Raw genomic sequence first — 72,089 nt, forward strand, 5'->3', positions numbered from 1 at the left:
CCTCCGCACCTTGCTTATGCATGAAGCCCATAAGTCTCGTTATTCTGTTCATCCTGGCTCAGATAAGATGTATAAGGATCTTCGTATTCAGTATTGGTGGCCTGGTATGAAGAAAGACATTGCCTTATATGTATCAAAATGCCTTACTTGTCTTAAGGTTAAGGCTGAACATCAGCGTCCTTCTGGTTTATTGGAGCAACCAGAGATCCCAGTTTGGAAATGGGAAAACATTACTATGGATCTCATTACCAAACTTCCGCGCACAAAGAAAGGTCATGATGCCATCTGGGTAGTCGTTAATCGTCTTACTAAGTCGGCGCATTTCTTGCCAATCCGTGAGGATTTTTCTGCTGACAAACTTGCTAAAATCTATGTGGATGAAATTGTAGCTCGACATGGTGTTCCTTTGAACATCATTTCTGACAGAGATGCTCGTTTCACTTCTCATTTTTGGAGAACCATGCAATCTGCTATGGGGACCCAACTTAAACTGAGCACAGCTTATCATCCGCAAACGGATGGTCAGTCTGAAAGAACAATCCAGACTCTGGAGGATATGCTTAGAGCTTGTGTGGTCAATTTTGGTGGTAGTTGGGATTCACATCTTCTGTTGATTGAATTCTCCTACAACAACAGTTATCACTCCAGCATCAACATGGCTCCTTTCGAGGCTCTCTATGGTCGAAAATGTCGTTCACCAGTCTGCTGGAATGAGATCGGCGAGGCTCAGCTTACTGGACCTGCCCTCATCTTAGAGACAACAGATAAAGTTAAGAAAGTTCGTGATAACCTTCAGACAACTAGAAGCCGTCAAAAGAGTTACGCGGACCTAAAACGCAAGCCCTTGGATTTTCAAGTCGGTGATCGTGTATTACTTAAGGTCTCACCTTGGAAAGGTGTGATCAGATTTGGGAAGAAAGGAAAACTTGCACCTAGATACGTTGGACCATTCAAGATCGTCGAAAGAATCGGTAAGGTAGCCTACAGACTTGAGTTACCTCCTGAACTTGGAAATGTTCATCCAACCTTTCACGTGTCCAATCTCAAGAGGTGTTTAGCTGATGAGAACCTCCACATACCGCTTGACGAAATTCGTGTTGATAAAACACTGAAATTTGTTGAGAAACCGGTGGAAATCATGAAACGTGAAGTCAAGTGGCTTAAACGCAAGCGCATTCCATTGGTCAAGGTTCGCTGGGAATCTAAACATGGACCCGAGTTTACTTGGGAACGCGAAGATCAAATGAAGGCAAAATATCCGCATCTTTTTCCACGAGTTTCCTGTAAATAAAATTTCGGGACGAAATTTCCACAAGTAGGGGAGACTGTAACATTTGTGCTTGAAATCATTGTGAACAGTTCAGTTATCAATAAAACAAAGTTATTTGATCCCAATGTTCGTTTGGTTATGTTTTACATTTTTCATGTTTTGACTTTCGTTCAATTTCAAACTCTACATCGCTTTCTGGAGAATTATACGCAAACTGGTGCGTAAACATACTCAGTTTAATGCGACAAATACTCCGGAACATCAACATATACCTAACATACCTTAAATAACCTTTACATAACTTAGAAATAAGTTTTGAAGGCTTTGGTATGGCAAAAACAAGTTAATTCGCCTACAGGGACTAAATTTGACAAACTGTGAAAGTATGCCAATTTGAACTGTAACAGACATTCCAGAACATGACCATAAGTTAAACATACCATAAATATCCTTTGCATAGCTTAGAAATAGGCTTTGAGGGGTTCGGTATGCTAAAATAAGCTTTTGGATCATTCAGGGACTAAAAGTGTCAAAAAGTGCATAAGTTTGCACTTTCACGCATAACTTACGTTCTGAATACATCCGGACATCCAAAAATTTATGTAAGCATCATAATATTATGCCTTAGTGTTCGGCATGAGAAAAATCCATTCATCTCGCATTTTGGATCGTTTTTCGCGCTTATGCGCATTCCATCGTAATTAACCGAACATTGCGATCGTACGACCAAACGAACCGACATCCGGCAAATTTTTGAGCATGTTTCATGTCCACAGTAGGGACCTAAACTGTCATTTTTGAAAGTTGTTTTCTGATCAGGACACTCAGGCGGCCCGCGTAAGCCCAGGGTGATCCTTTACGCGGCCCGCGACAGCCCTTCGGATCAGCAAAGGTCGTTTTTACTGCTGTAAACAGCCTTTCCACCCTCCAAAGGGCAATGCCTCTTGCAAATCTCTGGGGTTGGGGTCACATTATGATACCACAACATTGCGACACTTGTACGGATGAGATTCGAGCACGTAAATCGATAAACGATACTAACGGTTTTGCATATCCTATAAATACCCCCCCCCCCCCATTCTTGTTTAAAACCCACAAATCTGATCTAAAAGCTCTAAGTTGAGGCCATTGCTACATACCTGAGCTCCTGGATCAAGATTAGCTTTCGGGGACCCTTCGTAAGTGTTCTTTCATTCTTTTATGGCTTTTCGAGTCCGAAAGTCGAACTTTGTTCGACTTCCTGCTTTGACCAGTTTATGGTCAATGCGAAGTTCGTTTGAACTTCATAACGTGAGCGTAATCACGATGGTTATAATCCCTAGTGACTATACCTACTGATTACCACGTTATCTAGGCTCAGTGACGAGTCGTAGTTTCGGCCAAAATGCACATTCTTGCGTATTTTGTAACCAAACTACTCATAGGTATCAAAACCGTTTGTTTTGATACCAAACCTGTTTTCTAAACTTAGTTAAGCATGTTTTAAGATGCTTAGCTCGTCACTTTTAGTATTAGTGCTTATATAGGGTCGTAAGGTAAGCGATCTAAACAATCGCTTATACTTTCGAACCCGACCCATTTGGTCGATCATTAGGATCCGACCAAACACATTAGGTGACCATAGTTGTATAGGGAATAACCTTCTGAGGTTATACCTTATGGTCACATCGTTTGAATAGTTGTATGATAGGTAGTATATATGCCTTAGGTAAATTACCAAAATGCCCTTTTACGCCAAATTTCATATTAAGCATATGTAACATAACTTTTGACATCTAAAATGATTTGGCAACAATATTCGATATATTAAGGCATATTTTACTTATCATAGGACTAGTTAGCAGTTCCGAACGCGTTTTACGCAAACGACGCGTTAAAGTAGGCTTTGTTAAACCATATTACACAAGTCTCCACACTCGTATGGTTTACGAACCCTCATTCTATCCAATCCTCCGATTTAGGTCCGGTATATTAACATAGTTACCTATATTAGGTGTCGTTTGATATCCGTGATCTCTAGCATTGTTTGGTTGTTACACAAGGACTTCTAAGCAATCTCAAGTGAGTACATAGTCCCCTCTTTTACTGTTTTCCAAACTGTTTTTGGGTGAAACACATGTGCCTACTTGTTACTTTCGTGCTTTCCTGTTTTCACATCATATACTTGCTATGCTCATTAGTACACTATTAGTACATGATTTACATTACATTGTTTCGCTATGTATGTTTACTTAGCATACTTAGTACATTGTTTTACTTTACATTTCTGCTATGTATGTTGACTGATAGCATGCTAGCACATTGATTTACATAACTTTTCTGCTTTGTATGTTAACTTAGCATACTTAGTACATTGTTTTCATATAACATGGTTTACATTTGCTATGACATTTGGTTTGCACAAACGAGACTTATATATGTTCATTAACATTGGCTACGCCGCTCGGTAGTAAGTACTGGTACCATAGGACTTGACAAATCCCATTCCTGACATCCCAGGTTTGTTTGGATGTAAGGAATGACTGAATCCGAAAACATTTCTTTTGATAACCTTGACTTAGGGTTATCCGACTGTCTCAAGGCTTGAATATATGCGTTAACTTACCATATAAGTGTATGTATCAATGTAACATGCTTTTACTTTGCAAAACATAACTTTTTGATATACTCAAAATACTCTGTTTTGTACATTTTTCTACATTTGGTTATGTGACAATACTTTACTTACAATACATAACATTTGTTACACATAACATGACTACATTTGGACTTTTTAACATTTGCCAAGGTTTATACAAGGACTTTTGACAATTGGTTTAAACATAGACATTATACATTGTTGGTTGGTTTGAGTGACTTAAGTAACGAGATGTGAGTAGTATAATACAAACATGGTAAATACGCCGCTGGTACTTTTTATATATAAGTGTTTGTATTATATTACATATCATAGCGTTACTTAAATTATTCCTTTTTTACTATACATTTTACACAAGTAGCCCGTTTTCACAAGGCTTTGGTTTGCATTACAGTTTATTTTACACAACTCATTTTACTTGGTTATTCATTTAACCATGTACTATTCTTTTACACATATATAGCATTTGGTTTATTTATCACTTTTAAATGATTTACAAAACAAAACAATTTACAAGGTTCATGACTGAATGTTATTAAATAGTTCTTAAATTTTAAGTCATGAATCCTATTTTCACAAAACCTATGTATCTCACAGGCATTTTTATGCTGACGTACCTATTTTCACATGTGTTTTCAGGAGCTTTTGCGTAGGACGATGATCATGACACTAGGGCAGACCTGTGCCTTAGAGACATAAAATGAAGATAGACTTAGTTTAACTATGTTTTGTACTCTTGGTTTTTATGTTTAAGACAATGTTACTCTATTGTTGATAAATAAAACGTAACTTTGTATGCCATGGTTGTGAAACAATTAATTCTGTTACAACACTCCCCGACGTTTCCGCCACGTTTGATTGTTCCACGTGGTCGGGGTGTGACAGGTTTCCTGGACCACATCAGGACCAACCGATTGTCTATCACCTGCATCAGACCAACAAAGCGGTGATCTGTACTTGCGGCCATATAGAGCTTCAAATGGCGCGGCTCCAATACTGGTGTGGTAGCTGTTGTTGTAAAAAAATTCGACCAACGGTAAATGTTTATCCCAACTACCACCCAGATCCATAACACATGCTCTCAACATATCTTCCAATGTTTGAATAGTTCTCTCGCTCTGGCCATCAGTTTGCGGGTGAAAAGTTGTGCTCAGATTCAACTGAGATCCGAATGCTTCTTGGAAAGACTGCCAAATCCTTGACACAAACCTTTCGTCTCTATCAGAGATGATCGAGAGAGGCACTCCATGACGTGCAACGATCTCTCTCATGTATATTTCAGCCAATTTGCTCGTGTTGTCTTTCTCTCTGATGGGTAAGAAGTGCACAGATTTTGTTAACCGGTCTACTATTACCCAAATAGTGTCATGGCCTTTTGGCGTTCTTGGCAACTTCGTTATAAAATCCATTAAAATTTGTTCCCATTTCCACTTGGGAATCTCATGTTGTTGCAGAAGTCCTGAAGGCTTCTGGTATTCAGCTTTTACCTTGGCGCACGTTAAACACTTGCTAACATAAACAGCAACGTCGCCTTTCATCCTAGGCCACCAATAATAATCCTTAAGATCTTGGTACATCTTATCCGCTCCTGGGTGGATAGAGTACCGTGATTTGTGAGCTTCATCAAAAATAACCTATCTCAAACCACCAAGCAGAGGAACCCAAATCCATTTCATAAAACATAAAGTTCCTTCCTCGTTTGGCACTAACTGTTTCTCCATTCCACGGAGATATTCCTCCTCAATGTTTCTTTCTTTAAGAGCATCTTTCTGCGCAGCACGAATGTGCAGGGAAAGATCTGTCTGAATAATCATCTCTAAAGCCCAAACCCTTATGGGCTTGATCCTTTCTTTTCGACTTAGGGCATCAGCGACCACATTCGCCTTCCCTGGATGATACTTGATCTCGCAGTCGTAATCATTCGACCCAGCGTCTTTGTCTCATGTTCAACTCCTTCTGGTCGAATATGTGTTGCAGGCTCTTATGATCCGTGAAGATTGTACACTTCGTACCATATAAATAATGTCTCCAAATTTTCAACGCAAATACCACTGCGCCTAGCTCCAAATCATGCGTGGTATAATTCTTTTCATGAACTTTCAATTGGCGTGACGCGTAAGCTATGACTTTCTGGCGTTGCATCAACACGCAACCCAAACCTTGACGCGAAGCGTCACAATATACCATGAAATCATCAGTTCCTTCCGGTAGCGATAAGATCGGCGCATTGCAAAGCTTGTCTTTCAATAACTGGAATGCTTCTTCCTGTTTGATTCCCCAATCAAACTTCTTATCCTTCTGCGTGAGGAAGGTCAATGGTTGAGCGATCTTTGAAAAATCCTCAATAAACCTTCGATAGTACCCAGCCAAACCTAAGAATTGTCGAATCTCGGTTGGCGTCTTTGGAGTCTCCCAATTCTTTATCGCTTCGATCTTGGTGGGGTCCACATGAATCCCATCTCCATTTACCATATGTCCAAGAAATTGGACTTCGCGTAGCCAAAATTCGCACTTCGAGAATTTGGCATACAACTTTTCCTTCTTCAGCAACTCCAAAATAGCTCTTAAATGCTGTTCGTGTTCATTCTTTGTCTTCGAATACATCAAAATGTCGTCGATAAACACAATCACGAACTTGTCTAGGTACGGCTTACACATTCTGTTCATCAAATCCATAAAAACAGCTGGCGCATTTGTCAACCCAAACGGCATTACCAGAAACTCGTAATGTCCATAACGAGTTCTAAAAGCGGTCTTAGGAATACTTTCCTCATGTATTCTCAGTTGGTGATAACCTGATCGCAAATCAATCTTCGAGTAGTAGCTTGAACCTTGCAGCTGATCGAATAAGTCATCAATCCTTGGCAGAGGATATCTATTCTTGATCGTCAACTTGTTCAACTCCCGGTAGTCAATACACATACGAAAACTACCGTCTTTCTTCTTGACAAACAGAACTGGAGCTCCCCAAGGTGAGAAGCTTGGTCTGATGAATCCTTTGTCTAACAACTCTTGAAGTTGTGTCGACAACTCTTGCATCTCTGAAGGTGCAAGTCTATAGGGTGCCTTAGCCACAGGCGCGGCGCCTGGAACTAAGTCAATATGGAACTCTACTTGCCTTTGGGGTGGCAATCCTGGCAAGTCCTCTGGAAAGACTTCAGGATATTCCTTCACGACAGGGATGTCTTCGATCTTCGGCTCAGCAGCTTTCTTATCCACGATGTGTGCCATGAAGGCAGCACATCCCTTCTGTAAACACTTTCGAGCTTTCAGGCAGCTGATGATTCTTAGAGGTGTATCGCGCTTTTCTCCATGAACTACGATAGTTTCCCCATCTTCTGTTGGGATGCGAATGATCTTTTCGTGGCAAATAATCTCAGCCTTGTTGCTCGATAACCAATCCATCCCTACTACCACGTCGAAGCTTCCCAACTTGACTGGTAGTAGATCCAAAGTAAACTCATGCTCTCCAAACTCGATTACACAACCTCTGAAAACTTCATTAGCTTCAACCAGCTTTCCATTAGCCAGTTCAATTGAGTACGGGATATCTAATTTACTAGCGGCTAACCCAAGCATATTCTTAAATTCTAACGATACGAAGCTATAGTCGGCACCAGTATCAAACAAAACGGATGCAAAGCGTTGGTTTATAGGGAACGTACCAGTAACAACATTGGGATCCTGACGCGCTTCCCTCGCCTCGATGTTAAAGACTCTTCCCCGTGCTTGGTTCAATCCTGGGCATTCCTTCTTAAAATGCCCAACGTCACCATAGTTAAAACAGCCCAGTTTTTGCCCATTACCACCTCCGTTCCCAGCTTGAGTGTTGTTTTGATTTCGATTCGCGTTCCCAGCTTGATTTGCATTGTTCCCTCAGTTTCCATTGCCTCCATTATTCCCTTGTGAACGATTTCCATGACCACCACGGTTATTGTTCCTATTACCAAAACCTCCTTGGCCTCCCTGGCCAGCACTAGCCCAGCAATTATCCTTCAAGTGGCCAACTTTTCCACAAGCTTCACATATTTTTGGCCCACACCGACCAGAATGATGACGCTGGCAGGTGTTACACTTGGGCTGTGTACCCATATAACCCTTCCCTTTCTTCTCAGCACCGGTTGCAGCTTGGACCGGTGTGCTTGGTTCTCCTTTCTTGCCAACATAGCTTGTACCCTGCTTGAAGTTCGAGAACTTCCTTTTGTTCTCGCCAGACGACTCTACGTGAATCTCCTTCTTCTTCTGCTCAACATTCGAAAACTTGTTCAAGCGGATAGCTTCCTCAGTAAGAGCCACGCTCAGATCGATGGCCTTTGTGATTGTCGCAGGCTTGGAAGTAGTGACCATACTCATGATCTGAGGTGCTAAACCCCAAATAAAGCGCTCGATTCGCTTGAATTCCGGTGTAACCATATAAGGTACCACATGAGACAAGTCGTGGAATCTCTGAACATACTCCGCAATTTTGGGACCTTCCATTTTCAAGTGCCAGAATTCCGTTTCCAGCTTCTGAATCTCAGCACGTGAGCAGTACTTTCTTCGCATGAGCTCTTTCAGCTCGTTCCATGTCATTGCATAAGCAGCGGCTTCACCAAGAGTCTGCACTTGTAAGTTCCACCAAGATAGGGCTCCATCCAAGAATAGCCCAGAAATGTTGGTCAATTGTTGGTCTGGAGCGCACTTGCTCATTCGAAGAACAGACTCAGTCTTTTCAGCCCATCTTACAAAAGCAACAGCACCTCCGGTGTCGTTGAAGTTCACGGGCTTACAGTCGAGGAACTGCTTATAAGTGCACCCTGCACATTCGTTAGAATATACAAATGGTATTATCGAACGTGCTATAAATATCCAAATGTATCGTAGTATGTCTCAAGGACTTAACATTACCATGAGGTGGATTGTTATTGTCGTTGTTGTTCGAATTGCTTCGCTGGTTCCTCCTTGCGAGGCTGCATACTGTGCAATGGCGGCAACAATGATTTGTTGGAGTTCTGCCTTGTTGGTAGGCATGCGTGGACCACGTCTCGGCGGCATCTTCTAGAAGATGTTTCACGTCGGTCAGGTCGTAATAAGTAAATGAATCATACGTATTCTATTCATCAACACATAACATCACATGTTATAAAATATACACAATTAATCCAACATCACGTTTAATGAGAATACTGCGATTGCGCTGTCATAAATCAAGACCACAATGTAAGGTTTACAAGTTCATAACTGTATCGTCCATCATCAATGACTATGGGCCACATCGCCCTAGTCTAAACTATCAAATCAGTGACATCAACAACCAATATACAAAACATCAAAAATCATAATCATCCAAAATGCGGTCTCCAAAAAGGTTGTATAGTATGCACAATCGCGGTCCTCAATGAGCTATTTAGAAAAAAAAAATCCAATCTCATCTGCTAGCGCTTCTTCGTTGCTTGGCTAATATGACACAATTAAGAATTCGATTCATTTTCAATTAGGCCTTGCTCTAGCCTCTTTAGGGTGTTTCTTCCATCAATCATCCATCGAAACTTGTACACTTCTAACCGAAATATTGGGGTGGGCGGGTGCACCCCCGAGCACCCACTATCCTCCGCCTCTGCATAGAGGAGTGTAATAAAATGGACGAGGCATTGGACGATTGGGTGGTGGGCTAGGATTTTCTTGGAATGCCCACGGGTTAGTTCGGGTCATAACCACGATTATGAGGATGCATTTTTCGTTTTGTAGAATGAGGATTGAGTCTGGTGTTCTTTGTCTTTTGTTAGTGGGGATCTACTCCGATGCTTACTCTCACCTTTGGCTTTCGTCTCGGTAGGTGTATTATTCTACATTTTCCCAAAAGCTGCGTCGTACAAAAAGGCCTAAGCTGATGGCGGTGGAGGAGAGGGAAAACGAGAAAAGAGTAAACGTCGCATATGCAACTAGTCTTCCTCCATAGCACGATGAGAGCGCATCAAGTATGCTATCTGCTGCTCAGGAGTCAAAAAACGAGCGGCAGAATCGGGTGAAAGTGGACGCGGAGGGTGTGATACGGCAGGTGGAGTCTGGCACTGGCACGGGAGTCGCTGAGCTCTCTCCAGCTCCTGTACGCGACGGGTCAGCGCCTCCTGCTGTATCATGAAAGATGTGAGAATATCCACCGTAGAATACCCCACGTGATATGGGTGATATGGATCAGATGGTGGCATAATGGGGGGCATAGTCCAGAGGAACGGCTCACTAGATGGAGCGAAGGATGGTACAGCAAACGGTGCAACAGTGGGAACAACAGTAGGATGGGAAATCTGGGGCACAAACTGATCTCCTCCTGACATGAAAGGCGTATGACCAAAAGGCTGACGAGATGAACCCTCTCCAGGACGTGGTGGAGGTATGTCTTGAAGAAACGTGATAGGTAAGTCTATGCGGCGAGCATCTGGAGTATGTGTGGGAAACAAAGGAACATCGATGGGAGCTGAAACAGGGGCTGAAATGGGTGCTACAGGTGGTGTAACAGGTACCACGAAAGGTGGGTAATCATCGTCATCATCTATCCACCCATTGTGGGTGTGAGCGTATCGTGGATCAATATGGGTCGCAAAAGGTGCGCGGTCGAACATCACCGGCACTGGATCAGGAAGAGGTGCAACAACAGGATCCTCTAACAGAAGTGGAGCATCAACATGAGCATCGACAGCATGATCATCCGCCAACGGTGGAGCAACAACAGGATGATCGTCAACAGGTATATCATCAACAAAAGGAGCAACAGCAGGTGCATCGGCATGAGCAGGGTCATGCTCTAATGAAGGGTCAGGAGCAAAAACTGGCTTAGGGGCCACAGCAAGCTCCGGATCAACAAACTCCATGTCAAAATCAGCTGGGTCAGCAAACAAAGGATCAACAGGGGCTACAGGATCCTCTAGGGGCTGGTCTAAGTGAATGAACTCAATATCATGGTCAGGATCAAAACCAGGTGGAAAAACAGGATCTGAATCATCATCAACATCATGATCAAACTCAAAGCTATGGGCGGGAGCAGGTGCAGCTGATGACGCCATGTCCGGATCGGCGTCGTGTGAGTGGTGCTGCACTCCCTGAGTGTGCGAAGGTGCGGACGCCACAGACTCAAAGGAGTCTGGAACAGGTGAATGAATGGGAGCCTCCTCTCTGCAGGAGCATCAGCAAGAAGTAGGATATCACCAGCAGCAATAGGGATCTCACCCTCAAGGTCATCCTCAAGTGGGTCCTCCTCAAACAAATCGACGTCGTCGTCGGAAACAATATCGATGGGCATATCGACAACAGGATAAGCAGCAAGGGGCACAGGAGCAGGGATCACCGCGAGTGGTAAATCCCCAGCGAGATGGCCATCAGCAAGCTCGGCTACGACATCAGGCAGCGCAAAGGGCTGGAAGTCGTCATCGTCTGTGCTGGTAGTATCGGAAGTGTGAACCTCGTGCTCCGATGAAACCATGTCATCTGATACTTGGGATCTGTAGTGTCTGAAACTCCAGTATCTGATGAAGGCATGATGTCTGTAACACAAACACACATATGCACAAGCAATCAATCATATAATCAAATAAACATGTTAGTTACCAATAAGCAATCAAATAGTTCTCCTAGTCCCACTAGCCTAACCTCCCAGCCTCTCAGACTGAACCTCCTAGTCTCTCAGACTACCCTCCCAGCCTCTCAGATTGAACCTCCTAGTCTCTCAGACTAATTCCCTGGTCTCCCCGACCAAAACCTCCCCAATCTTAAAGATTGGCCCCTCAGTCTCCCTGACTGATCCCTGGTCTCCCCGACCAACCTCCCAGTTGATAAGACTGAATCCCTAGTCTCCCCGACCAACCTCCCAGCCTTTAGGGCTGAACTCCCTCAGTCTCCCTGACTGAACCATAAATTTTAAGAAAAAGTGCTCAACTTTTGTTTATAAAAATGTTTTGTATCCGGGATCTGGACGTAATGTATGCAATGTAAAAATGTTTTCGTGAGAGCCCTAGTGATCATAGTCTAGACTCGAGAAGGAATCCTAGTTCGCTATGATCAAAGCTCTGATACCCAGCTGTCACACCATGGCTTTGCGGAAGTGTGGGTTTATTTGGTGTGACTTCTTAATACCATAGCTTAACCACAACAAAGCTATATGAAAATAATACCATGATGTTCATCCATTGGTTCAAGTTTTAAAAGTAAAATACGACAACATTGTTTAAAGTTGACACATGCAACGAGTTACAACCCAACAAAATAAAAACATAGTTCATAAGACACAACCACAAACATAAAATAAACACCGTTTAAGACTTGTGACTCGTCTAGGCAAAATTCACAATCCTTAAACGTGGATGACATCACTTCTCTACGCAGCATGAAGATATAGCATACCTCGCCAGATCCCTAATTCCCTGAAATACATGTAAGTTGAAAACTCAACAAAAATGTTGAGCGAGTTCATGTAAAAGTGAGTATGTTAAACCTTTGTAATACATTTGTAATTATAAAAATCCCTGGTATGTAGCAAATAAGGAAAAATGACATCACCATTGGTTTGCAAGGCCAATGATATGTGTGAAGTGCAGTAGGAAGACTCAAACCTAGCAGATTTTTGCGTCGGGCTCAAAGTCACCCCGAGGTCCGTTCTGTTGGGCCTGGAGTTGGGCTCGCTACAACCAGATAGATCTACCGCTAATGACCCTCGGTCCTCAATGAGGATTAACGGCCTCTAGGTTCCGCCTACCCACTCACATGATCTAAGTAGTAACCCTCCTTACGCTAACCATACCATGTAAAAAGTATTCATAATCATAGTAACATGTATTTCACCCCCGAAGTATAAAAACTAAAAATAGTTAAGAGAAAAGGGGGACATGAACTCACAGAAGTGCATCTCGAAATAGTCAATCCCGAAATAACCTGCTGCGTGACGACCTACATGTTCTAACTTCTATTAGACGGACGGCCGTGCCTTGGCTTAAGGTTTAATGTTTTTGGGAAATAGTTAGACAACTATTTCGTATTTACACTTCTTAATTATTTAATAATTATATTCCTTCCCAAGGATGGGGGTATTAATACATGTGCGTTTTTATAATTTCCAAAAATATATTTTTAAGTCTCACTTAAAGAATATATTTTATTTCATTTGTCTAAAATATTCTATCTCCAAAATATACATATTTTTCCCAAAAATATTATATTTTATTCCATACAATTTCCTAAAATAATACTTTTATCAAAATACGCATTTAAGAGTATTTTTCCGAAAATACTTAAGTTACATTCTAAAGTTCGTGTGGTAGTAACAATACAGATGTGACTTAAATATTTATTTGCGAAGGCGGTGGTATTATTTTGGAGTCGTATTTTCAGTGTATTCAAGTTATATTATTTTTATCCTAAAAATAATATATCTCTAGTTCACAAAATAATCATAAAGTCACACAAGCGTCTTACTATGAAATATATATTTAACAAGTTTTATTTACGAAAAATCCACCTCCGAAACTTGGTTATTTTGTAATAAAAATCATGGCGAATTTTATTTGGAAAAACAAGTTAAAAATATATTTTTAACCACTTGTCACAAAAATATTTGTAAGTGTTATATTTTTGGAAAAATTTCGCCAGAGTTTCCTCTGTAACTGAGGTGGCCACGCTTACTAGGGTATCATTTTCTTTTTAAAAATTCAATCAAACAATTTATCACCCATAAACATACAACATATATGCATCAAACTTGTCAAAATATGTCCAAATCGCAAACTCATGAACTTGTAAGTGTTGTAAAAATATGTAGCAACCTTTTAACATATTTAGTGGATCTCGTCATCTTTTAAAAATAAAATTAGTTTCTTGCGCACTTTATTTTTTAAAGAATATGTGATTTTACAACTTCTAGTCAAAATTTACGAAAATGTTTCTTTGTTAAATCTTTTGTCACACAAGTGTTTACACACTTGCTTGTTCACAAAAATGTTTGTAGTGTATGTAAGATCCGGGTTTTTAACAAGACTTGTATATCTCACTTGGTTTTTCCGAAAAACCACTTGTAGATCTTTGGATCTACTAGTTTAGAACTCTATTTTACAAGAAAAATCAATTTTACACAAGTTCATGTTCATGTGTGGAAGGGTTCATCATCTTACAACTTTTACACTTAGCTTATCACTAGTTCATGTTCCATGAACATGATCTAGCGTGGTTAGATGACGATCCGTTCCACTACTAGCAACTAACAACATAAAATAATCACAACTAGCCAAGTTTCATAAGATTTACACCACTAGTTTTTCTTTAACCAACTAGTTCATCATTCTTTCAAGACTTTTAGTTTTGATCTTTTGTGTTCTTAAATTTTAACCGTTAAATCTCTTATTAACCACTTTAAACAAGAACAAGAGGGTGTCTAGAAGCACTTACTACTAGCTCGTGGCTAGGGAAGAATCAAAGCGTAAACAAGGTGGATAAAAGCAATGTAGAGAGGTTCTTGAGTTTCCAAAAGCACTGGGCCTCCTTGTATGATCTCTAGCACCTTAGGGTATGTATGGATGGCTTGAAAGTGAACAAGTGATGATGATGGTGGGTGTTGTTGGGTTCGGCCAATCACAAAGAAGGAAGGAGGAGAGAGCAAATTTTTGATGTGGTGTTTAGTGAATGAGAGTGCTTACCCCTCATGCTTTCTTATAACCCATCACATACTAAAATCCATTGTGCAAAGTGTAATCTAGATATTGGACAAGATTAATATAATAATCAACAAATGGGTGATGTGTCACCACATGGGGGACCAATCGGATTAGGGGGGTATATGGTTAGATTTCAAATGTATAGTTAGGAACTAGTTAGTTTAGTTAGGGATTTAAATAGGTTATTAGTGTGTAGTGTAGTATAACGGGTTTTAGGGTGTTCGGGGACCCTAACTAGCTCAAAAAGGTGTAAACAATGTCATTGACAATATTTTTATGTTCCGGGTAAAGTCCGGTTGTTCGGTTGGATATTGATCCGTTAAAGTGTCAAGTAAAGCTTTAAATGTCTTTTATAGTGTTTTTAGTGACACAATAAATTCCCGACACCTTGGAAAGTGTCTAGTATTATTTTCCCATGTTTTTGCACTTTACTAGTTATGTTAAATGCTGAATTTTTGCACAAAGTGCAGAATTTTGTAATTAACACATGTTTTAGGCACATCCGGCCACTATAACTATCACCTAGTGACGCGGTTCTACAATCCTCGCCTTCCTACACTCCCTACTAGTGTAGTAATCTATTCCCGGCTCATACTGGCCTCAGAGACAGTGTCTGTCTAGTGCTGGCTATGTCAGCATGTTTAATGGGTTATCCGTTCACTGTGCTAACTGTGCTTTTGTGCATCAACTTTGTCACTATAGTTTTGTATGTAATAAATGGAGTGACAGTAATAAAGTATGATGCATGAATATGTATGTATCAGAAATCACGAAGCAGTTTAACCACAATTGTAAGCAAGCACAGTAATTAAGCATTAATTAAATATTAATTAATTTGTACGGATACCTGTTTTGGTGAGGGTTGTCACATCAACAAACAACAAATCCTATCTTTGATCTCATACATCCCCTTTTCAAGTCCCAAAACCAAACAACAAATCACCATAAAAAAACAAAACCACAATGCATCCTCCATCATCTTCATCTTCAACAACAAACGATTCATCTGATCACAACAATAATAAGATCGTCATAATAGGTCTACCACTTTCCACTCTCCACACCTCCTCCGCTCTCTCCTTCTTCAAACCCACCACCAATCATCTCCAAAAACTCGTCACTGAATCTTCCACCACTTTGATTTGCAACTTTCAAACCTCCATTCACAAATGCATCAGTTCTCTGCATCTTTTTTGCTTCCCAAAACCCCCTTTTCACCAAGTTGCAGTTTCTTTGTTCTGAATACCACAACTTCTGTCAGGTAATGTTATCTTTGTGACCCTTTTCACCAGTGGAACTTGAAGACGAAAACCCCTTTGTTGAAAAGCTTTAGAAGAGCCTTGAGGTTCAGACAATTGAGCCATCTAACTCACAATTGCCCAATTTCATACACACAATTGAGCCATCTGATCCAGGGTTACAATAACCGATGAAGAAATGACAAATCCAAAGAAAACCCTATTCATTAAACCACAGATTCTGTCCTTCAATCGCGACCATCGATTCTGTCGATTGATTCAACCTCAGTCCTGTGGATTGATGTTTGAAGATTCAAAGTAAGTAACCTTATTTTCCAACAGGATTTGAGATTTTGTTAATAAACCATGATTTCATCGATTATATGAACAGAATTTGAGATTTCATCAACAACAACAACAGGTGTTTGAAGATGATGATGATATTTGAAGAAGGGGGTGGGTGGTTGCGGTGGGGGAGGAGCGGCGGCAGGGGATTATTTGAAAAAGATGATGATAATTTGAAGATGAGGATGATGTATCTGTGAGTTAGTTGAAGAAGAAGATGATAATTTGATTTTATAAATAATAATAATAATAATAATAATAATAATAATAATAAATATAGGGTAAGATTACCAAAATACCCCTGTCTATAACAGTCAAATAACTGTTGACTGACGGCAGGGGGTAAGGTTGCGACATAACAGTGAACAGTGGAGGGTAAAATTGCAATTATTTCCTTAGGGGGGTAGACATGCCAATGACCCCTAACCTCAGGGAATAAAATTGCAGTTTACTCTATTTACTTTTACTTTTTTTAATACTACCTCCGTCCCACTAAAAGTGTCATATTTTGAATTTTCAAAGTCTTTATTTATAAACTTTGACTTTAATTATATATTTTTGTGTTATATAAAACTTGATGAAAATTAACCCAATAAAAACACTTGTAAAACACACTTAAATCATATAACTTTCATCAAGTATTATCTAACACAAACAAAATTATTTAAGGTCAAAATAGGACACTTTTAGTGGGACGGAGTAATTGTTTTCTTAACATATGTTAATTTATCAATTAATTTGATACTTATTTAATAAGTTACGTTTATAACTTTTCTCTAAAAACTTAACTACGTAGTTGTGATTAATTTCTTTCCCTGACATTCTGTTATAAGTTTTGTTAAAACGAGGTTATACTCAAAATAAAGTATTTATTTGGTATCATAAAACGGTACGATGATAAACTATATCGTTCTAATGTTTGACTTTCTAAACAACATGTTTTATTTTATAAATCACGATTGTTTTACATCATCATTTGCTCGGTTTCGTTCGCAACGCGCAATATAAAAAAACCTAGTGTAATGTAATACACATGGGTTGAATTTAAAAAGAATTTGTATAATTTATTTATATTTTAAATAAAAAGTTGTCTGGTAAGTAATGAGAAATTTTTTTTTGAAAGGTAAGTAATGAGAAATTAGTTTGGCGGTTGAATATGTTTGATCGTCAATAAATGAGGCCACGTAGTAATCCCTAGGAACGCAAAATCTTGAAAACCAACCAACAATTCCTTAATTTTGCGGTCAATTGATCTGAACGGGGCGGGGGATGGCCGGGCAATCTCGGAAATGGATGATTCTGATGAGCAGCATATGGATCCAGGCATTCACCGGCACCAATTTCGATTTCTCTGCCTATTCATCGGAGCTCAAGAAGGTCTTGGCGGTGTCGCAGATGCAGTTGAACTATCTTGCCACCGCCTCCGATTTAGGCAAGGCGTTCGGGTGGTCATCCGGGCTGGCCCTCATGTACCTGCCCTTATGGATGGTTGTGTTCATCGCGGCTTCAATGGGTTTCATTGGTTACGGAGTTCAATGGCTCCTCATTCGTAGAATGGTCACCTTGCCATATTTCCTGGTCAGTACGTGATATTCCCCTATCCATCATGAATGCATGTTGGTTCTCATTTTCAACTCAAAAATAAATCAAATGTCTTAATAAGGGTTTTTTAGATTTTGTTAATTATTTCAGTAATTGGAACTTTTAAATCTAATCCTATAACAAATCATTTTGAATTTTTTTTTTTTAAATTCGGCCAGTTATTGGTTTCAAATGGTGAGCATTCAGTTTTTTAATGATCAAAAGTTAAACAGCTATGGACTTTTAATGCTGAAACAATGGGTTGAACGAATCCGAATACAATATAATGTGATTTTATAGATATGAACCGGCTGACCAGTTCAAACTGAGATAAATCGGCTAGTTCGGGCTGGTTCGCCGCGTTATGAATGAATTGGTTCGGTTGACGGTATGAAAACATGGTTTTACAGGCCGGTTTTTACGTTTTTGGACCAGCCAGGTAAACCAAAAAAATTATAATAGTGATAAGAATTTTAATTATTATAGTATAAATTACTAAATTTAACTGATTTCGTGCAAACCCTTTAATACTTCAAAAGTAATACATTTTTTTAAGCCTACCATGGCTGCTGACCTTCTGTAGATGTAATGTTGTGTTAGAAGGGTCGGCTCAAACCTCTATAACGGATTAACTGGACCGTTTAGTTTCTTGAAAAACTGTAATTATGTTGGTTTAGAAATTCTGCCAAAACAGTCGGAACCGACTGCAAAATATAATATTTTTATTATTCATAAACTAGTATTAAGCCCCTGCGTTGCAGCAGTTGTTGTAAAACTGTGTCAAGTAGTACCAATGTTATACCACTTCCAGCGACCACCAACACCGGAAAAGCTCGTAAAAGCAAATTAAATAAAAACGAAAAAAAATAACACCGAGCCGAAAAGCAGATGTAAAATCTTTGACTCATGAACGCTCGTTGCAGAGAAATTAAACCGAAACATAAAACATAGAAAAAATAACTAAGTCAATCCAGGACCCGCGCGTTGGTCGAACTTGTTAAACGGAGAAAAATAGATGTGTTGCGACGGGCCAGTCAAACGGGAAAAAATATACGAAAAAAATGTTGAACTCCACACGAACGTTGCGGTGCATTAACTCACAAAGTTTAGAGCGAAAAGAAAAATTTGGGAAAGATGATAAGTATGGTAGGCCAAAATTGAAAATAAAAAAGAGTTGGGATTAAATTGCAAAAGATGAAAACTTTGGGTTAAAAGTAAAAAAAAACAATGGGTTTAAATTGCAAAATTAAGGTTATTTATTAATTTTATATAATGATAAGGATACAAATAAACAATATCTATATATTAGTTATTAATAATATTAATATTAAAAGAAACTTATTAAATAATTATAAATAAAATTTATGAGGTTGAAAGAGAAAATGACATGTGCCATGTATGAAAAATGTTGGAAGGTAGTGTTTTTTCAATTATTTTTTTTTTTTTTTCATTGTTGGTGGAAAACTAGATAAATGCAGATTTCGTTGATGATATTTCTTAAAAACAACAGAATACTACTAAATGCATATTTTGTTAATATATCTTAACAACAATGTAATATATTAATACTGGGTAAGGTTATTGTAAAAAAGACCAAAGAGTTAATTACTGTTTTCGTCCTTGAGTTTTGTCAAAAATAACGGTTTCAGTCCATTAGTTTAAAATTTGCGATTTCAGTCTATTAGTTTCATTTTCGTAACCATTTCAGTCCACCAACTTAACTCCCATCCATTTATTCTGTTAACTTTGGGTGAAATTACAAAATTGCCCCTATGATTTAATTAAAAAAACGCTGGTCACTGGTTTTGAACCTGTGACCTTTGCTTTGAAACGCGATTGTTAAACCAATAGGCCATGTATCAAACTTGTGAATGAATTCAAATTGTTTAACTTATAACATTGCATATTCATCATCATCTTCCCCAAACCTTTCATCTTTATCAATGGCAGAATCCACCATTAACCCTAAACCACTTCTGCCACACCACAACTACCTCCGCCACACCACAACCACCTCCGCCACACACAGCCACCACACCACAACCACCTCCGCCATACACCACCACCACACCACACCACATCACAACCACCTCTGCCTAAACACCACCACCATCCTCGTCACACACTACTACACCTCCGCCACACACCACCACACCTTATCTCCGGCGGCCCCAATCATCTTCTTCGGCGATTCAATTGAAGCTGTTATGCTGCAACAGTCATCTTTTCCAGCGATTCAAATGAAGATGTTGGTTGTTAATGGTGGCTTCTGCCATTGATAAAGATGAAAGGTTTGGGGAAGATGATGATGAATATGCAATGTTATAAGGTAAACAATTTGAATTCATTCACAAGTTTGATACATGGCCTATTGGTTTAACAATCGCATTTCAAAGCAAAGGTCACAGGTTCGAAACCTGTGACCAGCGTTTTTTTAAATTAAACCATAGGGGCAATTTTGTAATTTCACCCAAAGTTAACAGAATAAATGGATGGGAGTTAAGTTGGTGGACTGAAATGGTTACGAAAATGAAACTAATGGACTGAAATCGCAATTTTTAAACTAATGGACTGAAACCGTTATTTTTGATAAACCTCAGGGACGAACACAGTAATTAACTCAAGACCAAAAGTGTGAGAAAGGTAAGAAAGAATCTCAGCCATTAGATCTAATTACAAGTAATTTTATCATTAATTCAATTAATTAAAAACTTCTCATAACCGCCACCTTAATTATAGGAAGTATATAACACTATTCAGCAAGTATATAACACCATTCAGCAAGTATATAACACCATTCAGCATTCAGCAAGTATATAACACCATTCAGTAAGTATATAACACCATTCAGCAAGTATATAACACCATTCAGCAAATATATAACACCATTCAGTAAGTATATAAATCATTCAGCAAGTATATAACACCATTCAGCAAGTATATTGACTAAACATCTGATCGAAACATTTTTTTTCTCTATATAAGTATAGCAATATGGTACTCATATTAAATATAAAAAACGCTCGTTATTATGGTGTAATTTTTTTTTTAAAAGTTACGTATAAAAAGTTATTGATGTTTAAAAAAGACGGGGGACGTTACATGTGCATTACCTAATTTGTAGTGGGTTTAAAAGACTATATTGCCCTAGATATTTCAAATCAGTCCAAATTAATAAAAATATTTTACAATTTGGTCTCTATTGATCTCAATCATTAGATCAAAAGATCTAATGGCTGAGATTCTTTCTTACTCTTCTCACACTTTAGGCCTTTTTTACAGGATCCTCTACCTACTACTACTTACGTTATTGTCTATCGTGGGACTTAAAGCCGAACAAAAAGTAAACGTAAAAATGATGAATAATGCAAGCAAGTTACAGCGTGTTAACTCGCAAAAATTAGACTAAAAAGTAAAACACAGAAAAGAACAGCCACGTCGGTCTAGAACCTGTGAGTTCTGGGGGAGCTATTAAACCATAAGAAAATACACGTAAAAATGTTGAACCAATATTGTTTTATAAGAAAGTTAAGACTGCAAATGAACCAAACTTTCAGTGAGTTCGTTAACTGTTTGGTAAACGAACACGAACAAGTTAATTTTCTTAACAAATAACATGAACATAAAATCTCGTTCAGTAAATGTTCATAAGAAGTTCGTGAACACATATATTTCTTAACAAACGAACACACAAAGATCTTGTTCTGTTTGTTCGGTTTATTTGCATCCCTAGATGGCTAGATGCAAAGATAAAAGATTTTTATGTCTAATCTTCAACATTGTTTTATGCTTGTTGTAGAAGAAACATTCTAATAAATTCGGTTAATTTAAGGCATTTGAATCACAATCCTTCCTACTCGACTAGGTGCCCATCAAAATAATATTACTCATTTTGATGTGTCAGTATCTAATATATCAACTCAAAATCAAATAATAGGGGTTTTAAACGAGTCGTGTTTGTGGGTTCAGTCTGATTTAAACCAAAAAATTTTAGATGAACCTAAGCACGACCCAAACCTGAAAATCATGTCAGACATATGAACCAGAACATGACCCGAATATTCATGGGTTAACCCGAACACGACCCGTTCAACCCATTTTTTTCACCAATTAATACATTAAAAACTAAAATTTACTAAAAAAAAAAAACTAAAAGTATATGACTTATAACGGTGTAAAATGTATCTTTTGAAGGTAAAAGGAGATTTGGGGAGTTTATCCAAGTGTGTAAATGTCCTTTTACTTTCAAAATTTAAAAATAGAGGAAAATGTAATTTTAGTCCATAAGGTTTGGGTCATTTTGTCACATTAGTCCAAAGTTTTTATTTATCACCTATGGGTCCAAAAAGTTTTAACATTGTCATTTTAGGCCAACTGACTTAACCTCATTTGACCTAACCCTATTGGTTGACCTCATTTAGTCAGGGGGATTTTGTCATTTCAATTATTATTTTAATTAATCATTTTATTAAACGCACATTTTTCATTCCCCCTTTTCCCTTATATGTAAAAAACCCTAATTTGTATGAGATGTAGCAGATAACTATATACACATCATCTCTTTTCAAAATATAATTTGTATCCAAAATCTTTGAAACCAGAATTTGGCACAAATTGAGGTCACCTACAAAATGAGTTCCCATATTCCCGAATTTTGAGCTTTGGCTAGCACGAACTAAAAGATTGGGATCCAATTCTCTCTTCCTATCTCCATTGTTGTGAAGCAAAATACCATTTACAGGGGACATGGGGAATCAATGGTGGACCTGGGGTATTTTCCAGAGGGTTACTTCCATTCTTCACCGGAATATCAAGACCATCAACATTTTGATGCATATCCTTGCAAGACCCAACAACAAGATCTTAGACCCTCAAATCAGCCAACATAGGGCTATATTTCATTGTCTTTTTTGCCTCCAAACCACACCACAACCTGCAATTTGGACTCCACTCTGCTTGGAGCGACTCCTGGTTGATCTAGGGATGTCATTAGCCTTATATGCCTCCTTTTGCAGTTTTGCATCTTATGCAACATGGAGAGCACGAATAGCATCCAATTCTAGATCTCCTGAAGTCAACTTCGAACATCTGCCTCTTTGAGATTTGGCGCCACTCTTTAGAGAACAACCAAGGGGCTTGATTGCGACACACTTTACAGCTGTCACAACCTCATGTGTCTGATTGCTCACCAGATTACAGGATAGTCAAGTCGATTTCCCTAAATTTGGTGTTGGAATCTGTTACGAGTCAAATAAGTAAAGGGACTTCAATGTAATTGTTCTATAGTGTAGGGGGTTAGTGGTTAGTTAGTAGCTATATAAGGTGTGTGTTGTAACAGATTGAGGTATCGATAAATTGAATTGGGTTTTACCCTCCTTCTTCTCTTAGTGTTCTTCTTGTTCTCTTTATCGATCTTGCATACCAATTGTGTTCGTATCAATGGTATCAGAGCTATCTTTCCTTTGACCTGGGGTTAGGGTTAGTGCTAAAACGGATTTTTTTCTACAACAAAAGCAGCGTAACAATCAGTCTCACTAGGATTTCAATCACAATTAGGGAAACAACAGCATTGCATCAGATTTCAGTCGTGTTTTGTTAAATTTCAATCAAATCTCAATTTGATCAAGCGTAACAATGGTGTTCTTATCTTCTTGTGGGGGGTTTGATTTGGGAGAACAGGGTTCATGTTTGTGGAACTAGTAGGTGTTCTTGCGGGGGAATAAAATTTGATGGTAGGGCTCATTTTTGTGGCTACAAACTAGATTATTCGACACCACCAACCGATTATGAACTTTGGATGGGTTTAAGAACTTCGGATGAATGAATGGGATCACCAAATTGGGGAAAACAGAGCCCTAGTTTGTTCAACACTAAGAATCAAGAAAGAACAACTCTAAATACTCCATCAGCTATGGAAAAACTCCAGAACTTACAACAAACAGGTTCATTTCAAGATTATTGTAATTCATTTGATTTTCTTCTTACTAAAGTGGTTTTAAGTGAGGATTATGCTACAAGATTATTCATTTGGGGTCTCAAACCTGAAATTGGGGGCTGAGTGAAGTTGTTTGGACCAAAGAAGTTGAAGGAGGCTTATGAATTGGCAAAGAACCAAGTTAATCTTCTTGCCATTTTTGATAGCTATAAAGGATTCAAGAAGGTAAGGTAGTTGGTCAGTCTATTAATATACATTTTGGGGAAGGAATTAGTGAGACAAAAGAAGTTTTGGGTGAACAAATACCAACTAGGTTTGAAAATGAGATTCAAGAGACCATCGATAAAGGAGAATTCGAATTAGAAATCGAAGATATAAAGAACTATGATCATAGTGAATCAGGAAAGGAAATTAAAGAAAATGTAAATGGAATGTTTGGGAATGTTATAGGTGAAGATTCGGTTGATGATTTAATGAACAAGTTGGAAAATGAGATGCAAGAACTGTTTGAGGGTGATAATGCAAAGGAAAATGATAAAGATAGTGAAAGTAATCAAATTCATGCTGATCTTTGTAATGATATACATGAAAAAGATATAAATGTGGAATGCATTAGTGTTTGTAATGATTTTTTAAATGATACACTTGGAAATGATCGACATGAGAGTAACACTTTGAATCGAAAAAAGAGTGTCGAAACTGAAATGGCTGATCTGGAAATAAGGAAGAAAAAGCCAGTTTCCTTAGTTTTTCCTGATGTATCAGTCATGGATCAAGAAGAAATAGAATTAATATCAAACACACCTTGTGGGTTGATGCATTTCAGTCTTTGGTTAGACCACGAGATCAGATTTGGTGAGTTTGTTGGAGTTCATGCGTTTGGGGAACTTGACAAATTCTTGTTCAAGTACAAGAAAGAAGATGCAAAAAAACTGGTTAATCAAGTGGAAATGGAAGAATGATATCAACCATTTTAAAGAGTTGCAAGAACTGCATCCACATGAACATCAAACAAGGCTACAGTTTAATGCAATAATAGAAAATATGGTTGTGGATATTATAGAGCTTTTATTATTTGTTCAGACAGATGTAGTGCTCAGAACTGAAGCAAAGGATAGGCTTATGCAACAAATTATAAAGCTGAACCTGGTGTTAGGTTGGATGATGGAACTGCACTCACAAGAAGCTTACACAAGGCTGCAAATTATTCCAACCATGCAGAAAATGGATGTGGAAATTACAAAACTTTTATTCTCGGTTCAATCAGCATATGTGAAGATCAAAATCAAAGTGGTGGGCAGAATTTACTACTATGTTTTAGAGTTCCTTTTAAAATTGGGTTCCATTATGCACAGGGGATGTTTGAAAAGGAAAGTATACATGTGGCTCAAATGAAAATATAAAGTGTTGGCTGGGGAATACTTGTGGAACACATGGAAAGCAAATGAAGATAAAAAATATGACATCAGGACTTACAAGGTTGTATTGTACTTGGGGTTAGATATTGTCCTGGTTTCAGCATGTGTAATTGTCTAAAAGTGAAATGAGCAATTAGGCAAAGTATTAGTAGTTCATCAGTGCAAAATGAATTATAGGAACTTTTTTCATATGTGGATTTTTGTGGGCAAAAGTCTTTGGAGGGGAAAGGCTATGTACAGGAGGTGGTGGTGAAGCGGGTTGTATAGTTGGTATAGTAGACTTGAGTGGGGTAGTCAACTTTTATCACATCAGTTCACTTTGATGATATGGGGTATTCCTTTTGATTGGATGCATAGTTTATACAATCCTTGTTGCATCTCATACTACATTACCTTCGGAGGATACTGTTGTGGTCTTCACTGTTGGAATAAAGCACATGCTTTTGTTTTTGATACTTGTGAGTGGGTCTTTTATTATTATTTTGACTTTTGAGGTCAAAAGTCTTCTAAGGGGGGAGTATTGTTACAAGTCAAATAAGTAAAAGGACTTCAATGTAATTGTTCTATAGTGTAGGGGGTTAGTGGTTAGTTAGTAGCTATATAGTGTGTGTGTGTGTTGTAATAGATTGAGGTATCGCTGAATTGAATAGGGTTTTACCCTCCTTCTTCTCTTAGTGTTCTTCTTGTTCTATTTATTGATCTTGCATACCAATTGTGTTCGTATCTGAATCTGGTTCTCAGCGTTATAGGGGGCAGAAACAAAGGGACATGGTTTTTACATATTTTCACCTCTTTTCTTTCCCATCCCCCTGTTAAATGAGACTCGAGAACAGAGTGTAAGATTTCACCACAGAGGCATCTGAATTTGTGCTAGGGCACAAAGACGGAGTCTGGCTTACCCTAATTTCAACCGATAAAGGGGCCGAATTTCCCACCAAATTGGCCGAAATCACTAGAACATCTTTTGAATGGGCTGAAGATGAATCAAAATTGCGAGGGTCAGGTAGAACGGGCAAATCGATGATGTGAAATGGGTGGATTTGTCACCGATTCAAGGTTTCATGAGAAGAGAAAATATAGCGGCTAAGAGAGAATTTTAGAACGAGAAAAAAAGGTCTCTCTTAGAAATTAGGGTTTCTACAAGTGAAAGGGGGGAATTAAAAAGGTGGATTTAATAATAAAAGGTTTAATTTAAATAATAGAGAAAATGACAAAATTGCCCCTGATTAACTGAGGTCAATAGATGAGTTTAAGTCAGTTGAACTAAAATGACAATATTAAAAACTTTTTAGGCTTACAAAAATAAATGAAATCTTTGAAATATAGTGACAAAATTATTCAAACCTGAGAGACTAAAATGACATTTTACTCTTAAAATATTTACTAAAGTGGTATACTTTAATTCTTTTTATGTCTTTAACCAATACACTATACTCGTTCATTCTCTTTTTATTCTATCAACTAATAATATTTTAATTTAATTTTTTTATCAAGTCACTGGGTTTGCCTTTTTCGTTTTTAGTGTATGGCATTGTTACACCATTTAAGTAGTTATATAGATCGTATGAGGGCAAAATCATACGACACGTATTATATGACCACCAACAAATCTACATGACAAGTGCGACCTTTTTTCATCTAATCATATGTCACGTAAAGCCATACGACTCGTATAAGATGAGAAGGTGAGCTGATGTATCTTTACCAATTTGAAGTTTTCAGAAACACTTTTTGTACTGATTTTAGAGTTTTACTTTTTATGGCGAGAGAGGTTGATTTTTCCCCTATGGTGGGCCCGAGAGCTCGTTATAGGGATTTTCCACATTCATGAACCTTCCATGTAATCTTGATCATTTGAAATGGACAAAAAAGAAACGTGAGTTTAGTTGATCCACGTTTTGGATGGTCTGACCAACGTGAATACTAGTAGACGAGCGTTCGTGATGGATTGCGACATAAGACATCGCCAACGAAATGTCTTCCTCTTTAGTCCACGAGTTGGTTGACATTTTGAGATGAGAGTTTTGTAGATGTGAATATAAAATTTAGAGGGATTTTGGTAGATGTAATTATAAAATTCAGAGAGGCTTTGGTACATGGAAATATAAAATTGAGAGAGTTTTGTGAATGGGGTTGATTAAATAATGGAATGGGTTGATTAAATAGAGAAATGTAATAAATTATTTGAATTTGAATATTTTTTTAAAAAAAATAGTAAATGGTCAATTTGGGGGTCCAACGGTAAAAAAAGCTTCGAAGAAAACAAAACTCACGAGGGTACTCATGCTAGCTAGCCGAACCTGCCTGCCATACCCGCGGGGGTGGAACGGTGTTCGGGCACTGGTTCAAACCCGCAATCAACTATCTGTGGAGTGCCCCGGGTGGCCTTACCTGATTTGACTGATTCCTATTTCTAGATGTGGGTAGGGATCTAACGGGTCGTGTTCACGAGTCTACACTGAACATGACACGAAAAGGAAAATCATGTGAGGCATATGAACTTGAACATTACATGAATATTCGGATGTGTTGACACGAAATAACCAGTTTAACCTGATCTTTTAAAAAAATACTTTTTTAATACCAATACCTTAAATCTACAATTAATGTATGAAGGTATATAAAACAATTGCATTTTAATTATAGAATCTTTATTTCTCTCTTAAATTTTTATACTTTGGAATAAAATATCCAACCAAATTAATTTGTGACATAAAACAAATGTAAACTATAAATAAATGGGCTAAACGGGTCAAACCGCGACATCGCTAGGTTGACACTAACACAAACACGGCTTGTTTAGCTAAACGGTTCACAAGTTTGTCCCAAAACTGACCCAAACCCATTTGTATGAAACCCAAACCTTGTAAATTTCATGTTAGCTTTGTGTCGCGTAATATATTCACACAAACATATAGCAGTTGAAAGTCATTCAATTGTCAAATATTAGATTATTGTTCTAGTTATATATTTTGTCTAGACATAACTTATGTGAAGCTAAGATTATTGCTTGTAAATTTCAGATGAATTTTAGTGTGATCATAGTATTTGCTGCTAAATTGCAGGTATTTCTACTCTGTTTGTTAGCAGGATGCAGCATCTGTTGGTTCAATACTGTTTGCTTTGTCCTCTGCAACCAAAACTTCACAGCAAATAGATCTCTAGCCATATCACTGACCGTAAGCTTCAATGGAGTGAGCGCAGCCCTATACAACCTTGTGGCCGAAGCAATAAACCCGTCTTCTTACGGGCTTTACCTTATACTCAATGCCTTGGTTCCGCTTTTCATTTCCTTTGCAGCCCTCATTCCGATCCTCAGGCAACCTGTTTTAAACCAGCCTTCGGGCCATGATCGTTTCATATTTATAACCTTAAACTTCTTTGCTGTCATTACTGGCCTCTACCTCCTTCTCATCCCTTCACCTTCAAATCATGCAAAACTCTTCTTCTCTGGTGCCATTGTCCTTCTCATTCTCCCATTGGCAATCCCGGGAATCATGTATGCTAGAAACTGGTTTAAAAGAAACATATACCCGAAAATTCTTCTGAGTGGATCAAGCTTTTTACTTGTTGATGACGAGGATCACTATGAAGAGCTCGATGGTGATGCGACTTTAGTTGTACCTGATGACAATAACAGAGATGAAAATGGTTTGAAAGGATGTTTGGAGATGGTGATAAAAGGTGATAGATTAGGAATGCTTGAACAAGAGCATGATGCTAAAAGACTCCTTTGCAGGATTGATTTTTGGTTATATTATCTTGCATACTTTTGTGGCGGAACGATCGGGCTAGTTTATAGTAATAATATAGGACAAATAGCGCAATCACTTGGCTTAGAGTCGAGTACTTCTACCCTGATCACACTCTATTCGGCTTTCTCATTCTTTGGGCGGTTACTTTCAGCAGCACCGGAGTTATTGAGAACGTAAGCATATAAACTAGGGCTATTTTACTTATGAACGGGTTGATTCAGGTTACTTTTTCCTTAACGGGTCAATGATTGAAGTCAAGAAAATTAAGCTAAAACGGACACATGTTAAACAGATTGAAAGTGAGTGACACTCAGCTTTTAATTCAGAAAAAAAAAAAAAAAAATCAGAAACATAGTTATTGTATTTTACACACTAATTATTTATAAATAAGTGTTTCAGGCGACTCATTTTGACCCTAACCAGCCTGACCCATCAACTTTTACACTTGTAATTCTTGCAAAGCAATTTGACTGTTACATGTGTTATAGGAAACTGTACTTGGCAAGGACGGGATGGCTAGCCGTTGCGATCGTACCAACAACAGTAGCGTTTCTCGTGCTTTCACTGACAGAAACCGAGGTAGCACTTGAGATTGGGACTTCACTTATCGGTTTAAGCTCAGGCTTCATTTTCTCTGCAGCTGTGTCAATAACATCGGATCTTTTCGGGCCTAAGAATGTGGGTGTGAACCACAACATTCTGATCACCAATATCCCATTTGGGTCAATCATTTATGGTCTTGTTTCAGCTATTGTATATGATAGTAATGCAGGGAAATCCTCAGTTTGTACGGGGAGAAACTGCTATTTTGCAACATTTATTATGTGGGGTTGTGTTTCAATTTTGGGGCTAGTTTCAACTGTGCTCTTATTCGTAAGAACCCAACATGCTTATAGTAGATATGAACATAAACGGATATCACAAGAATCATAATATATGTTTTGAAGGTCCAGTTCGAATAGATTTTTTTTTTTTTTTATTTGTTAGAAACCATACTGTCGTATCATGTATGAAATTTCTGACTGATTCTATGAACAAACAACGGTTTCATCTCTCTTATGTTGATAGAAGAAGAAAGTTTGCACATAGCAGGTGGATACGCGCATAATACAGTAAGTATATAAGCTCATAAAATAATTGGGCAATTTTGGTGGAGTAGATACATCAAAAGTAGATAGCGACGATCTGCGATGGAAAGTGGAGTTAAGAGGTGAATGGGTTTTGTGTTCCACAACCCTTTCCCCTCTCAAACTCTCCCCTTTCAGGAGCTGCTTCGGAAGCAGGAGGCCCTCCGCATGATGCCTTGGGAAGACATCATGCCGTACTGTACGGGGGAGAAGTCGCGCGTATGCGCGTGTACACACGTACACGCACACGCACACACGCACACGTACAACGTGCACGCGCACAAACAAACACTGATTGTATGGCCACTGTAGGCCCTTAAAACATTCAAAACAAAAGGAAATTATATATTCTTAGCAATCAGACCAATTAGATCAAGTTTACATAAATGAAGAATTCCTTCTATAAGCAGTAGTTACATTAAGCTTGGGATGTTGCTTCAAGCCACGATCTAATTAGAAAAGAAAAAAGCTATAAATTCTTATGTTCCTGTTAAAGTCAATCAGAATAAGAAGCAAACTGATACGTTAGATCAAGTTGAGATAAAACTATCAACCATTTAAAATGAAGAATTCTTTCTAGAAGCAAGAGTTACCATAAGGTTAGAATGTTGCTTTAGACCACAGTCTAATTAGAAAAAAAATATATATATAACGACTAGACCATCCGTAGTGGTAACACCACGTAATCCTCTTTGATGGGGGTATCACCAAGGGGTGTATTGGTGATACCACATACCCATAATTAATCAATTATTATTTTTTTTCATTTTCATTAATCTCTAAATTTATAAAATTTAAAAACTAAAAACATTTCATTAAATTAAAAACCATTATACTAGTAAAAAAACATTACAATAGAATTAAAAACTATCTAAATCTCAAAGATTATATATTTTTTCGATGATCGCCTTTCTTTGTAGAGACATTTCCAACGTCTTTCCGGTTAGGTTGTCGTGCGGCTTCGAGTAAAACTCAAAGTCTCTCTCAAATTGTCTATATCCTTCATAAGCCCGACCACCTCCTGGTTCTCTTCCATGCGTTGAGCCCCGAGGTCGTGTATGTCTCGAAGGCGTTGGTTCATCTATGTTGGCAGATTGGGTTGGGATGGTCGCGGGTTCGGTGATTGTGGTTCTAAAATATTGGCAGGAAGTGGGGTGTACAAATCGGTTTTTAACCGAACCGGTTTTTTTCTTCAAAAACAAAAATCGGTTTTTTTATAACCGGTTTCGGTTACTAACTGGTTTTATAAACCCAAAACAGTAACCGGTCCAACCGGTTCGGTTTGGTTTTTAACCGGTTTTGACCAAAAAAACTGGTTTTTTAAAAACGGGTTCAAACATCAAGAACCCTAACCGCAATGCTTGTAGCTTGCTTCTGTCCTTAGTCAATTTTGGACTGAAGCTGTTCTGACTGCGGTCCGGTTCGGGTTGGAACCAGTGTTTTAAAACCGTTTAAAAAAACCGAATTCGGTTTTTTTTTCCCGGTTTCGGTTCTAAAACCAGTTTTTTTATACATCTCTATTGGGAGGGTTTAAATATATTTTAATTTTATAAAATCTACTTAACCTAATTAATATTCAATTAAACATTAATAGAAAATAAAAATATAAAAGAAAATAAATGGTAACTTGATGAGCTAGTAATTACATAGTACTAAAACGCTAAGTTTAGTTACTTGAGAGAAAAAAAAAGTTTCAGTGACTTAGTAACTTAACTGGAACATGTGACAAATTTTGTTACATTTCTATGACATTTTCCTAAAAAAAATACCACCAGAATTAGATTAAAACTTGGGAAATTCAGTTGATGAATACAGACCGTAACATCGGATCTTTAAAAGCCTAAAGCCGTATTTTCAATTTCATATCTCTATAGAACAATGATGATGCATGGTATAATATAAATATCTAAGGGTAAATACAAAAGCTTTCGTTCTTTATACATAAAAATAATCTCTCATAAGCTAACGCCATTTTCCGGGCAGTAAACATGGAGATCGCGAATTTCCGGCAAGCCTTCCCTCTCCGAGCAAGCCTCCTTGGGCCTTCCGCTACCACCAACTCCAAAGCCTCCACCAACGACTCCACATTCGGCGAAAACATAAAACCATACTCGTCATCAACAAGTATGGTCCCTTTAATGCTGGGAAACCGCGAAGCCATCACGGGTTTCCCAGCCATCATGGCTTCCATAAGCGTTAAATCAAGCCCTTGCGGTCTAAGAGTCGGGTTCACAAATATATCTATCCCGTTATAGAACCCACGAAGCTCCGACGGGTTCATGGAGCCCAAGACTATGACTTGGGACCCTAGTTCCATGTACCTTTGTTGCCATGGTCCTGCCCCAGCCACAACCAAATACACATTTCTGTAGCTTTTAATTAGTTTTGCAAAGGCTTCATATAGCAATGGGTGCCCTTTATCTTTCACTAGTCTCCCAGCCACCCCTAGGAGTAAACTTGCATTTTTAGGCACACCAATTTTCGATCTAAATTTTTTACCTGATTCCGGATCTTCACGAAAATCGTTCTCGTTTACCCCATTAATGATCACGTGTACGCGTTTACTAGGGATTTGGTACACATCTCTAAGCATTTCCCCGCAGCTGTCGCTTATCGCGATATGATGTTGGTAGTTTCTAAAGAAGCGAATTTCGTTCAGGACTTTGGGGATCATGACTTGTAGACTCTTATTAAAAGATTGAGACATTTGCTCGTCGGGTCTTCTTAGTAGATCTTGATAGATGCTCGATGAAACGCTCTCTAGCGCGATTCCATGCCATGAGACAGCAAGATTCGGGATATTTCTAGCTTTATAATGCGGTAAGGCCACGCTCTCAGTGTGGATCACGTCGAAGGGGTGTTTCTCGTTCTCTTCCTCGTATTGTTCCCACGCCTTGTTGTACCGCCACTGACCAGGCTGGGCGTCCTCGTGAAAATGCACAATTGGGGCGTTGGTAGTTTTCGTGTTGATTAAACCTACGTCTTCATGTGGTGGTGAAGTGAAGATATGGATCTCGTGGCCTCGCGGGGCTAAAGCCGTGTATAATGTGTACGCGTGGCGCTCCATCCCTCCGGGCGTTGTCCCCACTGGCCACTTTCTGGTGAAAACAGCTATTTTGAGGACAACGGGTGGAGGGATATTAGAGGAGAAACTTAGGTGGTTCCAGGACAAGTCGGCTGAGCGGAGGTCGCCAGAGAAAGCCGTGGTGGTGGTGGCGGCGGAGGAGGAGGAGGAGGAGAAGGGGTTGCATATGGAGGTAGGAGGGGTGTGGAGGAGGAGGAGGAGGGCTGGGATGATGAAGAGGATGACACAGAAGAGGGTGGTGGCAAGGCTAGATTGGATGGAGCAAATGGTCCTCTTGGTTCTGGGGGTGGTGAGGGCCATGGGGGTGGTTTGGAAATGTGATGGTGGTGTGGTCTTTTTGAGGAGGATGTTTGGTCTGGATTTTGTAGTTGTGAACATGTTTCAAGTGGGATATAGACAAGGGTGGGAAGGTATGCATGCACTTAAAACAAGTGCTTTTCTCACGCTTCTTTTGGGAAATTGGATTACATCTTCTTGTTGACTTTCGTAATAAGAGAAAAAACTAAGATGTAAAAGACAATTTCCTTAAAACACAACTTTAGGGTGCTATTCGAACATGATTTAGTAACGTAAGATGATGTGGGTGTTTATTTAAAAGTTTTATTATATTATTTGTTACTACTTAAAGGGTTGTTTATAGAAAAAGATTGACAAGATTCATGTAAAATATGGACTGGAATCCATTTTTCCTACGTAGTAAATTAAATTTGATGTCTAACCGTACGCCATTTAAAAAGATATATTATGTTTTAACTTATAATAGATGTGTGTTTATAGGTATCAAGGCCGGCTCCATAGGTTTGCCAAACCTAGACACAGGCCTAGCTCCACCAAAAAATAAGGGCTCCAAGTTTTTATAAAGTTTTTATATATAGTATATGTGTGAGGCCCAAATAAATACGTTTATTTCAAAACTAAACTAGTTTTTTCATTGAATGAGGCCAAAGTAAAATATTGTTTAGCAAAAAAAATATCCAGTCTCAAAACTCATTTCGCATTAATTTCCAACTATTACAATACAACAACCATCGATCTAATCATCATTATTCAACGGCCTCAAGCCCCTAAAATACAGGCGCAATAATCGTTGTCACTTCCCATCAAAGCTTGCTTTCAATTTCTAGGCTATTGGCTATCAGTAGATAAAAAAGTAACCGTAATCACCCATGGCGACGGATCCATCGGGATTGGAGAAGAGTTTATGGGTGAAATTAGGGCCCCCACTTCATAGTTCGGTTAGGGTCTCCAAAAACGTTGAAACGGCCCTGGTAGGTATGTGTGTGTGTATAGGAGAAAGTTATATCGTATTAGAAGGCAGTAACACTCACAAAATGATGATTAATTAATTTGAAGTGTGCGATCACCTTGTTAAAAAAATTATTTATCTTAAAAACTCGTTACCAACTGCTTTTAACAGACAAAAGTAATTTTGTATCTTCCGTACTTTCCCATTCCAATGTCAAAAATTATTTATCTTAAAAACTCGTTGCCAACATCACTTTTTTAGATAGAAGATTAATCAAAGGTCAAACATTTGTGAGTGTTTAGGTGCCTGAAATTGGAAGCATTCGTCCAACAAAAATAAAGAAATATATGACATTGAGAAATTGCCCATGTGGAGTAGATTAAAAAAAAATGTAAAAATGAAGAAACTTTTGACTTGTACAAGTCTAACCCTACGCTTTTATTTATTTATCTGTATATAAAAAACAAATTTAAATAATAGTGGTGCGTGTTCAGCAATTAAAGGATATTGCGTGGCCTTAAATTAAGTACCCCGTGCAAACTAACTTCAATTTTACTTAACTTTTTTGTACATCTGAAACAAATCAACGTATTTAGACCAGGGTATTCTGGGCTGGGCTTCTAACAAGGCTTCCTACCAAAAATAAGACCTTTGTAAGCCCGTCTAGATAGGCTTTTTCAGGCAAGGACTGGTTTCAGTTCCCAGATTACCTGTTTTATATATCTCCTCGGTCATGGTTGGAGTCCAATCTAGGATAAAATGCCTGGCTCAAATTAGCGCGTATGTAAGTCTAACAAACTATTAATAATTAAACACCGTCTCAAAACACGGAATAAAAAAAAAAAAAAGAAGTATGTGACTCATAGATTTCTTCGTTCCAACTGCCATGCAAAACGATCAACTGCAGCCATTGCACGAGAGGCCGCACCAATGGAGCCGTCATATCTGCAGCAGCTCATTGCACAAAGAAAAGAAAATAATCAGCGTAGAAAGGTGACCATACAAGTGGCGGAAATTTTGACAAGTTTCCTTATTATAAATGGGCCATTTTGACTGTTCTTTATGTATACAACCTCTACATTTAGAAAAACTGATCGAAGATGTTTTCTTACAAGGCAAGAATGAGGAAAGATGGCGTCTTGTAGACTATAGCACCTTCACCAGCAGGCTTTGATGTGTTCAAGCACCTTGCACAAAACCAACTTTCGTGTATTGATGTAGTAACATCTGCCACCAAAACCAGTTGGTAAAAACCAATTTATGTGTCCATATTTAGCAGGGCGAACAATTTAGTTTTATATGTGGATGGAGAAGCTTAATTTGAATGAAATCATAGTCATGTAAAAAACAAACAATAAGAACACATTTTGAAATCAATTTTTTTTTTTTTTAAAGAGCAATTTTTATATGTAAAAACTGGAGGTTGCAACTTTGACTTATTTGCTAATTAATGGGCCCTTGAATTTATAAATGGGGACGGCACATGTTGGTCAAAGTTAGGCTTGTGTATCTGCAATTTTAGAAAAATAGTAACCTTTGGGAGGCTGATATGTAAAAACAGTCAAAAGGATGAAGAGATTACGGATAAGAGATGAGAGAGATGTAGTTTTTGTTTTGTACATCCTCAGGCCTCGGCTTTCGAGGTCTAAACGCCTTGGAGTGCGTTGATTTGGTAATGTCTTATCTTTAATTGCTCAAATGGGTGGAATTCCAAAAACAAAACTGGTCAAACCGATTGAAAGTTATCCAACATGTATACATAAAAACCTCCTCCTAAAATGATTTATTAATAATAGAACTATATTGTTTTATAAACATGCATAACACATTATCTATTTATAAAACTCAAAAAGATAGATAATGATGTTTTTGCAAAGCGGCCAACTATTATTGTAGCAGTACACTGGGATACCAGTTGGTAATCCCAACCAGCCCATTCTGCAACCTCTAGAAAATCCTTCTTGGGAAGCGAAGGTGACCGAAGAAAATATGAAGATAGGGTTTCGATCTCTTTAATAGTAGTAACCTTCTGAAACTTACATTGATTTGACTGAATAAAGAAGCTTTCACTCTGGTAATTGCCTCGTTTGACAAAATTCACAAACTCACCCACTTCAATCGGGTCTGCTTCTATGCCTTGTTCTTCTGCACTACAAACATCAAAATGGATTATTCAAATGTTTGCATAGCCAGGCACTGCTTGCTGATAAAAGATAGAAAGAAAGGTAACGCAAAATAAGCACCTGTTGATTTCTCAACCCTTTTTAACTACCGGTCAACGCACACACCCTCTAATCCTACTCCTTTGTCCACCATGGGACTACCAGACCTTTGGTAGTAGTGTCATTTTTCAAAATTATTTGATAAGAAGCCATGAATTTTTATACCATATAGTAGTATAATCAAACTTGAACCCAAGTAAAAAAAAAAATAATAATTCAGATTTTGGTTTGTATTTAATACTTTGATTAAAAGAAACATATCTTTTTGCAATGGTTAACATGAAAACTAAACGGGCTCCTTTTGTAAGCGATAGGTAACATACAGTATGTGCCATTCAAAAATAAACGGTAACATACGGTATGTAGAAAAAATTGTATACAGACTAGCAGCATTGAACAAACTTTATTAAATCATGATAAGTTTTTTTTTTCAGGATAATGTGTAATAAATAAGTTAGAAAAACTAGGGAAATTAAAAATCCAGCAGTTGAAGAACTGGGTAGTTCATATATATTAATGGATAATCATATATAAACAAACACAGCCTCTTAGTAACCCATGCAAAGCTTCAAGTTCACCTTAAATATAACACTAGGGGACCGGAGATTGTGGTTGGTTTGAGAAAAATATAGATGTTTGAGAAGCTTACATAGTAGAGAGTAGACGAGAAGGTCCAGTTGGATCATAGTTAATTAGAAGAGCAGCCTTCAATGACTGACCTGTAAAAAACACAATTTTTACATAAAAGCATTGCATAGGAATTGTGATTGCATACATACATACATACCAGCGGCAGAAGCAACACTGTTAGATGCCCACTTTTCCCAGTTTCTATTCACAAAAGCCCAATCCATTACGTTGGGAATAGCAGCTACCTGTAAACAGAAGAAAACTTTTTTAAGTAACCGGTGAATAAAGAAAAAAAGGCATGCTATTTGGAACGAACGGAACGCTAGAGTTTTTAATGGTAAGTCTCGGAGAGCTATTGAAACTATGCATACTATCAAGTCCATGTCGTTCTTTTGGCTTCGGCATAGATCTAGATTGAAAGGTATTGATTGGAATGGTTGGTGTAATTACCCTCGTTTGGCCCGGAGGTCCCCGTTTTGAGGTCCGCTTGTGGCGTTGTGTTTGAATGAAATTTTCCTTTCAGAAAAAAAAAGCTCCAGGTGCAATCAAGAACAACTTTCTTCCTGAAGTTAACCCATCAACTACTTATCTTTTAAATAACCTTCTATCTCTCTCTCTCTCTCTCTCAACTCTCTTTCTATCTCAATCTCTAAGCTAACCTAACCTGTCAAACCACCACCACCCACCCCTTTACCACCAGCCCCCCACCATAGCACCACCCACCCCACACATCCCAACCGTAAACAAACACCCGCCACCACCTCCACCGTACATCTGCAGCCACCAACACCTACCCACCACCGCCTTTCCACCACCCTCTGCCACATCCCTCAACCCGCCCGTAACCCTAGCCCACCTGAAACCTGCAAGAACCTACACCACAGGCCCTCTAAACCTCAGACGACCAACCAACTGCTTGGTTCCGTAACTCAACCACCACCATAAAACCCTCTGCCACATCCCCGCCGCCCTAGAGATAAGAGTGAGAGGTGTCGGCAGGTGTGAGAGAGAGAGAGAGATGGCGGCAGGCGTTGCTTTTAATTAACAGTTTGAATAAACAATATTAGCACTTTGATTAAAGTTGTACAAGGAGGATCTAATTCACTTACAATTTAAAGCAATATCAGGATATGTAATCAAAGCTGGTTTGTCTTGATCCCCGAAGATAGCTACACAAATCAATCCTTTTGAAGTTTCGATAAAATGCTCCTGAATTTAATGCGTTACCCAGGTGGCGCGGTTTTAGGGGCGGTTGCAGGTGAGTGGCGAGTGGTGGTGGTCGGCGGCAGATGGGGGTTGGAGGTGGCAGCAGGTGAGATAGAGAGAGATAAAGAGTGAGTGCTGAGTTTTGTTTTATTAGGGCATGTTTGGCTTAACTTATTTCTGACTTATTAAAAGTCCTTTTCCCTCAAAATAAGTAAGAATTTCTTACTTCTTGACTTCTTGTCTCACAACAACAGAAAATCCAAACACTAAAATAAGTCCTTTTACCCACCAATAAGTCAAAAGTCAGAAAAATAAGGAACCCCAAACACCCCCTTAAATATCTTTTTACTTTTTATTTTGTTTTATTGGGTTGAGATCCTGTACAAACAGTGCTAACTGTAAGAACCATAAGAATAGATCTAAATCATTGATAGTTTAAATCAAGGGTTGGGGTTAATTATAAATAAAACCCTTATAATTAAAAATTAGTACTAACTAGTTAGGGGTAATTTCGTAAAATTGCTAGTCATTTGACCATTTTCAACTAAATACAAATTCCACCAAGGTTTTTTAAACTAAAATAACTTTTATATACTTCATTATTTTTTTTTAAAAAATATACCATAAAATCAAGTATTTTTTTATCTTTAATATGAGTACCATATTGCTATACCTTTTTTTATTTATAAAAGTGACTTTAAAAAAAGTTACCAAAAGTTGTTTTATAATTATGCTGATAATGTGTTGATTATGTGTTAATTACAATATAATACAAACAAACACTAAAAGTAGATATAATTAGCACATCTGATGTGCTGATAATGGAGAACGATTGAGGATGTTGCGCTAATGTCGTTTATGTTGATAATGGAGAAGGATTGAGGACGATGTGCTGATTATGTGTTAATTTCAATATAATACAAACAAACACCAAAAGTAGATATAATCAGCACATCTGATGTGCTGATAAAGGAGAACAATTGAGGATGTTGTGCTAATGTCATTTATGTTGATAATGGAGAATGATTAAGGACGATATGCTGATAATGGAGAACGATTAAGGATGTTATGCTAATTATATAGTGTTGTGTTGATTATATTTTTTGTGGTGGTTCCTGCAAGTTGGTTTGATCATGGAGAGTTACTAGATCATGAATATGTTAAAAAATTCAAAGTTTGATTTGAATTAAACTTGCATGGATTTAGGGATTTTTTAATAGTTATTTTTAATTAGTTATAAATAAATATGGTCAAAAGGTCTAAATTACCCCTAAACTAATTTTTTATTAAGGGACACTTGTCAATTATGTGTTGCTTCTTACTGTTCTTACAAAAATAAGTGTTTGTATTTGATCCCATTCCTTGTTTTATTAAGGGCATGTTTGGCTAAGCTTTTTGAAAACAGCTTATTGACTTATTGGCTTTTTGAAAAGTCAGTATCAAATGACTTTTTGGAAAAGTCACTTTTCCCTCTCACATACACCCTCATTGCCAAACACCATTTTAGAGCTTATGACTTTTCAAAAAGCCAATAAGTCAATAAGTTGTTTCAAAAAGCTTAGCCAAACATGCCCTAAGTTGTGTTACACAATAGTTTTTGGAGAGGTGAAAATACAAGAACACCCTGATGTGTTTTGCATATGACTGTATTTAACCAAAAAATTTAATTGGGTGCCTCAAATAGCATAACGTGCATGATTTTGAAACGTTAAAGATAAAACTCATCAAATTTAAAGAAAAATGACACCGTCTGCAATTTAATACAAACATAAAGGACAAAACTTGTAATTTACTCTTAAAAAAATGTGGTTAAAGTATGCTATGCGAAGATGATATGGCCTAAAATGGCATCATTGAATTGAATTTGAATATAGACATTTCACTAGCCCAGCCCAGTTGCCAAGAAAAGGAGTATGTATATTGTGACAGATAAAAGAGGTACCGTCGGAGGAGTATAAAAGTTGCTTCTTTCCGCCGATACCACCAGACTTCAAATTAGGTTTCCGATTCCTTTTTGCTTACCAAACTCCCACTTTATACAATCATTTGGTAAGGTACATAATGGTCTTCAAAATCTGTAGAATTATAATAATACCCACAAATTAAGTCACCGAATTCCTCGAATAGAAACTTGCAGCATCGAAATACACTTTCTTGGAGATCAAACTATTTGTGAATCGAATTAGACCAAGAGGTTTGTCGAAGTTTAGTTTGAGATCTTGTAACCCTCCTCCATTTTTTTCCGACCAGTATGTATCCTCAAAGCTACGTCGGTTTTGTTTAGGTTTTTAGAACATCAGATCCATATTGATGATCCGATCCATACCATTTATACCCAATTGGACCATATGATTTTGTATTTATCCAACTGAAACCAATATAATGAAAACAATTTAAGTAACAGGTCCAGCATATCAAGTATCTCAACTAGCTTAAAAGCCCAATTAAGTAATACATAGCCAAGAAGCCCAAATTCGAATGCGCTTTTGCGCAAATGACGCGTTAAAGTAGCGTAGACTAAAAAAACCCTAATTCTCTCTCTCTAGCCTGGGCGATTTTTTGTTCCTCATGCAACCCTAGTTTTTTTCGTAAATCTTCTGATTAACAGGTCTGTATTAGCGTTTGATCCTTCCAATCTCTAGTACGAATTCTGTTAACAGTAGTGACCGTTCTAAAACTAGGGTTTCTGTTTTTGTTTTCAATCGCCGCCTTGATTCTGTGTTTCGAACAGATTGTATAGATTTGCAGTTTTTGAAACCTTAAATCACCGACGTCTCTATATGATTGTGCAAGATTCATGGGTTAGGGTTAAGCTAGATTAGGGTTTTATTTCGTTTCTGTTTTTTGCGATCGTTGTTGTCTTGGTATTTTTGCTGCATGGTTGGTTGTTTCTTGCGAATAGGAGAGAGTTGAATTGTCCAGAATGGATGAACGTATAAAAGCTGGGGTGTCGCCTCAAGATGATTGCGGCAAACCCTCATTCTCCTTTGAGGGTTTTGCTAACCGTGTGATTGATGTTGAGGGTAATACCTGGTTACCGCGTCGGGGAATTGTTCAGACGGCTCAATCTGAACCCAGGAAAATAAACGTCGTTGATGAACTCTTAAAGAACATTGTTCCTGTTCCTGTGGAGAAGGTGCGGCTAGAAACTAGGGTTTTGGAAAAATTGGAAGCTTGTGAGGGATCTCAGGGTAAACGATGTGATGGGGGTAACAATTCAAAACCTATGTCTTATGCAGATTCGGTTTTGCAACCAAGTCAGTCAAGTTAAATTTCAGAACTCTTGCAACTCCTGTTATGCATGAAGGTTGCGATGTGGTGCTTCCTCGTGATTATGTCAGAGCAGTTCAAGACAAGTTAGCAAATACTCTGTATGGATACTTCTTAGGGGACCGAGTTGCATACCCAGTTGTGGATTATTTTGTGAGGAATAATTGGAAGAAGTTTGGATTGCAAAAATCCATGATGAATGCTAATGGGTTTTTCTTCTTTAAGTTTGCTGATGAAGCTAGAATGATGAATGTTCTTAAAGAAGGTCCTTGGATTATCCGAGCTCAGCCTATATTTCTTAATATTTGGTCTCCAAACTTCAAAACTAGAAAAGAATGAAGTAAACAAGTTGCAAGTGTGGGTCAAAATACATGATGTTCCGATTGCTGCGTATACGGAGGATGGATTGAGTATGATTGCTACGGCTATTGGTAAGCCGAAGCTCTTGGACTCGTACACTACGTCAATGTGCATGAATACTTGGGGCAGGAGCAGATATGCTCGAGCTCTTATACAAGTTTCTGCTGTTACAAATTTTAAGGATGAGATAGTTATAGCGGTTCCAGAGCTTGAGAGTGAAGGTTTTATCAAAGAGAAAATGAGGGTGGAATATGAATGGAGTCCTCTTAGGTGTGCTCATTGTAAAGTATATGGCCATTCAGATGATACATGCCCGAGGCAGATTAGGAGGGCTCCTGCAGGGCCAGCCAAGACTCAGAAAAAGCAAGAGGGGAACAATACTCGACAGCAAGTGAAACCGCTGGTTGTAGAGAATGAGGGTTTTATGGATGTGGATCGCAAGAGAGTGGCTAGGAAAGCAGGGTTTCCTGTAAATAAACAGAAGCAGATATTTGAATATCACCCGGTTGGATCCAAGCCCCATGGTGGGTCTACTACATCGGTTCCTTCATCTAGTGTCAAAACCCAAAATCCATTTGATGTTTTAATGGATGAGGGTCAGAATATGGGTAAAACTAGCGACGCTCAACATTGTGACAACCGTCAAATTTACATGCATCTGTACATTTAATTAATAATGATTAGTGCTTAATGACTGTGCTTAATGACTGTGCTTAATTACAACTGATGACTTAAACTGCTTTCTGATTTCTGTATCATACATACATGTGCATCACATTTCATACTGTCACACCATTTATCATATACAGACATTAGTGACATAAACGATGCACAAAGCACAGTAAGCACAGTTAGCGGATAACTCAGAAACATGCTGACAATGTCAGTACATAGACAGATAGTGTTTTGAGACCCCGTAAGGGCCAGAGACAAGGTACTACACTAGTATGGAGTGTAGGGAAGTAAGGACCATAAAAATGCGTCACTAGGTGATAGTTTAAGTGCCGGGAAGTGCCTAAAACCCACTCAAAGTGCAGAATTCTGCAATAATCAGCAAAAATCAGCATTTTAACATGCTAGTAACATGCAAAAATATGACAAAATGGTCCTGTATGCTTTCCTAAGTGTCGGGAATTAAAAGTGTCACAAAAGGGTACTTAATAAACACTAAATGGAATCACTTGACACTTTAACGAACCGGTATCTAACCGAACAACCAGACATTACCTGGAACACCAAAATATTGCTAGAAGCATTGTTTTACTTTTTCTGAGCTAGTTATGGTTCCCGAACACCCTGACATACTACATAATGCAAGATACACATAAAACACTAGACTTTACACTTAACACCCTAATTAATTACCTACTTATCATTACAACTTACATTTAACCCCCTCCCCCCCTTGTTGTAATCGGCCACAAGTATGGCCCCACCTCCCAAAATCTTGCATGATTCACTAAATCTCTTGATTGATCTTGTTTAGATATGATAAGATCATGTAGTGTACTTGTCCAATATAAAACCCAAGGGATAAAAGCTCTAATGTAGTTATAAGAATCCATAAGCATCTTCATCTTCACAAACACCACAACACTCTCATACTCTCTCCCTCCTATTCTCGGCCGACCCCAACCCCCTCACCATCACCATTTTTCGATCATCATCCAACCAATCCAAGGTTATCTCAAGGTGTAACAAGGTGTTTTATGAAGCTCGGTGCACATGGATCTTGAAGGACCACTCACACAAGCTATTATCCACTCCATATTCATCTTGTTTCTTCCCTAGCTTAGAGCTAGTAGTAAGATCTCTCATAACCCTTGTTTACTTCCATTTTAGTTGGATAAAAGATGTAACATGTTGTATATCACAAGATCACTAAAAGACATATACATGAATCTTGAACAAAAAGCTTAAAATGATGAAATCATGTTGAAATAAGGTTGTTTAGTGTATGTATGATGTTTGATTGTGTTTACTAGAGATTGTGATGTTGATCATCATATGGAACTTGCTAGATTGTGATTAAACACATAATCTAGCAAGTGGGAGGATGATTATGTAACAACATAGGATGATCATCTTCTTGTAAAAACATGAACTTGATAAAGGAAAGGGTTTCTTGAAAAATAATAAACAAAGTAGGCTAGTAAACTTATAGATTCAAGATTTATGAATGATTTCCCAAGAAAACCAAGTTCAAAATATGATTTTTGAAAGATCATGGCTTTTACTTAAACTTAAACTTACACTATTTTAGTGGAAAAACAAGTGTAGAGATACTAGAAGAACAAGAAAATGTTATAAATAAACATTTTTGTAAAATGTGATTACAAGTTGTAACCACCTAGTTTCTTTAAGAATGAGATTTTTAAAGGGATAAACACACTTTAGAGGGTAACTAAGTCCACTATAAACGCTACCAAGTTACTACAAGTTTTTGTGAAAAGATCAAGTTCATGTTGTTATGAAAGTTGTATAGTTTTTTCTTTTTACACTTGGTAAGTATAATATTGTTTAGGGTTGATTGTTGATCATTGTGTGTTGATTTTGAAAAGAAAATGATATGCTAAATAGCATGGACACCTCCATTTTCAAAGGAAACTATGGCAGAATTTTCTAAAAATACAAACACTTAGAAATATTTTCTAGCAAATATTTACTAGTGTATTTTAGCTATGGTTTTCAATAAAAACTTTGCCATAAGTTTTGTTACAAAAATACAAGTATTGGAGGTTGGTTTTTGTAAATAAAAGTGGTTAAATATATATATTTTATATTAAAGACACTTCTGTGAATATTTGTATACCTTGTAGAATAGTTATATTATTTTAGGGTAAAATAATATAACTTAACAAATACCAAGAATTCACAAATCCAAAATGATACCAAGAATATCATGGAATAAATACACAAGTTACACACTTGATATTGTGAAACCGAACGATAAAACGTAACTTACAAAATATTCCGAAAAATACCATTACATATATTTTTGGTAAATATTATTTTGGGTACAAGAAGTGAAAATACGATTTTTGTAAATATTACCAAGTTACAACATATTTTCAACAAGGGGAAAATATATTATTTTTGGAAAGTAAAAATATATTTTCTTGGATATTTAGAAGATGTATGATTTTTGGGAAAAATATATATTTTCTTTGAATACATTATTTTTGACAAATAAGTTATATATATTTTCTAAAGTGAGACTTGGAAATATATTAGTTTGAGAATACGAATACGGGAAATACGAAAGTATATGTATAAAATACCCTCACCCTCGGGAGGGAAGGTACGGAGTTAAATACTTGAGAAGTATTAATACGGAAATATTGTTTAACCATTATTCCAAAATTAACGGTAATTTAAAGTTAAAATAATTATTATTTTAACAAATAATTATAACTTGGAATAACATAAGAAACGCAACTCAAAAACGTTAAACTCTAAGCCAAGGCACGGCCCGTTCATCTAATAGGCGTTAGTGCACTGTAGGTAGTCGTGTTTGCTGCGGAGACTTGAGTTGCTAGTTCTGAAGACGCAATACAGTGAGTTCATGTCCCCCTTTTCTTCTAACTGTTTTCAGTTTTATAACTTCGGGGGAGAAATACATGTTACAAAAGGATTACATACAAATACTATTGGTATGATTAGCCTAGGAAAGAACCATAGATCATGTGATTGGGTAGGCGGATACTTGGGACCATTAATCCTCGTATAAGGACCGAGGAGCATGAGTGATAGATCTATTTGGGTGTAGCGAGCCCACACCCATGAGGACCAGGGTGGCCCATAGGGTGACTATGTCTTCCAGCCGGAAGTCCGGTACAACTTTGCTAGGTTTGAGTCTTCCTACACCGTCACACATATCAGTGGCCTTGCAAACCATTGGTGATCTTTTCCTTGTTTGCTTTCATACCGGGACATACATACATACATACATACATACATACATACATACATACATGGTTTACAAAGGTTTATACATACTTACATAAACACATGAACTCGCTCAACTATTGTTGACGTTTTTAAAGTACATGTATTTCAGGAAACTAGTGGATCTGGCAGGTGCATGCTTATGTCTTCAAGTTGCGTTTGAATAAAGGATGTCATCCATGGTCGTAAAGTTTAGGAGGTGTATAGATACATGTTTTTAAACTTGGTTTTTAATTAACGTCTTTTGATGAGTCTTTGTGAACTCATTTAAACAAGTCATGGTTTGTAACTTAAATTTGGTGTCGATGTTTTCAGACAAGTATGTGTGGTATTTTCAAACTTAACTTTTATGGATGAATATCTTTTGGGATTTTACCATATAGCACTGTTATGATTGAATGCTATGGTATTAAGAAGTCACACCAAATAACCACGCTTCCGCAAAAGTCAGGGTGTGACAAACATGACCAGCAGGACTCGGATGATGAGGAGGTTCTTGAAGTCTATAATGAAACTAATGAATTTATGATTTCGGGTTCATATCATGTGTCTTCGAAAGCAGGAGCAAGCACCTCTTCCACGAAGTTCTCTAATGGATAGTTTGTCTTTGGTTCGTGTTAAGGGGCTGCCGGTTTGTGGCAACTTCATTTTTGATGATGGAGGATGATTTTTAGTTTTGTTTTGTTTTGTCTTGTCTACTAGATATCTCTTCATGATGTGTAGGCTAGGTTATGTGGAGTCATCGGTACTTTTGTTTTTGTTTGGCTTACATATATGGGGAATGTCCTGTATATGAACTAGTGTGGAACACATCCTCACTACTTGTACTTATTTGGGATTGTTTTTAATAGAATCACCGGGGTAACCCTTTACCCAAAACAAAAGCCAAGAAGCCCAAACCTATCTAATAAATTTAGATTAAACCTCAATTTACAACCCTGAGGTATGTAGCAAAAATCACAATAAACGCCCCTAAGGAACTTATTGTCAGCTACAACCTCAACGTTTGAAAAGTGCTACAGTTTACAACCCCCCGTTAGTTGACCGTCAGCAGGAAGGGTATTATTGTCATTTACGCAAGAACACCTAAAAACATGAATTCTTCAATTTATCAAGAACCTGCAACCACACCACCACTAATAACCTCCAACCACACCACCGTAACCCACCACAGATTCCGACATGTCGGTCACCACCATTCCTGCCCAAAAACAACCACCATTTGAACCACCCTACACCACCGTAACCACACTACCATAACCCACCACAGTTTCATGTTTGCCACTAAAAAGGGTAAATCGACTTTTTTGCTACAAATCAGTCGTCTACAACTATGAAAAACCCCAATCAAACATTATTGTGAACAAATATGTGGAGGCCTGATGTGCGTGAATTATATATATTTTTATAAATGAATTTTCCTTCACACAAATTACCACACTATAAATAAGCAACATATTGTTGCTTATATTGTTGTACCTAATGCATTGAGTGTTTTTCAAAAAAAAATTGATTTTCACTTTTAATCCAAAAGTTTTTTATCTTCTACATTTTAACCCTTTTGAATGTTTTACTTTTAACCCAAAACTTTTCATCTTTTCCAATTTACACAAACACTATTTTATGTTCAACTTTAGTCCCTCATACTTTTATCTTTCATAAGTTTTTCGTTTTACGTTTCGTTCTAAATTTGCGAGTCAACACACTGCAACGTTCGTGTGGGGTTCAACATTTGTTGGTCATTTTTTCCCGTTTAACATGTTAATCGCAACGCGTCTATTTTTCTCTGTTTGGCAATTTCATCGCACACAAGGGTCCTAGATCGACTTAGTTATTTTTTTCTACGTTTTATGTTACGGTCTAATTTTCCGCATTAACATGTGCAACGGGCGTGCGTGGTTCAACAATTTTACGTCTGTTTTTCGTTCGGTGTTATTTATTCCTTTTTTATTTATTTTACTTTTACAAGCTCTTCTGAAGTTGGTGGTCGCTGGCAGTGGTATGGCAATAGTGTTACTTGACACGATTTTACGAACATATTTAACCTATTAAGTTTTTTACTAATAATTTGTTTCGAGTTTACCCCTATACCTCCTTTACTTAAAAAAAAAATAAAAACTACTTTTACGTGCATATTTTTATGTATGTGCCAGTATGAATTCAATTTGCTCTACTTTTCGACATAAACTTTTACTGGAAATGAGTCAGGTAAAATATAATACGTTTTCGTTTAATAAAATCATTTTTACGTGCATATTTTTATATACGTTTCGGTATAAATTCGAGTTGGTGTATGTTTTTACGTAAATTTTTTTGGAAAACGAGTCAAGTCAAATATAATATGTTTTCGTGCTTATTATATGAATGTTTCGCAAATTTTGTTTCGAATCGAGTGGAGTCAAATTGTGGTTTCTTTTTTTCCTTTTTTTTTCAAAAGCTCTAATTAATCTATTTTAATTATACGTGTCAACTTTTCTGTTACATGCGTCACGTTTTCTATGCATGAGTCGGGTAACATATAATACGTTATGATTGTACGGTATTAATTTGATTCTTTATCTTTTGGTCCAATCGCAATGCTTATAAAGATTACATTGAGTTTAATCGGATACGTCGAAATGCACGTGTTCATATGATTAACACATCACATAACGTTTGGACTAATCCATTCGATGTTTGCGACGTACCCGCGATGTTTGCGACGTACCTGCGCCGCAACGCGCGCGGGTCTTATTGCTAGTTTAGTTTTAAAATGATTTTCACCTAAGAACTAAACTACACACACAAAAGGGCAAGTGTACCCGTCGAGTGGTAATATAGTTTATCGGTAAGAACCGGATATCAATATGTGGACGCGGTGTCTCGATACTAAACTTTTGTTACTTTAAAGCCTTTTCAATTAACAGGTTTGGTTTTTCTAACTTAACTTGCAAACAATAAACTAATAAATATTCTAAAAAATAACAATATCTAAGAAAGGTTGCCTAAATTAAGTATCCACTAACAAACATGTGACAACTAAGGGGAAGAGCTAGTGATGATGGAAACTCTAAAATTCAACTAAGTCCCCAATCAAGGCTTCCTAGTCTTATAATTCGTAGGAAAACTTAAAATGAATTAACATTCTAATCACCTAAAAATTATTCTTTTAAGTTCACTTGCTAAGTTGATGTTAATCTTTAATCATAAGTTATCTGTTTGTCAAAACTCCTAACTCTACAAATTAGGGAAAACTAATATGAACAACACACTAATCATCCTAACTTGGTTTCAAGTAACCAACATCTTCATCTTGTTTTTGATATGAACCACAAGCATGGTCATGCTAGATAACAATCTTGGCCTAAATCATCATACTAACACAAAGACAAACCATAGAATTCATATAAACATTCTTTTGATCTTTCCAAATCTAAATGCAAGAATCCATGCACATGTTCAAATCATCATTCAATTCATGTTAACAATTACCATTCCTAGTTTCATGCTATGAATCAACCTAACAAGTTAACAAGATTCAATAATCATAATATTTACATGGGCTTTCCAACACATCATGTAAATACTTATGATCAAACATTCAAGCACAACAACTTTAAACATGTACATGAACTCCAAGAACAAGACTAAACATTACTATGAAGATTAACAAGAACAATCATCACATCTTCTTCCATATTATCACATGTTCATTAGCTTCAAAAAAGTTTAAGCAACACAAATGTTTAGCCCATAAGGCTCGTAACCACTAGATTAGCTATAAGAAAGCTTAAATTGTTCATAATGTATAAAGTAAGCTAACCAAGTTTAAAGACAAGATTAAAGTGGTAAATGAGTGAATCTTCAATGATTAAGTCTTCTTCAAAGCTCCTCCTTGGCTCCAACAAACTTCCAAGTCCAGAATTTTTAGAGAAAACTTTACCAAGATGCTCCAACTCCCTTGCAGATGAGCTTGAAACTTGTATATAAACCGTTGCGCGTTTGGCACGACCATGCCACCTTTTGGCACGGTCGTGCATGGCAAGTGTCAGAGTCACTTTTCGTCTATCGACCTTGTTTGCTACCATTTCTTGAAAACTCCCACTCAAAGATTTCCGAGGTGGCACGACCGTGCCAGCCCATGGCATGATCGTGCGTATCGATGAATTGTCGACGATGACAGGTGTGATCTCGGAAATGAGCTGGTCAGAAGCTGTTTTGGACCTGGCACGGTCGTGCTTAGTGCTGGCACCGTCGTGCGGATCGCTGATTATCGATGACTGTGCTGGCTGACTGATGATGCTGATGAGAGTGCCGACGTTGGTTGGCCTAGCACGGTCGTGCGAGGAGTTGGCACGGTCGTGCCATATCTGGCAGTTTGCTGGAATATTCCATTTTTGCTCCATTTTGCTCCAAAAGCCCCTGTTTCAACACCGGGCCAAAGCCCGGACTTGTATTTTCACAAACAACTCAAATGAGAACCAAAATCAATGAAAATACAAAGAGTTTTCACATAAACGGGGGCATATTTGACGTTTAAAAGATGTATAAATTCTTATATATCAAACATCCCCACACTTGAACTTTGCTTATCCTCAAGCAAACTAAAACGAACAAAACTCTCTCAGTGGTAATCATCTCAACTAGCATTTCATAGGCACAAATAAATAATTCGGGCTATAACAATCAAGGAGTACTCGACATGAAGGAAAAACCAAAAAGTATGGAAAATACATCTATGAGCAATGGTCCATCTTAGAAATCCCTACAAGTTCACCTTACATCCTCACAATGTTCACACACACTCGGCTAAATATAGGTGCACATACAAATCATGGAGTATGTTTAGAACACTCGATGCCAAGACGATGGCTATGCGACATCATAAGCTTGTGGAAGGATCAAATCTAATCACTCGAAAAAAATATAACATAAATCATGAGGTCTTGTTTGGGTTGTAACTTGGCTTGGGTTAAGGGTGTGGAAGTTGATTTTTAAGGTGGCTAAAATGGTTGTAACCCGGTGGTTCGACTAACTTGAAACACAAGAAAATAGAACTATACAACTAAAGAATATCTAACCGAGAGCTAACCGACAAGTTTCGCTTTTCAACTCCCAAAATTGCTCTAGCGAAGCCGATTGATAAGGCTTTTCAACTATATTCATACAAAGGCCACCACAAACACCGAGTGGTGCCCTCTTTGGGCTTCGCCAAGTCTACTCCGAACTCCATTCTTGAGGTCAAGGATGTTTTTAAAGGGACGAGTATTGTCGATGATAATGCTGATGGGGGCATGATCATCAACTGTCATTTCATTGAGGTTCATGCTTAGAAGGTTCTTACCATAACTACCAAATAATATATTATTTCTCTCATGCCCAATCTCCTCTACGTCACCAAGGATTACATACTACGACATAACCTCCCTTGCCGTCCTTTGTATCCACCGTAAATTAGGCCTTGCCACTCCACTGTACAAAACGCTATGGAACAGGTCCGTTCTTATGCTTTTTCTTTCTGGAATTGCAATTTAGCTTTATCTGCTTAATTCGACAAGCAAAAACGATTCATCATAGTTGCGTACTCTGATCATAGGTGTTTGATAGAATCACATATTCTTCTTGTGTATGCTTGAGAAAATGCATCTATCTATATCTAGGGCTATTGAGATAGCATCTGTGAGTAAAACTTGCCGGGTAGTAGAGGTTTTTCATTGGTGTGGCATCGTTCATGTGACCTTATAAAATAGTATCATGCTTCTGCAAATTATGTAATTAGATATTCTAATCACGACAGATCAAAAAGGTAGTGAATGATTGTACTGTTCTTGATCCAAAACTCTCTCTTGTCCTTTTTCTGAGTTTGTTATAAGCATTTAGTGTCCTAAAGATAATTAAGAAAAATTTTAAGCATTTAGTGTCCTAGAGATAATTAAGAAAAAACTTAAATTTAAGTTTTTGAGTGACGTAGTTTAGTAGGGTACAACGAATGTCATATATCGTGTGATTTAAAAGGAGCGTTTAATGTCACATTTTCTCCCTCGGAAAGACTTAAACATCAAAATGTTTGCAAATCTAAAATCGCAATCTCATAAGAATCAATAGGTCTATAATAGTTATACCATCAATATTATGCAAAATAAAAAGTTTTTTACACAAATATTTTAGATAGTGAAAATGTATTTACAGCAGCAATTGAAAACTTGTTGTATGTTTTTACATTTACTTCTTTAATTCTTAAAAATAACATTTAATGCACTTTGATTTTCAACCCCTTCATAAAATTACCAACTCAGCTTATTTGACGTTTCATTAGACTTCTTGGTGTGAAGAAAAAAAAAAAAAAAAAAAAACCACGAAATGAGAAACAAGACCTTCAAGTGTTGAAGTTGCAATTCAAGAAATCTGATCGTCAAAAACGAATAACAATCTCTAGGAGTTCTATAAAAAAGCCAAGGTTAAATGATCCACTCTAGTCTCTACCCATATACGAAACTCAGACGCCCCTTGATACATGTTGATATTGTGTCTGCAAGCACTCACCTAGGTGTGTTTTTTCTACACTAACATACTAAGCTTTTCATTTTGTATAATTGATGGACGACTAGAGGATGCTAGGCTGAATTGAAGCGCAAAAGTGTTCACAAATAAATAAATTTCACACTGACAAATCATTTGTAAAATTGTACCTGATTTTTGAAAAGATTGATCTAAGATTATGTTCAAGCAAAAATTAATCGACATGGCATATGGGTTGCGTCTTATTTACTTTCAAAATCGTTATAATGCTTACAACCCCAGTCCTGATGCTTCAGTGGATCGAAGATATTAAACAGGTATAAAAACGAAGAACGTCTTGCGCAATGGATCAACCATTTACCTGACAAAAACACTCCAATGGAATGGGAAGCTATTCTTGTTTTACCTCTGGGAATCACAAAATTGAGGGTAATCACAAGGGCATGGTCCTTTTCTGACCTACAAACACATGGGATTAAAAATTGGTGGGTTGGGTATTTGATCGAAGCTAAAACATGCAATTTTCTCTTATGGGATGTAACGGATTGACCCAAACACTAATTTTTGTCCATTTCTTTTACAACTATAAATAACTAATGTCTTAACTATGATTACAAAGACATTATTACTACAATGATACCCTAGGTCTCTAAATATAAATTATTTAGGAAGTTGTTATCGATCATTTGACCTGTCCCTCTTCAACTAAATCTCATATTGACACATTTTTTGGGTTAAAACACAACCCAGATTGAACAGTTTCTCAATTTTCAAAGAGACGTACAAGTTCCAATTCTTCAAAAAGCAATTGATGCGAACTCGACCATAGGGACTCTTAACCCCAATACACATCCTATGCACATTATCATTATGTTATTTTTCACCTTCTTGGTAATAAAAGGCTAAACACCAATAATGCATTAGCAGGACATGAAATGCAATGCAACAGTTCACATACATACCTTGCGAAATGTGAAGGATACTCTTCTCGGACCCCTTTCAATAATAGTATTGTTCACCATATCAACCTACCAAACAAATTCAAACAGTAGCCACATCAATTGATGGGCAGGTTGAATCGCAAACTCTTTTTTCTCCACTTAATTTTTTTAATAATTAATGAATGCGTTAACTATAAAAGATCTTATGCCACCAATAATCGCAAAACGATTAGGGCGTTATATGCATTAGTTTCGCCCACTTTTAACCCTTTTCCCCCGTTTCAGCGTTGTAATTAATTTTTTTATTTGACTCGCCTAAAAGAAAATACAAAGCAAATTGACTCATTGATAAGAAAAAACAAGTCAAAACCGTCACCTCTAAAAAACGAATCTATGGATTGAATATGTCAGATATAAAAGCCGAAAGCATTGATACCTTGTGGTGGGGTATATAGTGTTGCCAAGCATATCTTCCTTCTCCGGAAAGCAAGAGCATTGATCGAGGGGGAAGATAAAGAGCCTTCCTTACAAAATTTGTATCCTTTTCATCACCAACGGATGCTCTAAACTCCATAATGCAAGATCCTAGTAATGAAAGACTGTAAATTGACCCCTCAAATGCTGAATGGGTGTCTATATGCGGGGATAAACCCACACCTCTCGGGTATTCATTTACCTGTGTCAAAACAATACAAAATATCTTAAGCACTTGCAAACCCAAGGACGTGATATACATTCATTCCTAGGCTAACTGTTGGAGCTGGAAAAAATAGGAGGCTTCAGTATCGGGTCAAAAGAGGTAACTTTTGGCACTGGTTGTGTCCAAGATATTTTTTAAAATATATAAATTATTATTAGTGTGTCAAATACAATTACAAAATAAACATATAGTTTTAAATAAAATGATGAGTAAATTACGTGTATAGTCCCTATGGTTTGTCAGTTTTTCATCTTTAGTCCTCAACTTTCTAAGATTACATGTATGCTCCCTGTGGTTTGATCGTTGGTTACTCGGATAGTCCCCTAAATGGATGGTTGTTAGTTTGCTTAGTTAAGTTTATGTAAAATGACAAAAAATGCCCTTATTAAAAAAATAAATAAATAAAACAATTCAAATGGGCCCACCTACCACCTAAAAAATATTATAAAAAATTAATTGGGCCACCGTCATCTTCTATATCCTGTTAGAAAACCCTAACCAAAACACCAACTCCATCGTAATCATCTCCATCTCCTTAACCTAAACACCCCAACCTTCCCCTTCTTTCTGGCTTTTCTATTCAAGATTCAAGATGGTAACCTGCAGCTCTCCGGGAAATACAACGGTTGCGATCGATTTTGCAACCGCTTTAACCCACTCGTGTGAACCATCGGAAAAACGATGACTCCGGCAACATTTGTCGGAAACCTGCAACCACCGTACTGACAGAAAAAGAGAACTCGCGTCTTAAACTACCACCATGTACAACAAGGTCATTTGTCGATCCCACGGCGGAGGAGTGACGGAGAAGAGTTGCTCCAACAAGGTCATTTGCGGATCCCATTTTTGTTGGCATTCGGTATACCGGTTTCCTCATGTACAATCGTATATTTGTGTTACCAACAAGGTCGCCGGAAATATTTGTTATCATGATTCATGAAAATCTCCATTACTGTGAAAATGGGAAGACTTAATCGGTGAAATTTATGGGTTAAAAAGGTTTTATATGATGATGACGCTTGTGGAAATCTAGCTGGTGAATGGAGAGAACTTTTGCAACTTCTGTTTGAAATTGCTCATAAATTGCTTTTTCTAGCTGTGTTAAGCATACTTGTTGGTTGTGGAAATGACGGTCGGTGACATGCGAAGGAGACCGGAGTTCTTGGCCAGAGACGACGAAGGTGGAGGAGGCTGAAGATGTGGTTGCATGTGGGTCCCACATAGTTGGAGGGTGCTAATTGGGTGGGGGGTTTGGTGGTGCCATTTAAAATTAAATGATTATTTTTTATTTCTTTTAATGTTTTAATTATTTTTTATTAATAAAGGTATATAAGTCATTTCACACTCAACTGTAAATAGTAATACTAACGTCCATCCTTGGTTTTAAAAAGCGAGAGGCGCATAAAAGCGACGTGGTCTAAAACCGAGGTGCAAAGCGCAAAAGCGGCGGGCTTTTCGTACCCGAGGCGCAAGCTAATTATATATTTTTTTATATACCCCATATATATCTCATAGGTTTTTAGCTTTCCCTACCCATAATTTAGCTATAAGGTTTTTGTATGAATTTAGCTGCATGTACAAGCCAAAAAAACCCAAGGTACAACAATTAGATGCATAAAACGCCTCGGGTACAAGAGGCGCGCGCCTCAGGCTAAAAAAGCCCAGAAAATCCCAAAAAAGCGTTCCTTTTTAGGGCTTCTTGTAATTACTCTAGGCGCTGAGTGAAAAAGGCCCAGGGCGTGAGCCTTGTTGCGCCTCACGCTTACCAAACCACAACTTACCACTAATCCGGAGACTATCCGAGTAACAACTTACCAAACCACAAGGAGCAAACATGTAATTTTAGAAACATGGGGACTAAAGGTGAAAAATTGTCAAACCACAGGGACTATCCGGGCAATTTACTCTAAAATAATTTAGGAGGTTTCATGCACTGGAAATATACATTGGGCCTGCTAAGCTATTGTTTTTTTGTGCTACCCATTTTGACCCATTAGAAATGGAACAGAACCAAAACTGAAATGACTCGACACCACCACCTCTACCTTTAAGTTATGGCCATTCAAGCAACACTATTTTAAATTAGTCCGAGGTCACTTAACTTGTACGAACTAATTTAACCAATTTTCTCAAGAGAATAAACAGGTAGATATGATCTAATAATTCTCTCCTTTCTAATTTAAAAAGATACAGAAAACTAAGATAATTAATTGAAGGAGGAATAGCTGCAACTAAATTAGAAAGAATATATTTCATCCATCATCTTTCTTCTCTTGGTAACTAACTAGTAATGATTAGATTATAGTAGGACATTCTCTACGGTTTAGAACAAAAAAAGTTTTCAACGATAACTTATTTTTCGATGCATATACAACATCAGTGTATCATTTTATGGATATAAATTACCGTGAGCTGGTCTAGTGATATGTCTGCAGCCTCATCAAGCTTCTTAAACAAAGGGACCTTCTCAGTTATACATGTAACAAATGAGGGAAGTGCACCCAATTGCTGTTCTGTGTTAACATTTCTTATCTGCACCAACAAACATGGTTTGATCAATGCTCAATATTAGAACTAGTTTAACCATCAAATTGTGATACAATGCATCAATGAACGAAAATCTCAAGTATGTTATTTTCGTGCGTACATAAATAAGAATCGACTTTAGATAGGATCCACAGTTGAGGAGTTGGCAACTTACGTGATAGCAAAATTCATAGCCGTAATGTTGAACCCTTCTTTTTGCAAGACTATGCCAAGGCCTTGCATCAACTGCAGCAATCAGTTGCTGAAATTGTAAAGAAAATAAAAAATATAAAAAAAAAAGAAGAAAAGATACAATATGATATCTACTATATGAACAAAGTAATCCAAGAAAGTTCATGACACATGGTAAGAGGTGAGCTGGTGGGGGTTGGATTACGGGTCAATATAGTGGCTTGTATTGTATGTATAGAAAGCAGAGATCCCTTACCTCCTCTTCTTGAGCTGAAACAAAGTCATGGATCAAATAGATTCCTGGAATATTCAATTCTGACGCTTCTAAAGACACCTGAACCGAATCACCACTTTTCACCTATCAATCAACGAGGCCATGTTTAAGAAATTAAACACAAGAAAATAACTTGCATGGAACAATCACCATGAAGTATACTCGATACCATTTTGTTATAGCAACCACCTAACTTACCACTTTGATACTCCCCCTTGTTAATAAAGATAGTACAAGTGGCAGTTTCAACCTATGAATGGCTTGATTTGCGCTAACAGGTCTAATGAGTGAAACAGGTGGAAAGTAATCTGAATGAATGGAAATAAAATGAATAATTACTTTTATAAGTCAGATTATTATCATGATACTATAGTTTTTCGAATCGTATTTAACATTATCAAAGGGTAAAAGAAAGTGAACAAAAAACTTTTTTTGGGGAATCCGATCTGCACAGAAAGGTTACCTATATTTAATGATTTTAATCTCAACTCGTTACTCTACCAACCTATTCCACCACCTCTAAAGAGACATTTAGGCAGGGTTAATTTTGTAAAAACTTTCAAGTTGTAGGTATCGAAATCCCTCAACTTTCTTGTGATATGAAGTTAGGTTCTTGGATCACACACATGACTGGTCAAGTTCTGAAACTTTGTTCGACTTATAAATTAAGTTTCTAAACACCACATCCGTTTCACGTATGTCAAACTCCGAGACAAAAGACTTACATGCTAGTTAGTATGTATGTTAGGGGGTTTTTATTCTTCTAGGTGATTCCATAGCAGTTATCAAATGAACCTAAAATCTGATCAACTCAATTAGACCCGGTTCATCAACCATATTCACAGTTGAAATAGATTCAAATTCAAGGACATGGCATTGATACCTGGCATGGTGGGCGTTCAACGGAATAACGAATGTGCAAAGAACGGCCTCCAAGATCATGACATGGATTTCGGTTGAGTGCCTTAAGTGCTGACTGTGCACAAGTCTCATCATAGTATGAAACGATAACACGACAACCACTTTCATCAGCAGGATATACTCCTTTTACTGTCCCATAGGAGCTGAAGGCGGACGCAATACGATCTAAAGTAAGTCCAACAGCCGGCCCACAATTAGCGACATAAAGGTTGCAGCTTAACTCCTGATGACCCCCCTTGGGGGGCCTAAATTTTGGCAAATCCATTAGGCAAGGACAAACTGTACAAACAAAGCAGATAGTGTGAGAAATGCAACCAAACGGGCAAACAACTAATAAGCTTGAAACAAAAACCTAATTCGGGGGGATACATCATTACCACAAGCAAACCCATACAACTACTGTCCGATTAGAAGCAAAAATAGCTAATATGTAAACAATTTAAAGGTAGCCAAATAATCGCAAACCTGGAGATGCGATGCTATGCTATGCTAAAACAAGGGTTGTTGTTCTTCACTTCCGCCGGCAATATCTCAAGCCGACGGGTGACACCCGCCCTACAGACTACTAATCACACCCCTTCACTTATTTCCAACTGAAATGAAATTGAGATTTAAACTAGGATTAAGCACCCCGCGTTGCGGCGGGGAACACCAATGCCACACTACTGCCAACGACCACCAACACTAAAGTTGCGGCGTGTTAATGCGAAGAAATTAAACCGAAACGTAAAACATATAAAAGAATAACTAAGTCGATCTAGGACCCTCGCGTTACGATAAACCTGTCAAACAGAAAAAAATAGACAACGTAAAAATGTTTAACCACACACGCACGTTGCGCCGTGTTAATTCGCAAAATTTAGAGCGGAACGTAAAGAAAAAAATTTGCGAGAAATGAAAATTATAGTGGACCAAAGTTGAAAGTAAAAAAGTTGTGAGGTTAAATTGTAAAAGATGATGTACAATAGTTTAATGCATACAAGTGTTTCAAATTTTATGTATACTCGGAGCCATATGGGAGCAGCTTGAAGTTCAAGCCCCACTTAACATGGTCTTACGCTTGCTACAGACTCATGCATTATCATGGAGCACCCTACGCAATAATCATTTGTACTTTCTTGTGGCTCAAAGTTGTAAACTCACATTGGGTACAACCATAAGATACATAATACATCTACAAAGCTTGATGTACAAGTGTTACAAATTATATCTATACTAGGAGCCATATGGAAGGAGCTTGAAGTTCCAGCCCCATTACACATGGTCTTATGCTTGCTACAGACTCATGCATTATCATGGGGCACCCTAGGCAATAATCACTTGTACTTTCTTGTGGCTCAAAGTTTTAAACTCATATTGGGTACAACCATAAGATGCATAATACATCTACAAAGCTTGATGTACAAGCTTTAATGCAACAAAATGTCTACAATGCTTTATGTACAAGCTTTAATGCAACAAAATGTTGCAAATTATATAGTATATAAAATATATATATATAAAATTTAGAATTAGAATTTCATTGGTGGTGAGATAAAGCTTTGGGACCAATAGGTCCCAGGTTCAATTCCCACAAGAGGGTTTTCCCATATTTATTGGGTTTTCTTCTGAATTGGTGAGGCATTATTGCCTAGTGGAGTTGGATATGATCGGGTGGTTCCGCTGGTAGCACGATGATACTCCGGTGATCCGTTAGTGATCCAAATTTGTCGTTCAAAAAAAATATAAAATTTAGAAATACATGAAAATATAAAATTGTTTGATTCGGTTAATTTTAATTAAACAAGAGTAAAAAAAATGACAACTGTTTTTGGTTAATTCGGTTTTTGGTTATCAGTTAATGTGGTTTTTTTGGTTAATTTTTGTTTTCGGTTATCAGTTAATTTCGGTTTTTTGTTATCAGTTAAGCAATACTTTACTCAAATTAAACAGAATAAAATGTGCGTTTTTATAGTGTAATTTAAAAAAAAATAATGTACAAAAAAGATATGTTCGTTTAAAAAACATGGGGTAATTAGTTTTTCATAAGGAAAAAAATGTAATTACTAATTAATTAGAATTTGTTAAAGATGAGGGATTAAAGTACAATAAAAATAGAGGATTTAATGTAATTAATGTTTGAAAGACTAATTTACCTACATATTAAGGTTGTACTTCATGCATTAAAAAAAAGTTCTTAACTTACAGACTAACTATTCATATCACTTTAGTTACACGGCTTTAAAATGTTAAACACACCATTGTGGACTTAGGTAAGATGTTTGGTCCCTACACCACCACAAGCTTGTTTAATATAGACCAGAAGGGTGATCACATGATGCGGCGGGAAACACACATGTGTTATGGTTGGGTCGGTTCTGCTATTACCTTCAACCGAAAGGAGTTGCAATCCACTCAGATTACCTGTGAAAAATGGGTTAAATCTTGCAATGGTTATGAGATGCTTCTTGAAAAACAAATCAAAAGCAATGTGAAGTTTCGAGTTGGGTTCAGAAAACAAGATAATGAGCAACCCTCCAACACTTCTATTAACTCAAAACTGGTTGAGATCATTCCAATCAACTCAACTGGTGAAAAAATCAAGGTCACATAACCTAGTGGTAAAAAGATCATTCTTGAAAAACCATAAAGTTCCATTCAGGCCGAAAAACAAAACTATGAATTTAAACCCATATGGTCTGATGAATGTGTTATGCTTGATAATTTTAAACCAGTTGATTTCACCAACCCAGATGGTCTCAAGCCACCTAAGATAAAAATCATTCATATTACCAACTCTTAAACAGATGTTAAAACATCTACTGTTGGAAAGAGAGATAAGGGTAGCAGGAAAGATAAGACAACAGAATTGTTTTGTGATTTTTGTGAAAAAACAAATCATATGACAAAAGACTATTTCAAGTCAAAAATATATGATATCTGTGACAATGTGAAATCCTGGTAAACCCTAACCGTTGCTAGTCTACAATAACAAAAAATGATGTCCAATCGAATAAACTTATGATGATATGAGGGTAAAAATCAGTTAACATGTGATTACTAGAATGTACTATACGAACTATTAGTTACTATGTGCGTGAAGATTCACCATAAACACTAATTTGAGCAGGGCATTATAGGCATAACGATACGAAGTCGTGAGTGTTTAGACGGTTCTGGAAATACGAATTGGTCAATACATGAACTATAGAGTAAACATAGACGTGTTGGTGGATAAATGAGAATCCAACTGCTCGTAGTGATGCCTGCGTAATTACGATGAATTAGATTCCGATTATCGAAGCGTGAAATAGCGAATAAATTGAAAACATCACTATGTGTGTATCGGACGAACCCGGGGGCACGTTATAGTTAACATATGAACACTAGTAGTTAACAATGTGATATTGGTGCCTCGGTGTGCAGAAAAAAGTCAAACGAAAAGATTTCCATTTAACAATGCATAAACCATACAATAACGATTTAAATACGAACGAAAGGGCCTAAACAATTCTAGGGGTACGGAATAGCGTAGACATAATACTTAGACAATAACATAAGGTTTTGAGGCCTTAACATACAACTAGCATGTTAAATGAGGCAATTTCCGGTTAGCATAACGTCTTCGGTTTTAACGCACCTGGAAACAACCAAACATGTATTGTACAGTCAGTCAAGCCTAAAAACTGTTGAAATATGGACCGTTGCGTCCTACGCATTTAGACAGAAGTTTGGATAAGATAAAATTAATTCGGTAGAAATTTCGGCGTCATAACGCTTAGAATAATCAAATTGTGAAAGCTTCCATTCCATACCGAAAGAGTATACATCATTGGCAAGCTGGAGAGAGCATCAACACATCTCTCCAGCTTGAATCCCTCTCAAATGGGATATCATAAACTTAACTATTCCATGATGCGCATGAGCCTAGTATTTATAGGCCAACTCATGAGCATGAGGCTTATGCGCGAGTATAAGCCCCTCATACGCACGTATGCGTGTGCGTATGAGCACATCCTCATAGGCATGTATGACTCGTCCGTGTGTATGAGTGTTCTCCTTACCATTTTAACACTCAAAATATTTAACACACGCTCTATCTAGCATATTCGCACAGTGGCAGACACACATAATATGCACCAACAAATTCTCCCTTGTACGTCACAGTCGAATCTTGATCTTCAAATATGAGAGTCGTGTTTGAATGTTCCGCAACTTCAATCAAGCATGTTGATGTCATCAATTAATTCCCCCTTGATTGATGATTCGGGTTTGCATTTGATCTAATGTATTCCCTCTGAAATGATTCTTCAGTTCTCTATTTGCAACGTTCCTGACCTAATCCTCTGATTTTCTAAACTGCAATCTTCACCAATATTCACCAACTTGAAATGTCACGATGTAGCTTCTCCATTTCAACTTTCACCACATCTGTGTTCGGGTTTTTGAATTACTGAAGAAACACTAGATAAATGGTCGGAACCGAGATATCTAGGGGGTTTGATTCCGCATAAAAGGGTTAGCTCTCTTTCGGTTGATTCAGTTGCTGCCGAACTTCTTCTCCGGTGATTCTGCAAAACAGAGCACCGTTAGCCTCGCCAAGGGGAGAAGAGGGTTCTCTCCTTGACCCGACTCCGGTGTGAGAATAAGTATTGGTTATGGAGAAGATAAAGTATTTGTGAGGTGAATGTGATCTCCGTTTATACCTGAACAGTTCTCGTATTTATAACCGGGAGTTTGGGAGGGAAAACCTGTTATTGAAAAGATGACGGAAGATGCTAACGCCGTAGCGGTTATATTTCCTTCCGTTAAGTTCTTTAATTCCACGTTAAGTAACCTCGATCCGATGTGAATGCACACGGATCGTGGTTTGATCTATGGCTGGGGGATTGCCACGTGGAAAGTGATTTTAGTGGAGATCATTCTCCAATTGCATGCTTTTTGTTGTGATTTCAGGGATGCTTGTGGTAATGACACGTGTCCAGACGGTTACAACCGTCTGGGTGGTGCACGATCATATTCTTTCTAGAAGATTACTGCTGTAATCTAGTGTGACACTTTACTGTGTGTACACAGCTGAATAAATCCCAAGTCTGGGTAAAATAATATCCAGGGTTGGATATCTGGGCGGAAGTATTGATCTCAGGGTTTTAATGGAAGAAGGCGCAAGGATTTTATGCTTTCCTTTGAGCGCACGACTATAATTTGTTGATTACTTTTTCCCTTTTGTAAGACCAATGCGCGGCCGCGCAAGGTTAAAAGGTTGAAAAGCCAGTTTGTGGTATGGTCTCAAATCCTTTTTATGAGGTTTTTGGGACCTTACCCCTTCAATTACCTCTCCAGCTCAATCTCTTAATCTTCAAAAACCCAACCGACAATTGATATAAACTTCGAACACCACACTGGTAAACTTCAAATCAGTGAATACCCACGAAAATCTGAATCTCTTCTTTCATAATCAACTTTATGCTCAACTTGAATGACTGATCAGTGTAAACGATAATCTTCAAAAATCAGCAAATCTTCATCGGATCACAAATCATCGGGTAACACACTGTGATCTTAAAGAAACCTTCTTCTAATGATCAAATTCATATTCCTCCCTTTTTTAATCATGATAGCAAATATATAGCCATCTCGGTTAGTCCCGACAGCAACTTAATCAACAAACATCATCATTCCCCACACAATTATACTCTTTAGCATATCCAATAAAGAAACGGCCTCAAACATTGTGTGCACGTACAATTGTCGAGTGACGTCAGTTTCCATTTGGGTCAGACAAGTGGACTAGTGGAAAAGTTGGTCTCGGTCATCAAATCAGCAAATACTTTTCAGGATGAACCTTTAGCATATCCAATAAAGAAACACTCGTCCCCCTTGGCCTCAAACTTTCCATTGGCGTCCATAAGCAATAATACACATGGACAATCAAAGATGCGAAAGTATGACATCGAGGGTTTACGTCCTTCCAGAATCTCATAAGGAGTTTTCATATGGCGTTTATTTACTAAAGCGTGATTTTGGACGTAACAAGCCGTGCTAACTACTTCAGCCAAAAGAAACTTGGAAGCTTCGAGTCGGCCAACATTGTTCATGCAGCCTCAATAAGAGTACGATTTCTTCTCTCAGCCACTCCATTCTGTTGTGGAGTTCGTGGTGCACTATACTGTCTATCAATTCCCTTTTCAGCGCAGAATGTATCCAAGGTGACATTCTTGAACTCTGTCTCGTTGTCAGATCGAATAGCCCTGACTTTTGTACTCGCTTGATTTTCAGCCAGACTAGTGAACTGTTTGACTAAACCCGAAGTCTCATTCTTGTGACTCAAAAAGTATACCCAAGTGTATCATGAATAGTCATCAACTATCACGAGACAATATGACTTTTTGCCAATGCTCAGTACATTTACAGGACCGAGGAGATCCATGTGAAGTAACTCAATCACAACTTTGGTCGAAGGCATAGACTTGGGTTTATGCGACTTTCGATGTGCCTTCCCTTTCACGCAAGCAACACATTTCTCTACTAACATGAAATCTTTAATTGGTAGATCACGAACCATTTGACCTTTGGCAAGTCTATTCAAAATCTTCATGTTTACGTGTCCAAGGCGACGATGCCACAAAAGACCGTCATGTTCTGAAATCTTCGAGAAGAGACAAGTGATTTCTTCGCAAGGTTTCTTGTTCACGTCGATGACATATGCATTTCTTCTTCGTTCAGCTGTCATACAAAAACCAATCTTCAGGTATCACGATTCCCGGTTTCAAGACATAACATCCCTTCTTTGTAAAGTGAACCGAGTTTCCTTTATCACAAATCTGCGAGATGCTCAACAGATTGTGTTTCAGTTCAGGGACGTAGTTCACATTTTCGAAGCTTAGTACCTCATTTTGTACTGTTCCTTTCAAAGTGATTCTGCCAGATTATCCTCCCGCAAATGAGACATATCCTTCATCAAATTCTTTAACATTGACGAGTTGGGACAAGTCTCCTGTCATATGCCTGGAACAGGCACTATCCATGTACCAAAGTCGCACGATAGTCCTCCACAGCTGTTCCTGCATGAGTAGCGGGATCAGTTATGTGACAACCCTCATAATTACAGGTACCGTACAATTAATTTATTTTAATTACATGCTTAATGACTGTGCTTGATTACAACTGACAATTTAAACTGCTTTATGATTTTGTATCATACATACATATGCATCGTATTTCATACAGTCACTCCATTTATTACACACAAACTTTAGTGACATACTTGATGCACAAAGCACAATTAGCACATTAAGCGGATAATTCAGAAACATGCTGACAATGCCAGCACAGAGACAGACAATGTTTTGAGGCCAGTATGAGCCAGGGACAGGGTACTATACTAGTATGGAGTGTAGGAAAGTGAGGACCATAAAACTGCGTCACTAGGTGATAGTTAAAGTGCCGGGAAGTGCCAAAAACACACTTTAAGTGCAGAATTCTGCATTTATTAATAAAATTCATCATTTTAACATGCTAGTAAGGTGCAACATTATGGCAGAATGGTCCTGTATGCTTTCCTAGGTGTCAAAAATTTAATGTGACACAACAAGATATATAAAAGACACTTTACGGACTAATTAAACACTTTAACGAAACGGTATCCGACCGAACAACCGGATATTACCCGGAACACAAAATTTTTGCCAAACACATTGTTTATTATTTCTTGGCTAGTCGTGATCCCCGAACACCCTAACACCCACTAAATATCACTAAATACCACATGTAAGCTTACTTGGAAATCTAACTAGTCCATTACAATTTAGTTGAAAATTTTACCCTTAACCCCCCCCCCAACCGAATCGGTCCCCAAGAAGACCCACACAACACAACACCACACCATACCCTCATATCATGATCAAGATTATGTTTCATTTGTTTACTAGATTGTTTACTTGTGAGGCTTGCCAAAATATATGAACCATTCTATTTAAAGCATGGCCAAGATCACAACCATACCCCTCATAATTCACACCCACACTTTCACTTCACACCCTCCTCCTCTTGGCTCCCCTTAACCGCCCCCATTACCACCACTAGTCCACCATTCTCATCCATTATTCAAGTTTCATTCAAGCATATAAGGTGATTAAAGGAGCTTGCAACTTGTGGAACTACAAGGAGCTTCATACATTGCTTTGCACCATCATCTTCTTCATCATTTTCACTAGAATTCTTCCCTAGCTTTAAGCTAGTAGTAAGTCTTGATTTACCCTTGTTCATCTCTATTTTGAGTAGCCAAAAGTTAAATTATGATGAATATAAAAAACGCTAAATAACATGAACCAAGAAGATGAACATAAAGCTTTGCATAGAGTTTATATAAGAATGAGACATGAAGATGGAATGATGTTGCTATGAACACATTGTTGGTTTATTATTGATTCTTGGTTATGTGGTATTAATCACCATATGAATCTTGTTAAATAATATTTAGGAATATGATTTAACAAGATTAGAAAGTGGTTATGTGTTACATAAAATGACCACCTTCTAGTTAAGTATGAACTTGATAAAAATGATTTTTCATGAAAAATAATTAAACAAGTGAGTTGATGATCTTGTAAATCCAAGAATTCCAAGAGATTTTTGTAAGAAAACCAAGTTAGAAAAGCGGTTTTTGGAAAATCATGGCTATTAAAACACTTATACCATTGTTAGAAACAAGACAAGTATGAGAATATTTTTTTTGGCTGGGGTTGTTTTTTTGTTTGGCTGTTTTGTTTGGTGGGTGTTTTGTATTTGTTCAAGTTGAACTCCTGATTTCCTAGTCTTGGTATGCCAAGTCTAGTAGTGTGTGGCTTTGTCTCAGTCACACCCTGTTTTTCTTTTTTGGTGATTTATAAAATTTACCGGGGTAACCCTTTACCCAAAAAAAAAGAGAATATTTTATTTACAAGAAGAGTTCAAGAGTTTTATTTTTGTAAAAATTGTTACAAGTTGTAAACACTAAATTATTTTAGGAGAATGATTTTTAAAGAAATAGACACACTTTGGGAGGTAACTAAGTCCACTAAAAGCTTTACCAAGTTACTACGCGTTTTCGGAATATATCAAGTTCATGATTAGTGTGTAACTCATATATTTTTGCTCTTGGTAATATAAAAATTGTTCAAGGATTGATTGTTGATGGATTTTGAAAAGAAAATGATATGCTTAATAGCATGGACACCTGCGTTTTTAGGGGAAACTCTTGCGAAATTTTCTAAAAATCCCGAGACTTAGAAAATATTTTTCCAAACAAATGTTACAAATATATTTTATAACTTGTGTTTCGAATATAAACTTCGCCATAATTTTTGTAAAAAAATACAAGTGTCGGAGGTTGATTTTCTTAAATAAAAATGGATAAATATATATTTATTGTCACACCCCAACCACGTTAAAACAACAAACCGTGGCGGAAGCATCGGGGAGTGTTGCAACAGAATTATTGTTCCACAACCATGGTAACCAAATGTTTCGTTTTATTGAATTATTATGTAATGTACATTGTCTTTAAACCCAAAACAAACATACTACACATTGTTTATAACTGTTTTTAAGTCACTAAGGCCTCGTCCAGGTCCTATGTGACACAAGATTCCTAGCAAGCAGCATCAAGCAATACCACCTGAAACATATGTAAAAATAGAGTCAGCAAAGAAATGCTGGCGAGTACAAAGGTTTTATGAGAGTATCGAATTCATGGCTCGTTTATATGTTGCAGTACCTCGTTAGACTATAAGAGTCAAAATACAAACCTCGTTTTGAAAAGTGTATTGCAACATAAATAACCAACTCAAATCAAATTGGTTATAGTATATAAAATCTCGTAGCCATGATTCTTAACCAAAAACATTTGTTTTAGTAAAACAACTCGTAAACATCTCGTAAAAACTTGTTAATAAAACTCGTATCGTTTATATCGTTTCAAAAACCTCGTTGTGTGACATCGTTTCAAATCGTTTCCCAAGTGAGCTAAATAATGACACACAATGTAGTATGATAGAAGCACTTATATATAGGATGTACCAGCGGCGTATCTACCATGCTTATATCATGCTACACCCGTCCCATTATCTAATCACTACCCAAAACCAATCGTTTAATTCGTCTAACTCGTTTCAAATCGTTTATCTCGTTTCAAATCGTTTAACTCGTTTCAAATCGTTTAACTCGTCCCAAAATCGTATTCGTTTTAATAGTGAACCTACTTTTGGTCATCTCATTAATAACATTCAAACCTTCGTGACTTGACTATCTCGCTTCTCGTATTAACAAACCACCAAAGGGTAAGTTAACAATCATCAGATTCGGTCGTTACCTACATAACCCCCACACATAACCATGGGTGTAGTCTGATAACGGGATTTGTCAGCTCCTATGGTACCATAACCTAATACTGGTCGGCTTGATCAATGCTAATGAATGTCATTCGTTATGTAACTACAACCAACAAGTCTTGTTCACTTTGTTGAAATCATTATTAGTTTAGTATAAACCATCTTAATCGTTTTTGAAATTATCGTTTAAACCTTGAAATCGTTTTCTACATATGAATCACCCCAATACAATTGAAATAGTAAAATAGGGGAACTATGTACTCACATTGAAGTGCAAAGTATCTTCAATCTAAAGAACTCAACAAGCTCAGTCAAACCAAGGAAACTCAAGCAGCACCTAGTAATCGAATCGCTAGTCAAACAATAGACGCCTAAATCGGAAGATCGGACAGAATGAGGTCTTGTAAACCAAATGAGTGTAGGAACCCATCTGATATGGTTTAACAAAGCCTACATTCTAAATTGGAACCTAACCTAAGTGCTTTCGACCCATTGCGACCCATCAAGGTAGCTTACGCTACTTTAACGCATCGTGCGCGCAAACGCGCGTTCGAGACGTCTAACTAGTCCTATGACAAGTATTATATGCCTAAACATGTTTAAACAGGTTGCATAATCAGTTTAGGTGACAAAAAAATTAGGTTACATATGTTTAAGGTCCAATTATGCATGAAAAGGGCATTTTGGTAATTTACCTAAGGCATATAATCTACCTATCATACAACTACTTAAACTCGGTGACCATAAGGTATAACCTCGGAAGGTTATTCCCTATGCAACTATAGTCACTAACCATGCTCGGTCGGATCCTAATAATCGACCAAACGGGTCGAGTTCGAAAGTCTAAGCGGTGGTTTAGACTGTCACACCCTGGCTTTGTGGAAGCGTGGTTAATTTGGTGTGACTTCTTAATACCATAGCTTAACCATAACCTTGTTCAACAAACATTACAAACTCAAACATAACATAAACATGGTTTAAGGACTGTGACTTGTCCAGGAAAGAGTCACATTCCCTAAACCCGGATGACCTCGGAAATAGTGCAGCGGGAAAACGTGCCATACCGTGCCAGATCCTTTAATTCCCTGAAATACATGTAAGTTGAAAAATCAACAATAATGTTGAGCGAGTTCATGTGTAGCGAGTAAGTAAAACCTTTGTAAAATGTCTGTATGTATGAAAATTCCTGGTATGTAGCAATAAGGAAAAAGAGATCAATTAATGTGTAGCTAATACATTAATAAGTGAAATGGCCTAGGAAGTACTCAAACCTGTAACGCGAATTTCATACCGGTCCTTCCGGCGGAACGACATAGTCACCACATGCAGCCACACGCTGGCTCATGCGTGGGGCTCGCAACACCCGATAGATCTATCACTCATGCCTCTCGGTCCTTATACAAGGATTAATGGTCTTACGATAATAGCCTACCCATTCACATGATCTAGGTAATAACCCTCCTTACGCTAACCATACCATGTAATAAGTATTCGTAATCAAAGTAACATGTATTTCACCCCCGTAGTTTAGAAAACTGAAAACAGTTAAGAGAAAAGGGGGACATGAACTCACAGCGGTGCGTCTCTACCAAGTATACTCCAAGTCAAGCAGCTGTGCAACGACCTAAATGTACTAACTCTTTTAGACGGACGGCCATGCCTTAGCTTTATAGTTTAGGTTTTTGGAAATAGTTAGACAACTATTTCGTGTTTACATTCCGTATATACTTGGTAATTATTTTCCTTCCCAAGGATGGGGGATTTAATACATGTGCGTTCGAATAATATCATTAAGTCTCACTTAATATATATTTATTTCCAATCCCAAAATATAAATATTTTTCTCAAAAATATTATATTTTTACTTCACAAAATTTTCCAAAATAATACTTTGTCAAATATACGCGTGTATGAATATTTCCGTAAGATGCGTAAGTTATGTTTTAACGATCGAGTGGTAATAGTAATTACTGGTGTAACTTATATATTTATCGTGAAAGCATTCGTATTAATTTGGATTCGTTAACGTTCGATAATATTATTTTTACCCTAAAAATAATATTATATACTTCGCAAAATAATCACAAATAATGTTGTGAAAATATATTTACTAAATATATATTTATCACGTTTAATTTTGTGAAAATCCCACCTCCGATATTTTGTAAATAAAGTCGTGGCGAAATTTATATATTTTGAAAACATGTCAAAAAGTATTTCTAACACTTATGGTGAAAATAATTCTAAGTGTTAGGTTTTTGGAAAAATTTCGCCAGAGTTTCCTCTGTAACTGGAGGTGGCCACGCTTTCAAGCGTATCATTTTCTTTTACAAATCAATTCAACAATTTCTTTATTCGATCAAAACAATATCCAGCACACAAACTAGTTAACAAATATGTAATTCGCATAAATTTCATGAACATGTGATTTACTTAAAAATACGAAGTAAATCTCATTACTTTTAGCGGATCTTTATACAAGTCAAACCGATTTCATAAAAACCCCGTTTCTACAGAAAGTCCGTCTTTACATCTTCTTGTCATCTTTTACAAAAATAGTTATTTTGTCGAAGCTTTGTATTACACAAGTGTTTACACACTTGTGTGTTCTAAAAATCATTCTAGTTATCATAAGATCCGTCTTTAGAAAACATGATTTTCTTGACACTCGGTCCTTTGAAAATGTCACACCCTGGCTTTGCGGAAGCGTGGTTAATTTGGTGTGACTTCTTAATACCATAGCTTAATCATAACAAACCTATATGAATTAAAAACATGCAAGAATCATCCATTAAGTTTAAAAAAAACAAATACAGTACCATTGTTTTAACGGGAACACGCCCTAACAGCCATAACCTTGTTAAACAATACAAACTCAAACATATCATAAACACAGTTTAAGGACTGTGACTTGTCCAGGAAAGAGTCACATTCCCTAAACCCCGGATGACCTTGGAAACTAGTGCAGCGGGAAAACATGCCATACCGTGCCAGATCCTTTAATTTCCTGAAATACATGTAAGTTGAAAAATCAACAATAATGTTGAGCGAGTTCATGTGTTTAGTATGTGCGCGCGAATGAACCTTTATAACCATTGTAAGTGTGAATATTTTGTAAACTCTGGTATGAAAGCAAATAAGGAAACATATCAGTTAATGTGTAACCACATGGTCCAACCTGCGGGCGCATGGGGGGGATAGGACAAGGTCACCGCATGGTCCAACCTGCGGGCGCATGGGTGGTGTTACGACAAGGTCACCACATGGTCCAACATGCGGGCGCATGGGTGGTGTTAAGACAAAGTCACCACATGGTCCAACCTTAGGGCGCATGGGTGGGGTTTGTTATGCTCAAATAGGCCTATCACTTGTATCCCTCGATCGTACTACGAGGACTAATGTTCTTAAGGTTTCACCTACCCAAATCACATAATCTAACAGTTCCTTCCTTAGCTGACCATACCATGTAAGAAATATTCGTAATCATAGTAACATGTATTTCACCCCCGCAGTTTAGAAAACTGAAAACAGTTAAGAAAAAAGGGGGACATGAACTCACAGTCGGTGTGTCTCTACCAAGTACTCCAAATCGGGCAGCTGTGCAACGACCTACATGTGCTAATTCTATTAGACGGACGGCCGTGCCTTAGCTTTATAGTTTAAGTTTTTGGGAAATAGTTAGACAACTATTTCGTGTTTACTTCTCGTATATACTTGGTAGTTAATCTCCTTCCCAAGGAT

General features: G+C 37.5%; 4 protein-coding genes across 8 annotated transcripts; 1 reads left to right on the forward strand and 3 right to left on the reverse strand.

Moving 5' to 3' along the window:
- Positions 1-17,314: 17,314 nt before the first annotated feature.
- LOC110868605 (protein NUCLEAR FUSION DEFECTIVE 4) lies at positions 17,315-29,879 on the forward strand. Its single transcript, XM_022117811.2, has 3 exons — positions 17,315-17,742; positions 28,164-29,026; positions 29,342-29,879. Exons 1-3 carry the CDS (start codon positions 17,434-17,436, stop codon positions 29,784-29,786), a joined length of 1,617 nt encoding a protein of 538 aa, XP_021973503.1. The 5' UTR covers positions 17,315-17,433; the 3' UTR covers positions 29,787-29,879.
- A 1,876-nt stretch (positions 29,880-31,755) lies between these two features.
- Positions 31,756-33,425, reverse strand: LOC110868606. The gene has a single exon (XM_022117812.2). The coding sequence runs from the start codon at positions 33,363-33,365 to the stop codon at positions 31,887-31,889; it is 1,479 nt and encodes a 492-aa protein (XP_021973504.2). The 5' UTR covers positions 33,366-33,425; the 3' UTR covers positions 31,756-31,886.
- Positions 33,426-34,833: 1,408 nt separating this feature from the next.
- Positions 34,834-38,697, reverse strand: LOC110868607. 2 transcript variants are annotated; one of them, XM_022117813.2, is made up of 6 exons: positions 38,273-38,697; positions 37,321-37,408; positions 37,183-37,252; positions 36,352-36,461; positions 35,424-35,538; positions 34,834-35,256 (listed from the first exon to the last, which is right to left on the reverse strand). In XM_022117813.2, the coding sequence occupies exons 2-6, from the start codon at positions 37,385-37,387 to the stop codon at positions 35,172-35,174; spliced, it is 447 nt and encodes a 148-aa protein (XP_021973505.1). In that variant the 5' UTR covers positions 37,388-37,408; positions 38,273-38,697; the 3' UTR covers positions 34,834-35,171. The 2 variants fall into 2 exon arrangements, with proteins under 2 accessions (XP_021973505.1, XP_021973506.1); XM_022117814.2 differs by lacking the exon at positions 38,273-38,697 and adding an exon at positions 37,614-37,828.
- Positions 38,698-49,570: 10,873 nt separating this feature from the next.
- LOC110868608 (alkylated DNA repair protein ALKBH8 homolog) lies at positions 49,571-58,607 on the reverse strand. Of its 4 annotated transcripts, none has more exons than XM_022117815.2 (8): positions 58,465-58,607; positions 57,962-58,278; positions 57,061-57,162; positions 56,788-56,874; positions 56,493-56,618; positions 53,823-54,062; positions 53,408-53,473; positions 49,571-50,376 (listed from the first exon to the last, which is right to left on the reverse strand). In XM_022117815.2, exons 2-8 carry the CDS (start codon positions 58,262-58,264, stop codon positions 50,197-50,199), a joined length of 1,104 nt encoding a protein of 367 aa, XP_021973507.1. In that variant the 5' UTR covers positions 58,265-58,278; positions 58,465-58,607; the 3' UTR covers positions 49,571-50,196. The 4 variants fall into 4 exon arrangements, with proteins under 4 accessions (XP_021973507.1, XP_021973510.1, XP_021973508.1 ...); XM_022117818.2 differs by lacking the exon at positions 58,465-58,607 and adding an exon at positions 57,277-57,386 and having other exon boundaries at positions 57,962-58,104; XM_022117816.2 differs by lacking the exon at positions 49,571-50,376 and adding an exon at positions 52,551-52,904.
- Between the last annotated feature and the right edge of the window lie 13,482 nt (positions 58,608-72,089).

Source organism: Helianthus annuus, chromosome 7 (genome assembly GCF_002127325.2).
Source record: "Helianthus annuus cultivar XRQ/B chromosome 7, HanXRQr2.0-SUNRISE, whole genome shotgun sequence".
Lineage (NCBI taxonomy): Eukaryota > Viridiplantae > Streptophyta > Magnoliopsida > Asterales > Asteraceae > Helianthus > Helianthus annuus.

What these genes read in the sequence shown, in the direction of transcription:
- LOC110868605 (XM_022117811.2), top strand. Translation starts at nt 17,434, where the DNA reads ATGGCCGGGCAATCTCGGAAATGGATGATTCTGATGAGCAGCATATGG. An exon ending in TCACCTTGCCATATTTCCTG is followed by an intron (nt 17,743 to 28,163) that starts GTCAGTACGTGA and finishes GCTAAATTGCAG; the next exon opens with GTATTTCTACTCTGTTTGTT. An exon ending in GCACCGGAGTTATTGAGAAC is followed by an intron (nt 29,027 to 29,341) that starts GTAAGCATATAA and finishes CATGTGTTATAG; the next exon opens with GAAACTGTACTTGGCAAGGA.
- LOC110868606 (XM_022117812.2), bottom strand. Translation starts at nt 33,365, where the DNA reads ATGGCCCTCACCACCCCCAGAACCAAGAGGACCATTTGCTCCATCCAA.
- LOC110868607 (XM_022117813.2), bottom strand. Translation starts at nt 37,387, where the DNA reads ATGGATTGGGCTTTTGTGAATAGAAACTGGGAAAAGTGGGCATCTAAC. An exon ending in TCTCGTCTACTCTCTACTAT is followed by an intron (nt 36,462 to 37,182) that starts GTAAGCTTCTCA and finishes TGATGTTTGTAG; the next exon opens with TGCAGAAGAACAAGGCATAG. An exon ending in TCTTTCCTCATTCTTGCCTT is followed by an intron (nt 35,257 to 35,423) that starts GTAAGAAAACAT and finishes GAGCTGCTGCAG; the next exon opens with ATATGACGGCTCCATTGGTG.
- LOC110868608 (XM_022117815.2), bottom strand. Translation starts at nt 58,264, where the DNA reads ATGGATTTGCCAAAATTTAGGCCCCCCAAGGGGGGTCATCAGGAGTTA. An exon ending in TATCACTAGACCAGCTCACG is followed by an intron (nt 54,063 to 56,492) that starts GTAATTTATATC and finishes GTTTTGACACAG; the next exon opens with GTAAATGAATACCCGAGAGG. An exon ending in TATCCTTCACATTTCGCAAG is followed by an intron (nt 50,377 to 53,407) that starts GTATGTATGTGA and finishes TGAAAATACAAG; the next exon opens with TCCGGGCTTTGGCCCGGTGT.